The sequence below is a fragment of the Lactuca serriola genome, chromosome 4, assembly GCF_051521515.1.
Source record: "Lactuca serriola cultivar US96UC23 chromosome 4, Lser_US96UC23_V15, whole genome shotgun sequence".
Lineage (NCBI taxonomy): Eukaryota > Viridiplantae > Streptophyta > Magnoliopsida > Asterales > Asteraceae > Lactuca > Lactuca serriola.
This window is the reverse complement of record NC_136411.1, coordinates 5,351,871-5,423,959: the sequence shown is the minus strand read 5'-3', so window position 1 is coordinate 5,423,959 and position 72,089 is coordinate 5,351,871. Positions and strand designations below refer to the sequence as shown.

At 34.0% G+C, this 72,089-nt stretch overlaps 1 protein-coding gene, 1 long non-coding RNA gene and 1 pseudogene across 2 annotated transcripts; 2 read left to right on the top strand and 1 right to left on the bottom strand.

Moving 5' to 3' along the window:
- Positions 1-23,206: 23,206 nt before the first annotated feature.
- LOC145100954 (uncharacterized) lies at positions 23,207-31,480 on the top strand. Its single transcript, XR_013705372.1, has 7 exons — positions 23,207-23,264; positions 23,876-23,959; positions 24,483-24,590; positions 24,794-24,863; positions 25,122-25,185; positions 25,291-25,343; positions 30,749-31,480. It is a non-coding gene; the product is annotated as an uncharacterized LOC145100954 (long non-coding RNA).
- A 6,310-nt stretch (positions 31,481-37,790) lies between these two features.
- Positions 37,791-38,386, top strand: LOC145099920 (putative mitochondrial protein ymf1; annotated as a pseudogene).
- Positions 38,387-61,462: 23,076 nt separating this feature from the next.
- LOC145100953 (uncharacterized) lies at positions 61,463-71,592 on the bottom strand. The gene is made up of 5 exons (XM_079038103.1): positions 71,354-71,592; positions 70,903-70,932; positions 70,383-70,454; positions 64,779-65,585; positions 61,463-61,774 (listed from the first exon to the last, which is right to left on the bottom strand). Coding segments are annotated over exons 2-5 (906 nt in total). The 5' UTR covers positions 70,929-70,932; positions 71,354-71,592; the 3' UTR covers positions 61,463-61,773.
- Positions 71,593-72,089: the final 497 nt, after the last annotated feature.

The window sequence follows — 72,089 nt, the reverse complement described above, 5'->3', positions numbered from 1 at the left end:
AATTCATCAGAGGAAAATCAACAATGGTGAAGTCGTATTGTTTGTCATCAGCTCGCATGACAAAATATCAAAAATTTTGTAGCATATCTTCAAACATTGCGTCTTTCTTGATAGTTAGCACTTTCTTTATTTTCATTAAAGACCACACTTCCTCTGGATTCTTCGCCAATACAACATGAAATCTGATTTTCATGTGTATATAATCATCAGCATTGTCAAACTTCTCATTGATCTTGTATTAAGCAGTAATGAAGAGCATCTCATTTATTGGAAAATCCAGTTGGCATTTGTCCGAATTAGCAATATCATAGCTCACCTTAGGCTTCTTCTGAAATTCGTACATCTCTACCCCCACAACCTTTGATTCGATTGTTTCATATGAATAAAGCTTTTCAGGATCACCTTTGTTCATTGTGGGAGGATCACCAGCCCTGAGCCTCATAATGCTCTGTACCTTCCTCATTCGCTCAATCTCTGCTTCAGCTTCGGCTTTCTTCTCCTCCTTAGACTTTTCGTATGCAATGCCCTTCCCTTTTCCCACGTCATCAGTTGGAGGTTTCGCACTTGAACTCTCTCCTTCTTTTGACCCAATGGATATACCTTTGGCTATTGGTCTCGTGGTCAAAATTGTCGAGGAAACAGGCATTGTGAATGTAGGAAGAGTTGTCTTGAGTTGGGTCGAAATAACTTTCCCAACTGTCTTCGCATCTTCTTTACCCGTCTCTCCCCCTTGCACCCCTGTGAAAGCAGGTGGGGCATTCTTTGGGAGTAAAGAAGTGAAATTTGCGATGGGTGCTAATGCTTTCTGAATTGCTTGATCTAAAGTATTAACCTTCAGAGACAAGAACTCAGGGGTAAGGATTTGTTGTGGTGAAGATTGCGAAACCACCTGTTTGAGCTCAGTTACCATCTTAAGAAGTTGATCAAATTTCTCTTTGGTCTCTTTGTGGTTAGCTTCAAGAATAGGGGCAGTAACAACCTTGTTGAGTTCAGTAGCCACCACATCAACCTACTTCTGGACTTCAAGATGTTGAGAATGAATATCCTTAAGCTCCTTCGCAATCTCATTCTTCAATTCATGAATCTTGAAATTTACGTCCTCTCTTACCTTCTTCACATCCTGTACAAATAGAACATGTCGTTCTTTTGTGACAGCTTTTAACTCCTTTACTACACCCGAAAATGTACTCCCTTGAGCTTGAATGCGAAGCTCTGTATTTTTGTCCACTTGATCAACTTTTTCAAGAATATGCTTTTTAGCCTCCTTGATCAAGTATTCCACTTCTACCCCGGACATAGAAGATTTAGACCCTGAGTCTGATTGTGATTGAATAATCGCATTCAACTTGCGATTCAAAATCTTGAACTGTTTACCAGACATAAGCATGTGATCCGGTATTTCCTCCTCTTCAGATTCAAAGTGTAAAGCCTCAAAGGTTCCTCCGAAACCTCCACCTTCCGTTTCATCATCGGACATGTGTTGTGTAGGCTGAGGAGTTTCAGGTGATTGCGAAGGAAATAGAGTGGTGAAAGGGTGTTTCAAAACATGGTCAAATATCGAAGATGAGGTGAGTGTAGATGTTGGGAGTGAAAAAGGTGGTAATGAGGTGGAAACAGTGATAGTGGAAATGGGAAAGGTAATTGGTAGGCTGATGGGCATTGTTGTATCAACACTTGTGATAGGTGCCCCTGTATCAAATACGTTGACAACCGTATCAGAAATAGGTACCTCCTCAGAAATTGATTCGGTAGTGACTATTTCAAGTGGTTCTGTGAGTGGAGTGGTGGTAGATATTTGCGAAGTAGGTTGAACGGAAATGATGGGTAAGGAAACATTTACCGTAGACGTCATCGGTGGAGTTTCTGGAACTATCTCTTCATCAGACGATTCATTTCGAACCACTAGCTTTCGTCTTTTTGTTAGAGTACATTGCATGTTTTTCATAATGTCTTCAGCTCTTTGCCTTTTCTTTCCTAGAGAGACCGGAGTTGGAATACTGCGAATTGTAACTCCTTTACTACTCACCTCAGTCTTGCGAATCTTTTTCAATACCCCAGACTTGGAAGGTATTGTTTCTTTCTTCGATTAAGATGAAGTTTCTTCAATATGAACATCTGCATTCGGAGCCTGTTGCGAAGATGGACCTTTCGCATCCTTCTTTGTAGATTTCTTCTTCTTTGATGATGCAACAACCTCTAATAACACTCCAGTTTGCACCGATTGATCAATTGTTTTCAAATATCTCACTAAGACCTTGTGAGTTTGAGAGACCTTACGAAGCATCGCATTTGGAATACGAGCAACATGAGTAAAAATTGCCTCATCATCTTCTACTACCTTCGAAAATTGATATAAAGAGAATTCAACAACTTCAACATCCTCAGGGACAGCAATCCCTTCTCTTCCATACACCTTTTCTAGAATCAAACTCCAATACCTCACACATGAAATTCCTTTTTCAGAGTTTGTGTTTTCTAGACTCTTGACAAATTCCTTCCACAACTAGGTTGCATAATCGACACTAATATCGTAGTACAAGCCCATAACCATGGCATATACTTCCATTCACCCTCTATCCAGACCAACTGTTCTTCCTGTTAGGCATCAGAGAAAAATTCCAAATAAGAAATTCCATATGCACAGCAACCCAGACTTTCGAAAGTCACTTATCTTCTCAAGCTCTGGTTGATGACCCATTTCATTAAACATATGGATGATTTGAGAATTAACGGGTTTGAAAAATGGAGGGTTGTTGGGAATTTCCAAAAACTCAACGAACATCTTCTTCGTGAGTTTCACCCGTTTGTTGTTGATGAGGTTGAAGGTTATGACATCTGTGGTGAAGTTGTGAGAAGTAGAAGATACAGCCAATGACAACCAAGTCATCGGAACTGAGAAAGATTTGAACATTGCAGTGGCTAGAGAGGATCGTTTCAGAGCAACGATAAGCATCTTCAATTCTTCGGGATAAGAAGAAACATTCGGATCAACCTGATAATTTGTGCTTTGGATTTTCATCAGGGATTGAGAAAGAACTTCATCAGTGTTGGATTGAGTTCCGGCCATTTCTAGGGTTTGAAAGAAAGGATGAAGATGAAGAAGTTTGAATCTTTGGAGGTTTGTGACAATTTTGTTCACGTAACCGTATATAGTGTTCTTGATCCCCCTTTTTATAGGTTACCCAAAATTGATTTGAAATTAAAGCGGGATGCATTTAATGTTATCCGATGTGGCACCTTGAAAATCGTATCAATACTGTAAAAGATAAGCATGTTGTAAAAAGTAACTGTCCCATCTCCTTGAAAGCCGGATAGAATACCAACCATCTTGAGTACACAGCCTGTCAAGTTTCCCGTTATAGAATCTGAACTGTTAAAACCCTTCGCATGGAGGCAAGGCTCTTTCACTTTTGGGATGTAAAGTGAAGTCATATGCCAGATTTGCGAAATCATCAGCCTGAGTTGGTTTTACTCAGAACCTCAAGGATTTCGTGTGTGCATTGTGTCAACAAAATAAGATGAGAAACAAAAAAATTTGGAATTCTGTGATGTCAAAAATTTAATTTGACATGAATGCAGTTAAACCCCAGGCAAAGGTTGCTTCGTTAATTATCAAGAGAGACAATCAACAGCTTGTGTAGTTTCCCGTGAATTACAATCGAATACTTGTTGATAAGTATCGAAGGGCTTCTTTTAAAAGATATTTTGGGTTGATTTCAAATTTCATTACATATCATCCTTAACATAAGGTGACAAATTGTAAATGAAATTACTTGTTTGACCAGTGTAGTCAGTGACAAGTTGGCTTTTGAAAATATTTATCATGACTAGGATTTGCGAATAAAACTCACAAAGAAATCATATTAAAAAAAAAAATAACTGGATCTTGTTGGGTAACAAACATCGTGGGTTGCGAATGTTTGATCAAGACCACACATGCGAATTGAATATGATTTGGAGTTTCGAAATTTTGATACTGAAACAAAGGTTTCGTTAAAATCTGGAACGATGTTCCCCGTCAATTCCTTAAGGTTTATGATATTTGGGTTTCACTTCCATCACGATCTCATGATGTTAGATCATAAACACAGACTTGTGATTTGTCTAGGTTTTGATTGGTTTGATCAAAGACCTCAAGGACAAATCTCTTTGAAAATTCGGATTGAAAGAATTGTTTGGTATAAAAATATTGGTTAAGAATCGAAGTGTACCTCTATTATAATGGACAAAACAGAAAACTCTTAACTCATTTGAGAAGAGTAAGGTAGCTCTTTTGACTTATGCGAATATAAGCCTTTTGTGAAGAAATTTTCATGAGATAATTTCATTAAGGCTTTCTTTTCTCACACATAGAGTCTTGTTGAGGCTTTTGGTCTACATACAGCAATATGCTTCTAGGGACATGCTAACTAGTTTTAAAAAAAAATTTGATACCTTCCCGTAGAAACACCTAAGCATGACCTTTTCGCATTAAGCCATGTACTAAGTTCTCAGCACACAATATTTAAAGAATAACGAAAAAAAATATTTTTGTGATTTTTGAATTTTTCAAAATTAAAAACATAACAAAATAAAATCTTTTTGGATTTTTAATTTTTAAAAAAAAATTAAAATCTTTTTGGATTTTTGATTTTTCAAAAATTAAAAACTACAAAATGAATTGTAAACCTAACCTTAGTTGTTATGATCGCAAATGCGAAAAGATGTGGATGGGAAGCCATGCGAAGCCTCTGGATGAACAGTAACATCTGAACAAGTTTGACTCATAACTGCTGAACGAGACTTTCATGCTTGAGTTTTTGGAACTGAATTCGCATCAATCATCCCCAACCCTGCTAAAATTCTAACAAATGATTTTTCATCAAGAGGTTTTGTAAAAATATCAGCAAATTGTTCAGTTGTTTTAACAAAATGAATTTCAATATTCCCATCTTCCACATGATCTTTGATAAAATGATATCGAAGAGCAATGTGTTTTGTCTTTGAATGTTGTACTGGATTATGACAAATGCGAATTGCACTTTGCGAATCACAATACAAGGGAATCTTTTTCATATTGATTGCATAATCACGAAGTTGACTCTGAATCCAAATGATTTGCGAAGTGCAAGCAGCAACAACAATGTATTCAGCCTCAACAGTTGAAATTTCAACACAAGTTTGTTTCTTTGATTGCCAACTTACCAACTTTCCATCCAACAATTGACATCTACCACTTGTACTTTTCCTATCCAAAGTACATCCTCCTAGATCTGAATCTCAAAAAGCTTGAATGAAAAATCCAGATTTCGAAGGATACCAAAGTCCTAACGAAATTGTACCCTTAAGATAGCGAAAAATATTTTTCACTGCAGTCAAATAAGGTTCTCTGGGATTAGCTTGATATCTAGCACAATTACAAACCGAAAACATAATATTAGGTCTACTTGCAGTTAAGTACAATAAAGACCCTATCATGCTTCGATATAATGTTAAATCAACAGCAGGAGCATCTAACGAAGGAGTAAATCTTGTACCCACTGCCATTGGTACTCTTAGTTTCGTGCTATTTGTCATTCCAAACTTTTCAAGCAAGTTCTTCGTATATTTTTCTAGATTGATTAAGATTCCATCCATGTTATGTCTTATATTCAATCCAAGAAAATTATTAATCTTTCCCATCATGCTCATTTCAAATTGACTTTTCATTAGATTTTCAAATTCAATTGACAATCCTGGGTCAGTTGAGCCAAAAATAATATCATCAACATAAATTTGAACAAGCATAAGATGATTCCCAATTTTCTTGCGAAACAAAGTGGGGTCAACTGATCCTTGTTTAAATTTAGATTGTTTCAAGAAATTTGTAAGAGTTGCGTACCAGGCTCTCGGTGCTTGTTTTAACCCATAAACAAGTTTGTCAAGAATGTAGACATGATTAGGATGTTCCTCGTTTATGAATCCTAGTGGTTGTTCAACATACACTGTTTCTTCAAGTTCTCCATTTAAGAAAGCACACTTAACATCCATTTGATAAACATCAAAGTCTTTATGTGCTGCATATGCTAAAAATATGCGAACTGCTTCGAGTCTTGCAACAGGAGCAAATGTTTCTTCATAGTCTATTCCTTCTTGTTGCGAATACCCTTTAACCACTAGTCTAGCTTTATTTCGAATAATATTGCCATCTTTGTCGGTTTTATTTTTAAAAATCCATTTTAATTCGACAATCAAAACATCAGAAGGTTTAGGAATTAATCTCCAAACCTTGTTTCGTTCAAATTCAGCCAGTTCAGATTGCATAGCAACAACCCAATCTGAGTGTTCCATAGCATCATTCACTGTCTTTGGCTCTATTTTCGAAATAAAGACATTAAACATACATAGTTCTTGGTTCGCATTCAGTACCTCATTTTTTGCACGAATTTGAGTTCTTGTCAACACACCATCTTGTGGATTACCAATTACCTGATCTTTTGGATGATTTCTTGTCCATTTTTCAAGTGGTGGAAAATTAGGATCAAATTCCAATGATGCATCTTCATATATATCTTCATTTTCAGATCCTGCAACAGAAAAATTATCGTTTAGTTCATGAAACTCATCATTTTCATCAAGATTAATTGTCTGTGTTTCATCATGCTCCCCCTCAAAATGATGTTCCTGTTGATTATGCGAATGCTCCCCCTCAACTTGATATTCTTGTTGATTTTGTGAATGCTCCCCCTCAACTTGATGATTCCTATTTTCATTCTCCCCCTCGAAAGTTGGCTGATTGTATGCATTATTGATCGTATGCTCCCCCTCCATACGAACATCAGGCACACTTTCGCAAGATGTTGACGTTGTAGTAATTGTCAAATCATCAGTATGTTTGAAGATGTTGATGTTTGATTATCAGGAGCATTATTTTCCGCATCAATTGCCCTGTCAGGAATTCCGAAAATTAAGTCATAATCAAAATCATTTATTTCAGAATTATCAATTTGAGTATTTGAATCAACGAGTATTGATTTATTTTCAAATTTACTATCCGTTTGTTTAAGATAGTAATCATCAAATGTTAAATTGAAAGTTTCTTCAATTTTTCTTGTTCTTCTGTTGAGCACTCTGTATGCCATTGAATTGTGTGAATATCCTAAGAATATGCCTTCATCAGCTTTAGCTTGAAACTTGGACAAATTGTCTTTGAGATTCATGATAAAACACCTGCAACCAAAAACATGAAAGAATTTGACATTAGGTTTCCTATTATTGATTATTTCATATGGAGTAATATTGAATCTTCGATGAATGAATGATCGATTCTGAGTAAAACATGCAGTTGAAATTGCTTCAGCCCACAGATATTGAGGAAGATTCGCATATGTTAACATGGTTCTGGCTGCTTCGCATAGAGATCGATTTCTTCTTTCAATAACTCCATTTTGTTGCGGAGTATATGGTGATGAGAAATTATGCGAAATGCCTTTGATTGTGAGAAAAGAATCAAGAATTTGATTTTTAAACTCAGAACCATTATCACTTTTAATTTTGTGAACATTCTTTTTCAGACTAAGCTCAATCTTTTTGATAAAATCAATCATCATCTGAGCAACTTCAGATTTTAACCTGAGAAAAAAATACCCATGTGAATCGAGAAAAATCATCTACAATAACCAAAATGTACCACTTTTTATTGATTGTAGCAACAGTCGACGGTCCACATAAGTCAATGTGAAGAAGTTCTAATGGTTCTACGATTTTTGAATCGATCACAATCGGATGACCTTTTCTATGTTGTTTTCCTTGTTCGCAAGCTGCACACAAAGAATCATTGTAAAATTTTAGTACAAGTAACCCTCAAACTAAATCTTCAGTGACAAGTTTGTTAATATTGCGAAAGTTCAAGTGTGACAATCTTCTATGCCAAAGCCAGCTGACATCATTAGATGCTTTTGATAGTAAACATACAACAGGTTTTCCCACAATTGGTTTGATGTCCAGTGTAAACATATCACCATATCTTTTGGATTTGAGAAGTACTTCATTTGATTTCGCATTTGAAATGATACTTCCTTCTTCATTAAATACAACTTGGTTTCCAGTACCAACAACAAGTTGTGACACACTTATCAAATTATGTTGAAGTCCTTACACATAAGCAACTCTGTTTATAGTGAATTGTCCATTTGTGACTTTTCCCTAGCCTTTCACTTGACACTTGTGATTATTCCCAAATTTGACTACTCCAGCATTTTCCAAGCTTCTATAATCTCGTAAGTTTTCCTTTCTTCCAGTCATATGATGAGAGAAACCACTATCAATACACCATTTCGTATCATATTGCTCGTCACACATCACCTGCATTTATTGGAAAAATTTAGGAACCCAAGACTTGTTGGGTCCATCATTAGTAGAATGAAACAAATTCTTTGAATTTAAAAACCATATTTTCACTTTGTTTGTGACGGAATCTGTTATATCAACATCATCAGATCTAGATATTGAAATATAGTCATTCAATAGTTTTGGATTTCCATTGATTGTAATCTTATCCTTCACAACATTCGCATTTTTGATAACTGGTTTCCATTTTTGAACTGGAACTTGCGAATGATGAGATGATGAACTAGCAGTGGAAGAATTATTTGCGAACTTGTCAAATGCATTCTTGATTTGTTGCTCTGAAAACTTCGCACTTTGATATTTTCTGCCTTTTCCTTCAAGCCAACGATTGATTGTATGGACATCAGATTTTCCTTTTGAGTATGAAACTTTGGTTGGTTGTGAATTTGAAGGATTTGGAAAATTTGGTTGTTTTGGTAAAAATTTCACTTTAGCTTTGTTAGAATTGTTCAAAGGTGATGAAGTATTCGTGAATTTTCCAACATTTCGAAACTTTTGATTGTTCACAAATTTTTGTGAAGTCTCAAATGTTCGATGGTTGTCATATTTGCGAACAAATGGAATTTTATCAACATAATTTATTGGTCTGTGAAAACTTGTATCTTTTTGTTTGTTTTTGCTTTGAAAGTTTGATGATTTTGGTTTCAAAATTTTTTCGTTTTCAATTTTTGGTTTATCATTAGACACAACTTGCCAGAAAATTGTTTTTCTTGCTTTTCTTTTTGAAACATTATTTTCTGTTGAATAATTTCCAACCATCAATTTAAATTCATGAGAATTTAATTTTACTTCAACCTTTGATTTCTTAATTTTTTCAAAAACTTTGTTTGAATTTTCACCTTTAGCCACCCATTTTTGTGATGGCTTTTTCTCTTGAAAAACATAAAATTTTTTTGTTAAATTGTTTTCTTCGGTATTTTGATTTGAAAAGAACCCTGCGGTTGATGACTTTTGATTATCATTTTCAACCATTTTGATGAATTCAGGTTTAATGTTCTCAACATTTCCAGTTGTGACAAAAACTTGATTTGGAAAAATGATGTCATCTGTACATTTAAAATTTGGATAGACCACTGTGTTGGTTTCCAAATAATGTACACCTTTTTCATTTAGAATTTTGTCAAATTCTTTTGTATTATCAAACACTTGATTCACAACAACTCTTGAAGATGTCTTAGGTGAATCCTTCACACCTTCATTGTTTTCCTCATTTTCATCAGTTTTCCAGCTTTCAACCTCCACATTATCAAAGATACAATGTTGAGAAGTTGAAGATTTATCAGTTTCATCCTTAACTATCGAATCAACTATTATTTCTTTACCTTTGATCTTAGATGTGATATTAATGATTGACAATTTAGAACAATCAACCTCTTCTTCTTCTTCAATTTCACTGATCTCACTCACATTATCTGAATTGTCATTGACATCAACATAATTGAGTTGAGAATCAAGAGTTGAAATTTCAGTTTTCTTTAGAATTTTCACTTGTTCACTCTTTGTCAAACTTTCATTGACAATATCAACCAACTCATCAACATTCAAGAATTCATTAATTTTGACAATACCATATGCATATCTATCATCAGGTATTTTGTCAAATTGAGCAATTGTACTTTCGCAATCATAAGAAACAACATCAACTTTTTCACGTTCATATTCAAGAAAAGGTAAAAGTTTCCTATGTTGTTCTTTGCTAATATCCGAAGAATGATGTAAAGCAGTTAATTTTGCATACAATCTTTTGGCTGAATTACAATATATGTTCCTTTGTGCAAGCAATAACCTAACATCATTTGTAATATTATCCCTATCACAATTTACATTTTTGAGCTGTAATTCAAGTTTGTCTACTCTGCTTCTTTTTATTTCTAATTCTCTTCGTGTCTCTCCTAGTTACATATTTATTTTTTGAGCTTCAGTACTAGCAGACACAATTACAGAATCAAAATAAGCCATAGTATCATCAAATGAAGTGAGTTCAGCATCATAAGCAGATAAAGGAATATTAAAAGATTCAAGTATAAGACGTACCTTGGTGGTCATGGGTGATTTGTCCGTGGATTTGGATACGAAGCACCTCCCTGAAATTTCCTCTTCACAATCTTCAAAACTTGCGAACATGGCTCCATGTGTGGGATGCCTCATTTCCTCATCATCAGATCCTGAAGACCAGATCTGATACGTACCACTCTTTTCATCATCAGTTTCACCTTTCGCAACCAAAGACACTCCTTTGGTCTTAGCACGTATCTCTTCAATCTTTTCAGAATAGTATGCTTCATCTTTAATTTTCTCCTTCTTTTCTTCTTTCTTTCGCAACATGCAATCGGCCGCGAAGTGATTCGCACCATTGCAATAGTGACAGTAAATTCCTGAGTCACCCTTCAGCTTCTTTACTTCTTTCGCATCTTTTGATTTTTCCTCAGCTTTCTCCATTTTCTTACTCTCCTCTCCTCCAGTTTTTGAGACTCCACTCTTCGCATCAGTAGCCTTTCCTTTTGGATTAAATGGCTTCTTGAAAAATTTCTTAACTTTATTGTTTGAGTAGAATGCCACAGCTTCATCATCCGAATTCATCAGAAATCCTTCATTATCTGAATCATCTTTTTCATTCACATCAACTTCAGATACCTTTGAAACTAGAGCCAAAGGACCTCCAATACTCAGTTTTGATTCTTCATACATTTCTTAAACTTCAATTTCATGTGTTTTCAGCTGATTGTAGAGATCATTCAAATGAGTTGTATCAAAACTCTGTTGATTCTTAATCATCATGCTCACACTTCGCCATTCCTTGCGAAGACCCATAATGAAAGTTAAATTGAACTCCATGAGAGACCTAGTGATTCCATACCTATTGCAGCGAAACATAAGCTCATTCAGACGATCATAGTAATTTTCAAGAGTTTCAGCATCCTTTTGTCTGAATTCCTTCAGTTCAACTAGACATTGCTTCACAGAGTTGATCTTCGTCTTTTCGCTACCTTGATACTTCTCTTTTAGAGTGTTCCAGATCTCCTTTGCTGTTTTACAACTACGAATGTAGTTATAAACCACAGGAGGAAGAGCACCTCTTAGTTCCCTCATGCACCTCTTTTCATTATTCTTCAACCGTTTTTCTTGATCAGCAACTTCAGCAGATACAGCAGATGGACCAATTGGTTGAACATTAGCAGGAGCTTGCACTGTTCCATCGATACAATTCCAAAGTTCTTCATCAATTCCATTTAAGTAATCTTCCATTCTATCAGCCCACTGATCATAGTATTCTGGAATTAACATCGGAATTTTGGTTGAGGAACCAAGCAAGTGAGAGAAGGAAGTCATTGTATTCATGTTGAACTTCGCCATTGATGAACACAGAAATTTTCAGAAAGCTTGAAAAACTTGATGAAATTGAGAATTGATCAATTGAATTGATCACAAATCACTGATCGATTACTCGACTAAACAATTCAAAGACAGAATCAATTCAAATCTGAAGATCAAATTTGATTTTCAAAACCAAAATGCGCGAAATTTTTTGAGTAAAGTTGTAACTCAAAAAGCAAATGATTCTAACACGAAAATCAGATCGATGCAGTTTGAATCCTGCTTTGATACCAATTGTCGAGAATTGTTATCGAGATTATGAATGCAATTATGAATTGAATCATTATAAAATAAGAACACGAAGAGTAAATATTAATCAGATCTTGTATTGAGAAAGACTGATTACACGAAATAAGCAGAAGGATATTTGAGTTGCAAAAAGTTCTCCTCTACTTCTAACCCCAGTCCCTATTTATAGGGAACCTGAGTGTACAAAAAATATACTAAGTCTAAACATTAAGGTTTCGCATATAAATGACTTAGTAAAATAACTAAAATGCGAATATTACAAAGACATAGCCACTTCGACATTTACAATAAAATGACTCTACAACGTCGATGGTAATTGTAATATGATTTTTTCTTTCAACCAAAACAAATGAAGCTTTTTCTATTCTTTCTTTATATTCAGTTTCTCATTTAATCTTTATATGTGATTTGTGTCTATTACTCAATCTTGAATGTGACTCTCCAAACATCAATGTTTTGTTTGGAATATCTTTATGTTTCTTCTTTTTCAAGAAAAATATTTTGATTGCAGGTTGGTGAAGAATTGTCATCAAGTTTCTATTGTTGAATGGTGTTAAATGAAGAAAGAAGATTCATAAAATGGATATAGGTTTTTTTGTTTGAGCAAAATTGACGAATGTTAGTTTTTTCTTTTGATTTAAATGTATGTTTATGTAACATCTTTATTTATATATTCAACCACCCAATGCTCTTATTTATTTGATTGTAGTTTTTCTATTTTGATTATGTTTATTTTCTATTATTTTTTTGTTGAGTTATCCTACACAACATATTTAAAAAACAATTTAAAGATAACATAATTTTGAACATTTGATATGTAATTATGATATACTTATCATGATATGTTTTTCATATGAAAGTAATTTATCCATATTACTACCACAAGAATTACATATGACATTTACGAATATATATATATTATATGTGATTTGTTTAACATGTATATGCACCTATGTATGTTATAAATTTATAATTAAATATCTTTATTTTTAATAATTGAAGGGATTAAAATGATGCATCAAAACCAATTATTTAGAAGAAAATAATAATAATAATAATAATAATAATAATAATAATAATAATAATAATAATAATAATAATAATAATAATAATAATAATAATAATAATATATTTCCAAGTACCGCATTCATTTGAAACTCACACTACAACTCAAGAGTTTTCTAATTTATGTATATTTATTAGTTAAAACTCAAGAGTTTTTAACGTATGATTATTAATTAGTAATCACTAATAACTTTTTATTTTCCTTTCTTTTATAAGGTTGTAAAGTTTTGCTCATTAAAATCATTAATGTATTTGAAGAGATTTATGATTTAAATATAAAGAGTTAATATAAATGTTATAATAGATGTTTTAGTGTTTTTATGTTATTAAAAGTTATAGTGTTTATTTTTCATATTTTTTATTATTCGTTGTATATATATCTTTTTTAATATAAATGTTATAATATATGTTTTTCTATTTTTATGTTACTAAAAGTTGCAGTTCAAATTTTTGTTCATACGTTTTATTACCCGTTATATTATCATTCATTTGATATATAATTTACACAATTTTAAACGGTTTATAAAATTATCAAATAATTGTATATATCACAATGACTTAAAAGTTAAACTATAATGTTTAATAAAACTAATATGTTAACTATATGTTTGCTTTACTACTAACATTTTGTTTCAATGTAGAAATTCTAAATAATAATTTGGTAAAAGTTATTATTTTAACTATATAATTATATTCTCACGCAACGCGCGGGATTCGCCTAGTACATACTTATAAAGCTAGCATTTTTTCTTGAATCTCATGCATTTGAAACCCCCATTCTTTTTTTCTTTCACCACACTCATTTGAAACTCCCATGACTTTTCAATTTCTTTATAATAATAATTATAATTTGGTAGTTAAGTTGAATAAATATCAAATGTAAAGTGTATTCATATATAAACTAAATTTCAATATTAAAATAATATGTTTAATTCTATTTATAAAATTATGTTTTTTAAACTTTTAACATATTATACTTAATTTATTAGTTTTAATATATTTTTGGATGTAAACAATTATAATTTTAAAGGTATAATTTTTGAACAATTTGTATAAAATACTTAAATTATTAATTAAAATATAACATCATAGGCTTAACTTAAATATAAACTTTATTTAACTTAAACAACCCAAAGATTATTTTATAAATAATTAAAAGTGATAAATTGTAGTGTCTTTCTAATAATGATTGTAAGTTGGTTAATAAGGTTAAATAAATATCAAACCTAAAGTGTAATCATAAATAGACTAAATTTCAATTTTAAAATAATATATTTACTTCTATTTATAAAGTTATGTCTTTAAATATTTACATATTATACTTAATTTATTAGATTTAAAATGTTGTTGCATGTAAACCATTATCATTTTAAATCTACAATTTTTGAACAGTTTGGACAAAATACTTAAATTGTTAATTTAAATATAACATTACAGTGTCAACTTAAATATAAATTTCAGTTCTACTAAAAAAACCAAATAATATTTTATAAATAGTTAAAAGTGATAAATTATAGTGATAAACGCAAAAAACTAAATTGTAATATCAGTTTAACTAAAATATTTCCTAAATATATTTATATAATCATTAAAAGTTTTCAAATAAGTAGCTTAAAATAACTTATAATAACAATAGTTAAAAATAACTCTATATAAATGATTATATTGTTACATTTAAAATCAAAAAATAATGTTTGATGTTTTAAATAATTATAATGATAGAAATTAAAACATTAAGCAAATATATTTTAAAAAAATTAGTTAAAAATAACAACTATAAATAATATTAAAGCATATATAATATTTAATTTTATTGATATGTAACTCGCGAGTAGAAGTCATTCAAACGATTGAGATTATGACGTTATAATAGATTTATATATTATCATATAATTCAAAATAGTCAATATATTATATCAATTTAATATACGAATTATTATATCCAATTTAACAACAACGTTAGTGTTATATTTTAAAAAATATATATTTGTAAAGACTTCAACTATATAGGTGTTTCTGTGCATTACAATGTCAACTCAAATATAAATTTCAGTTCCATTTAAAAACACTAAAGAATATTTTGTAAATAGTTAAAAGTGATAAATTGTAGTGATAAAAGCAAAAACAAAATTGTAATTTCAATTTAACTAAAATATTTCTTAAATATATTTTTATAATTGTTAAAAGTTTTCAAATAAGTAGCTTAAGATAACTTGCAATAACAATAGTTAAAAACAACTCTATATAAATGATTATATTGTTAGCTTTAAAATAAAAAAAAAACAATGTTTGATATTTTAAATAGTTATAATGATAGAAATTAAAACATTAAGCAAATAAATTTTAAAAAATTAATTAACAATAAAAACAACTATAAATAACATCAAATCATATATTATATTTAATTTTATTCATGTGTAACTCGCAGGTAGAAGTCATTCAAACGATTGAGATTATGAAGTTATAATAAATGTATATATTATCATATAATTCAAAATAATCAATATATTATATCAATGTAGTATATACACATTATTATATCAAATTTAACAACAACGTTATTGTTATATACAAAAAAATCATATATTTGTAAAGACTTTAACTATATAGGTGTTTTTGTTCAATGCGCGGACATTCGCCTAGTATCTTATAAAACTAACATTTTTTTTAACCTCATACATTTGAAACTCCCATGCATTTTTCCTTTCACCACATTCATTTGAAACTCTCATGACTTTTCAATTTCTTTCTAATAATAATTATCAATTGGTTAATAAGGTTAAATAAATATCAAACCTAAAGTGTAATCATAAATAAAGTAAATTATAATATTAAAATAATATATTTACTTTTACTTATAAAGTTATGTTTTTAACTTTTAACAAATTATACAAAATTATTAGCTTTAATATATTGTTGGATGTAAATGATTATCATTTTAAAGATATAATTTTGGAACATTTTGTATGAAATAGTTTAATTATTAATTTAAATATAACATTACAGGGTCAACTTAAATATAAATTTTTGTTTATCTTAAACAACTCAAAAAATATTTTATAAATAGTTAAAAGTGATAAATTGTAGTGTCTTTCTAATAATGATTATAAGTTAGTTGATATAATTAAATAAATATCAATTCTACAGTGTAATCATAAATAAACTAAATTTCAATTTTAAAATAATATCTTTACTTCTACTTATAAAGTTATGTTTTTAACTTTTAACATATTATATTTAATTTATTAGATTTAAAATGTTGTTGTATGTAACCCATTATTAGTTTAAAGTTACAACTTTTGAACAGTTTAGACAAAATACTTAAATTGTTAATTTAAATATAAAACTACATTTTCAACTTAAATATAAATTATAGTTCAACTTAAAAAAACCAAAGAATATTTTGTAAATAGTTAAAAGTGATAAAGTATAGTGATAAATGCAAAAACTAAATTGTAATCTCAATTTAACTAAAATATTTGCTAAAGATATTTTTATAATCATTAAAAGTTTTCAAATAAGTAGCTTAAAATAACTTACAATAACAATAGTTAAAAATAACTACATATAAATGATTATATTTTTATCTTTAAAATCAAAAAACAATGTTTGATGTTTTAAATAATTATAATGATAGAAATTAAAACATTAAGCAAATAAGTTTTAAAAACTATATTAACAATAACTATAACTATAGATAACATTAACCCATATATTATATTTAATTTTATTAATGTGTAACTCGTGACTAGAAGTTATTCAAACGATTAAGATAATGCAGTTATAATAGATGTATATATTATCATATAATTCAAAATAATCAATATATTATATCAATTTAGTATACGAATTATTATATCAAATTTAACGACAACATTATTATTATATTTAAAAAAAACATATATTTGTAAAGATTTCAACTATGTAGGTGTTTCTGCGCAACGCGCAGGCATTCGCCTAGTGTGTGTGTGTGTGTGTGTATATATATATATATATATATATATATATATATATATATATATATATATAAGAGAAAGAGAAAAAATAGGAAAAAGAAAGAAAATTATTTTTTCGGAAAACAATGTTACCAAAACAATTTATTAATAAGAATGATTAATTAATAATTATGATGTTTAAATAGATACTAGATTGGTGTATACTAGTGTGGTGTGTAGAAAAAAATATCATTTAAATGGTTGACAAGTCAAAAAGCTAATGTCGATAAAGCACATGTTGTTGACTTTTGAGCAGCAGAAGTATGTCTCTTAGAATGGGACATAAATCAGGTCTCGAAAGATGACACGACAACCTATGAATCTGAAAAAGTTGATTTTGCATTTAATAATCTCGAAAATGGGTATGATAGCTCTTTGACTTTTAATCGTTCAAAAACAAGAATACGTATACAGCTGCTGGTTTCTTTAAGGCGGGAGGATTGGACGTATAATCTGCAAAAGCAAACATAATGTGATAGTTGCCTTTTTAATCTACAATGGATCTGAAAGCATTTAATGGTGTGTTCTTGCATCGAAAAGTGTGTATTGGAAATCGAATCTACACAACTTTTAACGTGTTTTGGGGCTTGTGTTCAGTTGTAATAGCATTGATTACTGCATTTTTGGGAAGCAAGTTTTCTTGTAGAGCGAAACTTTGGGCTCTATGTTTTCGTCCTTAACAAGTATTTGGGAAGCGAAAGTGTTTTTGGTATGGAGATCAAAATTTTTGTTATGAATGGTTGAAATGGTGCTTTGATGGTCAAAACTTTGGAAAGTTTGACTGTGATTCCAAAATGGGTTACTCTTCTCGATGAGAAAGTTGGATTTCAAAGGCAGAAGACGAAAGTTTGAGGCTATAGTAGAAAGTTTGTGTCTATATGCGAAAGTAGATTTTTGCATGGACAGTCAAAGTTTCATTGGGAAGAGGATGATTCACATATATGTATGGGAAGGCGTAAAGAGTCGAAAGTTTCTCCTTTGCCTAAAGACTCGGAAATTCCTTCTTGCCTCTGATAACAAATCTTTCGCTCTTGATAGAAAAAATTATCTCAAAAAACATTCTATTCATCTCATTTTTGTTTCTTCTATTTTCTTTTGGTCTAATTCTCAAGAAAATCGAAAAACACAAAAAGATTTTCGTCTTTGTTCTTTGTTCTTTGAATCCTCGGAAAACCCCGAAATACTAAAAAAAAATTGTTTTGTTCATTTTTTTGTTTGAATACTTAGAAAGTTCGAAAAACCAAAAATATTGTGTTTTAGTTTGTTCTTGGAGGTCAAATTGTCGAAACATTGAAGACCTGATAGCGAGTTTTGTTCTTGGAGGTTGAAGTGTTGAAAGTTTGAAGACATGATAACAAAAGTTGGTTTTCGACACTTGCAAAAATATGAAGTCTTTGGTGTCGAACGTATGAAATCTTGGGAGTCAAAAACTTGAAGACTTGACTGTCGAAAGTACTATTTTTTGATGAAGTGTCGAAAGTAATATTTTTTGAAGACCTGATAGCGAAAGTTCATCTTCGACACTTGATGGCGAAATTTCATTTTCGACACTTGTTAGCGAAAGTGCATTTGACTCATATTGGAGTTACTGTTCATATTCAACGTTCACATGCCTTAGCTTTGGATTTGTCTCTGATTGGTTCAGTACAAGTGGTTGAGAACGAAAGTTGATTTTCTCATGGGAAGCCAGTGGTTGTACACGAAAGTATATTTTCGTATGGGGAACATCTTTCGTTACTGATAACGAAACTCTCAGATCTGAGAAGATTTTCAAAATTTTCTTCAAGAGGAGTTTTGTATGTTCCAAGGGGAGTGTTGTTCGGGAGTCTTGTTCATTCAAGGGGGAGTTCAATTTTAGATCTATGTGCTTTGGAGTTCGATTTTTAAGATCTGTTCCTCTCTCCCTCTCTCTCACATTCCCGAGTGTTGATGATTCTCACTCTTTTAAGGGGAGAATGTTACAGAAGAAAAGCGTGTTTCTAATCATATCCAACATTTAGGGGGGGGGGGATGTTTAATCAAGAAATCTTGAATATGATTATGTGGCGTTTATGTATTTCAGTGCGCAATTTAGAGTTTACTTTGATGTTTAATCACATTGTACTTTTTGTAGTCTGTGGGAACACTACGATAAATAGTGTTGTAGTCTTATGTGTAAGGAAGAGAGAGAGAGAGAGAGAGAGAGAGAGAGAGAGAGTTCTTAACCTTCCTATTTAGTACACTTTGATTACCTTCTGGACATTAATGGAGCTTAAACAAAATTATTTACATTTAGTGTTCTTACATTTTCGGTTGATTCACGATTGATTGTTCTTATTCCGCAATGTTATTTACAATGGGATCCTACACATGCATATGAGTTTTGGTGCAATCTCTTAATGTTTGACCTAGAATGGATGGAGGATATCATGTCCACCAAGTAATCATTTTTATGGGCCTTTTGGAGTCCCCTTTAGCTTCTAGAAAAGTTATAGTGAAAGGCTTAATGGATTAAGGACTTAAATCTTGGATTTATGCTTCAGACTGTAGTCACGACATGACACAAGGTGTGTCATGACGTGACCATGAAAGATCTCATTTCTATTGAGTTTTGTGGGACTCACGACGTGACAGAAGGGTGTTCACACTGTGAGGTCAACCCAAAGGATTGTCCATGATTGAGTTGGCCAAGTTAGAGCGAGCCAAGTTGAAATTGGGTCGAGTGTACTCTCACGACATGACCAAGGGCTGGTCACAACATGAGGATAATTGATTGAAATTGATGGTTGTTGATTTTGACTGTTGGCTGTTGACTTATTGATGTGGTTGACTTTTGGTCAAGATTGTTGAAATTAGAAGGTAGACTTAGGGTTTACCTCGTGTGGATTGATATGAGGTTTTTAGCCCCTATCATTGGGTGGTGAGAGTTGTTAGTTGTGGTCGAAACGACATTGAGCTGAGTTTTAGTTGTCTTTGTGAGTTAGGTGAATCTCTTCACTATACTCGTGGGTCGAAGGCACCAATGCCAACCCTTTGGATTGTGTTAGGATTGATGCTAACTGTCTTTGTGACCCTTGGATGTGTATGATGGGTTAGGCCCTTTATCTGTATGTTTGGGTTAGGCTCGTTTCGCTTGTTGGATGGGGCCCCTAGGTTGTGTTATGTAGGATGTTAGTTGTCTTTGTGACTCTTGCATGTGTATGTTGGGCGGGGCCCGAGGTTATGTATGGTATGGGGTATTTTGGGGAACTCACTAAGCATTATGCTTATGGTTCATGTTTATTGTTTAAGGTACTTCTGGTTGGTTCCAGAGGGAAGGAACTGAGATGATTACACTGCATCCCTAGAGTTTATTCTGCATTGACTTTTTTTGATATTTACTTTGATGTTTGAGAAAACTATTACTTGATTTCCTTTTGAAGCAATTGAATGAATGGTTTTATCAAATAAAAAAAATGAAATTATTATTATGATTTTTTGGGGCATTACAAAAAAACATTTTAAAAGTTGTCAAAGTTTGAGTCAAAGCCCATGTAGCCCACAAGTCTTCGGACTTACATAGTTTGTGCTATGTACTTAGGTATGGAAGCGAAGATAAAGTGTGCTGTTAGAAGGACTGCAATGGAAATCGGAGAATGTTGTAGAATTCATTCTCTTATGTTATAGCTATTGATATGTTTTGTGATACCGAAAGTTGTAAAGTATGATAAATGTTTTAAAAGTTTTTGTAAAAGCACATTTTCATTGATAATAAATAGTGTTTAAAAAGTAAGTGTTACAAGTGCTGTGTATTCATTGGATCCTACTACAATCAAATAAAAATAATATAACCATATTTATATTTATGGTCCTTTAGTTTGTATATAATTTATGCACTAATCCTTTTCATACCCAACATTTTACTATACATGGACGTTTCCTAACATTTATTTTTTATTAAGTGTAGTGTATTCATTGAATCAAATCAAATAATATAACTATATTTACATTTATGTCCTTAAGTTGTATATAATTTATGTAATAATCCTTTTTTTACCCAACAATTATTATATATGGACGTCTTCTAACTTCAGTTTTTTATTGAGTGCGGTGTATTCATTGAATTAGATCAAATTAAAATAATTTGACTATATTTACATTTATGGTTATTTAAGTTGTATATAATTTACGTAATAATCATTTTCATACACAACATTTTAATATAAATGGGCATCTCTCGTAAACTTCATTTCTTTATTGAACGTGGTGTGTTCATTGAATCTCCGTAGGATCAAATCAAAATAATATAACTATATTTATATTCATGGTCCTTTAAGATATATACAATTTATGTATTAAACCTTTTTATACCCAACATTTTACTATATACGGACGTCTCCCAAACTGTTTTTTATTTGAGTGTGGTGTATTCTCAAATCAAAATAATAGAATAATATTTACTTTATGGTCTTTTAAGTTGTATAAAATTTATGTAATAATCTATTTTATATCTAATATTTACTATAAATAGACGTCTATTAAACTTCATTTTCATTGTGATATTTTGAAAAACGACTTGTTAAGTAAAAAAATGAGTTGGTAAGAATATTTTTTATAGTTTGATGAGTTAAATGACAATGTATGTTCATTTATTATTATTAAGATATTTATGTTTTTTATAAAACACATCTACTATAATAAATGAAGGTTTTTTTGTCACATGTCATTTTCTCCTTCATTTGGACACATGGTATTTTCTAACATTTTTAGATTTTTTATTTTCCACTTGTCATTTTATTGTATTTTTCATTTTATTAAATTAAAATTCCACATTTAATATGTAAGGTAATATATATGTAAAGTATTTATTAGAAATGATTTATATATATAATGTATCTAATACATTAAAGCCTCTTTAATTTTAATAATTCAAAAGATTCCTCATTTTTTTTTATAAATTCAAACTTTTCAAATTGTTAAAATTTTATATATTTTTTTTTTAAATAAACTCATGTAATACATGGGTTTCACACCTAGTATGTATTGATTAGGCTAATGTATTTACACAAATAAATGAAGATACTAAAAATATTTACTTTACCCGATAACATATCATAATTTTAAACTAGTATGGTATAAAATTTTAACCAATCAAAAAAGTTGATTTTATTATTAAGAAATAAAGTATAAAAGAGTTATTAATTTAAAATAATCTAACAAAATAACAAATTGTTTTATCAAAATAAAAAAGTATAATAAAAAATAAATAATTATTCGTGAATAAAAAAAATCAAACATTAATATGGCTGGTTAATAATAGGCAATTAATTAATGCAGCTAATTAAATTCATGATCTTCAACGGTTGGGGGCACAAACGGTTCGTTTGACTACAAAGTGAATGCCACTAACTCTTCATATTTCTTCATATTAATGCAGGAAGATTCTAATTAAATTCATGATCTTCATATTTCTTCTTCTTCTTCGCATCCGCTTTTCCAATTTCGTTCCTCAGAACACTTATTTTCTTGACATTTTGAGGTTCTTAACCATTTTACTCTGGTGCTCCAAGAGTAAAATAAATTGATTTCAAGAAATTAGTAACAGCGGGAAGAAGACGATGATGTCGGAGGGCAAGCGTTCTCTTTCTCATGCTCTCCTTTTTTTCTTGAGTTATCCATTCTATAAACCCACGTTACCCATACTCATAATTTCCATCCGATGATCAATAACTGTTCATCTTACGCCACCTAGCCTGCTGCTTCCCTCTTCTTTTCCCTTCTTGATCGAACGCTTCACTTAACTTTTCCTCTACCGCCTCTGTTTCTTGAAACCGAAGCTTCTCACCCCAAATATCAACTTATACGCCCCCAACCCCAATGTAGCGAAGACTTGAAATATTCTTTCGTTTGATCTCAGCTAATCAAACATCCAAAATCTTGAATCAAAGCATCGAGAAATAACGAATGATTTTCTTCCACTTTTTTCTTCGACATCTCTGCTTTCACCCAAATCGACGCCTCTCACAGGCGATGGTCGTAGTGGACGAGAGGGTCCACCGTTTATTCCCAATTTCACAATCTTGAGGAATTTTTTGAACCCTGTTGGTTTTCATGTAACATTTACTTGGGTTTGACCTGTTTTTTATTAGATTAGGGATTCGGTTATGTATGACTTATGTTTTGTGGTATGTGTTTGTAGGACCTGTGACATGTCATGGGAAAGACAGAAGAAATTTTGTTTATATTCAGTTCTCGGTAAGTTCTGTTGCTTTTATTCTTTTTCAATTTAAATATTCTCATTGTAATTGTAAGATACAATTGGGTGATACTAAATTCTTGTTGTATGTATTAGTTTTGATTGATTATAACTTTCCCCCAACTGAACTCATTCCTAGATGCTTTCTAATCATCTACCAACAAATCCTCCCTCTCAGACTCAAGTTAGAGTGTAACTTCCCATTCTCTGTCAACTTCCTCATCAATGAAGATACATATTCTCATGTTGGTTTTCCTTTTCCCTTTTAGATATATATATATATATATATATATATATATATATATATATATATATATATATATATATATATTGTTCAAGAATCTTGATTTCTGTTGCTTCATCTCAACAAAATACTGTAAATCAAGGTGAATAGATGTTTTTGTTTTGAGAGTATTCAAGCTATTTCACTATCTGATTTGCTGCTGCCTTTTATTTTGGTGGATAGCATGCTGCATGCTGCTTCACTACATTTCCCTGTTGTTCCTTTGGTTGAAGATATGAATATGCTTTTATTTTTCTGTTTTGATTGCAACTGCCAACTAGATAATTAAAAACTGTTTGCTAAAAAATATATTATTTACTTTTGCAGGGTGCTTCCAATGGTAATGGATAAGGCTATTAAAGAAATATAGTCCAGAAGAGTGTTTCAAACAACAATGGCACTTGTTTTAAAGTTAGTTCTTTTTTTGAATCCTCTAAATTCTGATGAGAACTATATCCATACTGGCTTGAAATCTGTCTCTTATATTACTAGCAAGGTTCATTGTTAAGCATTTCTGTTTTTTTCATGTGTGATTGATTAATTGTGTATTATTTTCAGATAAGAAACTCTCTACAAATGCAAGTGAATCCCTTGAACATGCCATGCAACGTGTTAATGTGTTATTGATGACAACCTTGAGTTTTTTTAATCTTGCTGTGGGTGTTATATACATTGCATCTTGTGTTTTATATTGATTGATGCATATGTCATATATATTGGGGCTAATAATACTACAAAATGAAATTACTATGACACATTTATAGTTTTAATTCATTAATATCTTCTGAACCATTGACAACTACTAATTCATTAATCAACACTCTTTCACCGACTCCCCTAATAATTATTCTCATATTATTACATCATGTTTCTTCATTTTTAAGTCCTTAATTTATCAATCTAATCATTATTAATTTCATTCTTGTAAAACCAGGTGTCTATGAATGGTTTTCCACTGGCTATGCCCACAGTGGAATTGAACAGAGGGTTTCTTTTTGTCAGTTTGATTCAACCATTTGTTTCCCAATTTTAGAATCTTGAGGTATTTTTGAATTCTTTTGTTTTTAATTTAACTGAATTTTACTAGAGGTGTGAAGTTTCTACGTTTCATTAACCTCACACTTTTATTGGGCTTGACCTTTTTTTTATTATTTGATTACGGCTTCGGTTATGGAATATAATTCTAGATTGTTTGTGCCTTTTTAATTTTCATGAACACAATTTAATATTTTACTCTTTTTACAGGATGTTGCCACCTGAAACCATGATGGGCCCCTTCAAAGCCAACCTCATCTGGAAACCAACATCTCCAAAGGTTAACTTCTTGAATCATGGTGTTTAAAAAAAGTTAACAAATTACATATAAATACATAGAAAGCAATTTTGATAAAATTTCTTAGGTTTATATGCAAGAAAAAAGATTGCACTGTTCCGTTACATTTGTTAGTTTTTCCTTTATTAAAGTTATGCTTCCAAAACTCTTAATTTTTGCAAAATTTTCATTTTAAAAAGTTTACCTATTACATTGAGTATGTATGACTTATGACTTATGTTTTGTGGTATGTGTTTGTAGGACTTTTCACATGTTACGGGAAAGACAAAGAATAAATTTTCTTTATTTATATATTCAGTCCAAGGTATGTCATGTCGTTTTGTTGTTATTCTTTTTCACTTTCCATTTACTCATTGATACAATTACATATGAGTTGATACTAAACATTTGTATATTTCCATTTTTATAGTGGGGATCCAAGTATATCCAGAAATAGCAAAATATTTTAATTTCTTACTCCAGGTATGTTCCACCACTAACCGACTCTATATTTTGTCATTACTTTTTTACAATTAGAATTTTCTCATCTAAAATTTCCAATTAAAGCATTCTACTCTCAAAAATCATTCATTTTACATTGAATTTTCAAAAATCATCCCATTTTTAGCATTCTACTTTTACTTTTCTTTCTGTTACATCATTAGTGGTGGCAACTCTCAACCCAACCCGTAAACCGACACTGACCCAACCCTAAAATAGACAGATTTGTCGGTCAACCCTCAACCTATCATTGAAATATTAAACTTTTCATTTCTCATATATGCATTTACTTTGAAAAAACTTCCAATTCTACTTCAAAAACATCCATTTTATATTGAATTTTCAAAAATCATTCCATTTTTAGCATTGTATTTTAACGTTTTCTTTTTGTAGCATCGTTAAACTATCAAACTTCTCTTTTTCTCATCTATGCATTTTACTTTGAAAAGACATCCAATTAAAGCATTCTACATTCAAATACTTCCATTTATATTGAATTTTCCAAAATCATCTCATATTTAGTATTGTTCTTAAACTTTTCTTTTTGTAGCATCATTGAAACATCAAACTTCTCTTTTTCTCATCTGTGCTTTTTACTTTGTAATAACTTCTCATTAAAGCATTTTACATTCAAAAACTTCAATTTTACATTGAATTTTCAAAAATCATTAATCATCCCATTTTTAGCATTGCGCTTTAACTTTTTCTTTCTATAACATCATTGAAACATCGAACTTCTTTTTTTCTCATCTATGCATTTTACGTTGAAAAAAAACTTACATGTAAAGCATTGTACTTTCAAACCATCAAATTTCTCTTTTTCTCATCAATGCAGTTTACTTTGAAAAAATTTCCAATTAAAGCATTCTACTTTCAAACCATTTTACATTCAATTTTTAAAAATCATCTCTTTCTTAGCATTGTACTTTAACTTTTTCTTTATGTAGCATCATTGAAACATTAAACTTCTTTTTTTTCTCATCTATGCTTTTTACTTTGAAAAAACTTCCATTTTACATTTAATTTTCAAAAATCATCCCACTTTTATCATTGTACTTTTACTCTTTTTTTATTTAACATCTTTGAAACATCAAACTTCCTATTTCTCATCTATGCATTTTACTTTGAAAAAACTTTCAATCGAAGCATTTTATTTTCAAAAACATACATTTTGCTTTTGATTTTCAAAAATCATCCCGTTTTTAGCAGTGTACTTTAACTTTTTGTCATGTGTGCCTTTTACTTTCAAAAAAGTGAAAGGCACAAAGTCAAAAAGTCAACCCCTACTAATTTAAAAAGTACTTAAACCCTAAATTACAAAAATGGTCCTTGTAATTTGCCAAAAGTCATAAAGTTGATCCCTGCTAACTTTTTTTGATGCAAACGGTCCTTGTGGTTTGCAAAACATGCATAGATGGCCCTTTTTACTAACTTCGTTAGTGACTGAATCTATAAGGGCATTTTCGTTTTTCTTTTATGTATTTTACTTTGAAAAAAACATACAAGTAAAAGCATTGTACTTTGAAAAAGTTCCATTTTACATTTTATTTTAAAAAATCATCCCATTTTAATCATTGTACTTTAACTCTTTCTTTATTTAACATCTTTCAAACATCAAACTTCTCTTTTTCTTATCTATGCATTTTTCTAGAAAAAACTTCCAATTCAAGCATTCTACTTTCAAAAACATTCATTTTACACTGAATTTTCTAAAATCATCCCATTTTTAGCATTGTGCTCTAACTTGTTTATTTCTGTAACATCATTGAAACATCAAACATTTCTTTTTGTCATCTATACATTTTATTTTGAAAAAAATTCCAACTAAAACGTTCTACTTTCAAAAGTTTCCACTTTACGTTGCATTGTTATATAATCATTCACTTTAACTTTTTTTTTAAGTAAAATTATTGAAACATCAAACTTCTCAATTTTCATCTTTGCATTTTACTTTGAAAAAACTTTCAATTAAAACATTTTATTTTCAAAAACTTCTAATTTACATTTGATTTTCAAAAATCATCCAATTAAAGCATTCTACTTTCAAACAATCAAATTTCTCTTTTTCTCATCAATGCATTTTACTTTGAAATTTTTTTCAAATTAAGCATTCTACTTTCAAAAACTTCTTTTTAACATTCAATTTTCAAAAATCATCCCACTTTTATCATTGTACTTTTACTCTTTTTTATTTAACATCTTTGAAACAACAAACTTCTCATTTCTCATCAATGCATTTTATTTTCAAAAACTTTCATTTTACATTCGATTTTCAAAAACCATCCCATTTTAGCGTTATACTTAAACTTTTCATCATCTATACAAATTACTTTGAAAAAAACTTGCAATTAAAGCAATTTACTTTCAAAAACTTCAATTCGTTGAAAGATCTAACATTTCATTTCTGATCTATGCATGTTACTTTGAAATTTTTTTCAACCAAAGCATTTTATTTTTAAAATTATCCGGTTTACATTCGATTTTCAAAAATATCCCATTTTTAGCATTGTACTTTAATTTTTTTTATCTATGCATTTTATGTTGGAAAAAATAACAATTAAAGCATTTTACTTTCAAAAACTTCCATTTTACATTCAAATTTTATAAATCATCGTATTTTTAAAATTGCACTTTAACTTTATCTTTCTATAACATCATTGAAACATCAAACTTTTTTTTTCTTAGCTATGCATTTTAACTTTGAAAAAATTTCCAATTCTAGCATTCTACTTTCAAAAACTTTCCATTTTCCATTGAGTTTTTTTAATGTTATCACATTTTTAGCATTGCACTTTAACTTTTTTTTTATGTAACATCATTAAATCATCAAACCTCTCTTTTTCTCATCTATGCATTTTATTTTGAAAAAGCTTCCAATTATAGCATTCTACTTTCTAAAATATCTTATTTTTAGCATTTTACTTTACCTTTTTCTTTATATAAAATTATTGAAACATCAAACTTTTTTTTTCTCATCTAAGCATTTTACTTTGAAAAGAGCTTACAATTATAGCATTCTACTTTCAAAAAACATCTAACGTATATTCAATTTTAAAAAGTCATCCCATTTTTTTGCGTTGCACTTAAACTTTTTCTTTTAGTTATTAATATCATATTGCATTTTCAAAAATCATGATTTTTTTTAGCATTTTATGTTAACCTTTTTTTATATATGCATTTTGCTATGAAAAAAACTTACAAATATAGCATTGTACTTTCAAAAACTTCCATTTTCCATTCGATTTTCAAAAATCATCCCTTTTTTCCCATTGCATTTTAACTTTTTCTGTATGTAACCTCATTGAAACTTCAAACTTCTCATTTTTCATCTATGCATTTTACTTTTAAAAACTTCCAATCAAAGCATTTTATTTTCAAAAACTTACTTTTTACATTCGGTTTTCAAAAAAGCGTCCCATTTTTAGGATTGTACTTTAACTTTTTTCTCATGTAAACATTTTACTTTGAAAAAACATACAATTATAGCAATGTACTTTCAAAAACCTCCATTTTAAATTCAATTTTTATAAATCATTCCATTTTTAGCATTACACTTGTATTTTTTTTTATTTAACGTATTTGAAACATCAAACTTCTCATATCTCATCTATGAATTTTACTTTTATCAAAGCATTTTTTTTTCAAAAACTTCCTTTTGACATTCGGTTTTCAAAAATCATCCCATTTTTAGCATTGCACTTTAAGTTTTTCTCATGTATGCATTTTACTTTGAAAAAAAATACAATTAAAGCATTCTACTTTCAAAAACTTCTATTTTACATTCGATTTTAAAAACAACATCCCATTTTTAGCATTGTACTTTAATTTTTTTTTATGTATGCATTTTTACTTTGAAAAAAACTTACAATTAAAGCTTTTTACTTTCAAAAACTTTAATTTTACATTCAATTTTCAAAAATCATCCCACTTTAAGCATTGCATTTTAAGTTTTTTCTCATGTATTCATTTTACTTTGTGCAAACTTACCAATAAAGCGTTGTATTTTCAAAAAGTTCCATTTGACATTCAATTTTCATAAATCATCCCATTTTTAGCATTGCATTTTAGTTTTTTCTTTATGATACATCAAACTTTTCATTTCTCATCTAGACATCTTACTTTGAAAAAACTTTCATTCAATGCATTTTATTTTCAAGAACTTTCATTGTACATTCGATTTTCAAAAACCATCCCATTTTAGCATTGTACTTAAATTTTCTATCATCTATACAATTTCCTTTGAAAAAAACTTACAGTTAAAGCATTGTACTTTCAAAAACTTCCATTTTACATTCAATTTACAAAAATTATCCCATTTTTACCATTTACTTTAACTTTTTCTTAATGTAACATTATTGAAAGATCAAACATTTCATTTCTCATCTATGCATGTTACTTTAAAAAAACTTTCAATCAAAGCATTTTATTTTCAAAAATTTCCAGTTTACATTCGATTTTAAAAATCTTATTAGCATTGTACTTTAACTTTTTTTCATCTATGCATTTTAGGTTGAAAAAATTTCAATTAAAGCATTGTACTTTCATAAACTTCCATTTCACATTAAAATCATCCTATTTTTTCCATTGCACTTTTAACTTTCATCAAACCTCTCTTTTTCTCACCTATGCATTTTACTTTGAAAAAGCTTCCAATTATAGTTATAGTTTCAAAATTATCCTATTTTAGCATTGCACTTTACCTTTTTCTTTATATAACATTATTGAAACATCAAACTTTTTTTTTCTCATATATGCATAGTACTTTGAAAAGAACTTACAACTAAAGAATTCTACTTTCACAAAACTTCCAACTTATATTCACTTTTCAAAAATGATCCCATTTTTTGCATTGCCCTTAAACATTCTCTCTTTATGTAACATCATTGAAACGTCAAACGTCTCATTTCTCATCTATGCATTTTACTTTGAAAAAACTTTAAATTAACGCATTTTATTTTAAAATTTTCCATTTTACATTCAATTTTCAAAAAATTATCCCATTCTTTTTTTTTTCATGTAAGCATTTTAGTTTGAAAAAAACTTACAATTAAAACAACGTATTTTCGTAAACTTCCATTTTACATTCAAATTTTATAAATCATCTCATTTTTAGAATTGCACTTTAACTTTATCTTTCTATAACATCATTGAAACATCAAACTATTTTTTTTTCTCATCTATGCATTTTACTTTCAAAAATACCTACAATTAAAGCATTCTACCTTCAAAAAACTTCCAACTTATATTTAATTTTCAAAAATCATCCCATTTTTTGCATTGCACTTTAAAATTTTCTTTATGTTATTATTAGCATCTTGTATTTTCAAAAATCATGATATTTTTAGCATTGTATATTAACCTTTTCTCATATATTAACCTTTTCAAAGGGGAACTCGTCAAGTCAGATGAAGAAGGGTCCCTAGTGTTAAAGGCGTACTCGTTGAGTTCAAGGAGAACTCTACGAGTAAGATCGAAGTCCAGAAGTAACCTATGAATTGTGGGACTCGACGAGTTGATGAGTAGGTGTGATAGGTTTAGGGTCGGGGGTTCGATGTCGGGGTAAGCCCGTAGTATGTTAGATGATAGTATGTCTCCGGGCCGAGGTCCGATGCCAGGGAAATCCTGAGGAAGATTCTTATGTTGTATGTTAGATTATACATGTTGTCTCTGTGATATTTGTATGTGCCTGGTAGGGAGGTGAGTGTGGACGAGGTCTCGTATGTCTCAACATTAGCAAAGTAGGAGTGAGGCCCGTGAATGGAAGGTAGTGACTGTGGGCGAGGGCCTGTATCTCACTACTAACAGGAGTATTGACGGGGTTCCACAACTTCTGCAGCAGGGCAGGGGCAAGGCCTTAGTTAGGCGAGGCCTTAGATCAGGGAGCAGTTAGAGAGTCTATTTATTAATATGCTATTTGATTGTATGCATATGTGAGGTGAGCAAGGCCCGGAGGCAGGCGAGGCCTAAGAGAGACCTGATGCCTGGCGGGGCCGGATGTCGAGCAAGGCCTGATGCAACAAATGAGTTTTAGCCTGAGATGTTTACTCTGATAAAACGAACAAGTGTTTTGAAATGATACCCTGTTGTGATATATAATCCTTTAGTTATGGTTGAAATGACTTAATACTTATAGTTTTATTAATGTTTTAAAAAGAAATTTTTGGTCATTATTTTTAGAATGTTACAAGTTGGTATCAGAGCCTTGGTTTAAGGGATTCGGCCATGCTCCCGGGTGTGTCTGAACTCAAACTAAGGACTTGGTATAAATTTTTCAAAAGTAAAACCCTTTTATAAAAAGAAGTTTGAAAAGAGAAAAGAACTTTGAAAAGAACAAAGTGTGTGATGCGTGCAATCAGCTGAGCTCAAGTAAGTTTTCCCAAGATACGTATACATGATATGTTATGTTATGTTATGATTATGAGAACTGCATGCTAGATTAGGGCTAAGGATCTAAGAGGATGCTTTATATGCCTATTATATGTGCTTGTCGACTCGCATGCTAGTACTGATCAGTCAGTGATATGATAGCCTGTTTAGGTTATGCTTGATTGTATGAGCCTTTGAATTGCATGTATAGATTCCTAATTAGAGGATAGGATGGTTGGATTGGAATATTATGGATAGATTTTCCATTGTCTATATGTTGCTTGCTTTGTGCTTTGTAGGACTCTTAGTAATATGAGTTAGCTATTAAGTGAATATGCTAAGTCAAATGTGGCACAGGCTGGATAATCTCAAAGTGATAGATTTGACCCTATTGCGCAACTCTTAAGTGAATATGCTAAGTCAAATGTGGCACGAGGAATGGGAGTTAAGGAAACTTCCCGACGTTGGGTTCATGCACGCACGATTGGTCGAGGGCTGATTGGGAATCAGGTTCGAAATTTTCGTCAAGGTGCGAGTTTAGGCAGGATTTAAGACTGCGGGACAGCCACAACATTTCCCTAGAAGTGAGTCGGTGAGGGAAGTGATGTAAGACTGTGGGTATCTCCTAGGATGATAAGAATCAGGAAAGGATAGCAAACTGAGTTTAGGAGAGGAGTGGGCCTGTATAGCCCTAGATAGGTGAGACCTGTAGAACAAGCCGCTCTGAAGTATAGTTTGGGTGAGACCCATGGGCGAGGCCCGTGTACTTATAGCAGCAAGTGAGACCTAGTAGCGACCTTAGGGTCAGTATAGGGAATTGAGGATCCTAGACCTTCTAGAGCCAGAATGGCTAGGATGATAGAGCGTTTCAGGGAGCCAAAGTTTTCTTCGGAAGTCGATGAGAACGGCTAGGGGATGGTTCTTGCGTTCAGTAACCGGTGAGAGTTCGGTATCCCGGATTATGGCAGATTAGTTGGGACTAGGGTGGTCTCGGTTCATCCGGAAGGCGGATGAGAGTCAACAGGACTTCAGGCAGGAGTATTGATAAGGGATTTTGTGCGTAGAGCAGTGAGCTGATCAGGAGATGCTAAGTCACTCACGGTGGGATTAAATAATCTCAGAGTAATTGATTTGACTTTGTGACGTAGCTCTTGTCTGAGTATTAACCGTTGCAGAGAGGGATCTTCTACTCGAAGGATTATTTGATTCATATGTTGGGTGGAGCTTTTAGTATTGGAGCATCGTAAGTGAATCATTCAGTGGGTAATGGTGTGATGGTCAGCACTGGAAGTGGTCAGGATTGCAGTTTCAGCAGAGGATTTGTCCCTGATGGAGTTAAGAAAGGTGGTTGCTTATGGCAAGGCCCAAAAGATTGTGCCTTCACCGATGCCCCCCGCGGTACCAATCCCGGAACCATTGCTTCCCGATCAAGTACGAAGCAGGTCTTTATAGAGAGGAGTGTCGAGCAAGCCCTGCTCCAAGACGGCTGGGGCGCTGGTTCGATTCTAGCGCAATACACGAGTATTCGTGGCATTGTTCACACTCCACAAGGGAGACTCCTAAGTCCTACATGTCGCAAATAAATGAACAGTGAACCCGACAAAGTGTGCTATATTTGATTGGAACCCGGTTCATCGAGAACCTACTCTCATAGATTCCTTTCACCAAGTCATTGCCAGCAATCCGCTCTTATCCCTTGGTGTCAAAGGGCGAGTTCCTTTCTTGTCTTGCCCAAAAACTTTCTTTATTCTCATTGGAGAAAGCCTTTCTCTCTACTTTCTTTGACAGGGGCGGAAAATACCACTCTATCAATAACAAGAGAAAAGTAGCAATTCCGTTTCAAATGGTTTGAGCTTGGAAGCAACCTGCTATCTATCGATAGGCGAGAACAGACTACTATTGGCTGCTTCGCCTATCAATTCTATTATGGCCGGCTTGGATACATCAGAGGAAGACTATCATCTCTATCCGGGTACGATCATAGCATAGCTTCATTCATTCGTTGAACCTTGGGGATAACCATTAGCATTGCGGTCAATCACCACACCACCTCTATCATACATATGACATTACACGACGCAAGAGTATATGGCCAACACACAACTAAAGCATCTACGTTCCGCTTGCAGCCAATACAACCACAACCTAACTTGCACGAGATTGAACAACCGAAGCTACTGGCAGTCCCGAGGGGACGAAATCCTCCAATAAGAGTTAGCAGTATTGAACAAGTGAGTCATCGGTCCGGGGAAAGAAAAGGACTGCCTTTGAAAAAAGAAAAAAGGAACTCGCTTAACTCGCTAGGCCTTCGGAACAATGGCGATTCTGTTCATGCTTCAGACGATTTGGCTAATTATATTAGACTTATTCTATTATAAATAGAAAGGAGAACCTATAGGCCTGTTTAGCGCCTTTCCAAAGTAAACCTAAAAAAAACCTTTGCTTTGGGAAGTCACGACCGAGTGAAAAATGAAAAACGTCCGCTAACGCCCACGGGAGAAGATCTTTTTTAGATCTGCAACGAATGTCTTGTATCTATGAAGAAAGATTTATCCCTGGGTTAAGACCCTGAATGCCATACCTTGCTGAAGGCAATTCACGAGAGACTCGCGCACAGTTCCCTTTGACTAACACAGGAGACCTGAAAATGGGGAACGGAGGACAGAGCGAGATCAGATACCCCTTGGTTTGGTAATGGCTTAATCTATAGATAGAAAGCCCTATGTTGGGAAACTACCACGTTAGGTTTGGAGAGAGATAGGACCGATTATATAATAGGGGGAGCAGATGCAAGCTTTTTCTTTCAATAGCCGGCCAAATGACTACAGGATCATTGGTCTACTCTACCTCAATTCACCATTTCGAACCTTATACAGAAGGTTTTTCCGTACCATCTTCTACCTATACCCTAGTTGAAGCACCTAAAGGAGAATTTTGTGTCTTTCTGGTCAGTAATGGAAGCAATCGTCCCTACCGTCGTAAAATAAGAGCACCTGGCTCTGCCCATTCACAAGGACTTGATTCTATGTCCAAACAACACATGCCAGCAGATGTGGTCACCATTTCGGTAATGGAATCAATAGCTTGCCCGAACAAGACCCTAGCTTTATTGCGAGCCAAAAATATTGATAAATTTCCCTTCCAAAGGGATCGTTGTGGCATGAACTCATTTCTGCCTTTCCTCACCCCCGCCCTACCTTGTAACGGAGACTAATGGGTTGACGGCAGTGAGGAATGGGAATAACAAAGCATAAATTTTGAAATGAGCACGTCAATATATAAATTGTTTCATTATTCGCTATTTCCGGTTCTTTTCGTTGCATTCACTTAAAACAAGAAAGAACCACCAGTGTTTGGTGCAGCACCTGCATTTTAGTGCATTCTTCTTTCTTTCCTTGGTCTTCCGTTCCGTCATATTCCTAATAACTTACCCAATGACACCGAATTAACCGCAAATGCACATTTCTTTTATCAAATCTTAGTGACATGGTCTAATCATCAGAGTAGTATTTTATCATGGTGTCGGATCCTAAGTTTTATGGATTCCTTCTGTTACCGGGGTTGACCCTAAAGCCATAATGTCTCAAAACGAGGAGGCCATAGAGAAAGTCTTTTTTATTCCTTTGTCTCAAACTTCGTGAAGAACTCCATTCTATCTCTCCCTAGTTACGAACAACAACTTTGTGAACAACCCGACCTGAGGAACTACCAACAACGGAAGAACTAGCAACAATGGGAGAAACCTTTTCTAACCTCAGCTTCACCCCCTTCCTTGGGACTCTTTCTTTGATGATATGCCCTAAGCCCCTTTCAAAAGACTGAAGTCATTGGTGCTATGCATAAGGGGTAAGAGCGTCATAAAGACTATTGGTAACTATCATAGACTTGACTCATTTTATGGGCTTGAATTCCTTTCCCCGAGTTAGAGGGGTTTTCTGAAGGTCTTCCTCAAGGGCCACTTGGTTCTCAAAAAGGCTGTTATCCCCGGCCAGAGTAGAAGTAGGCAAACGGATGTTTCTGGGGGAAATACGGGAGACGGAGACAGGTGGTTAGGCGAGATTCTAACTTCTGGCTCATCGCAATTCCATTTCTTAAAGTGCAAGTCCAGTTTTCTCTTTTTATGAAAGTGAAAGTCAGGTTTGCCCCTTCTTTCAATTCCAAAGATGCTCTCAAATTGTTGTTCAAGATTATTTTACCCTAAGGCTTCTCGCGGTCAGGCAAGCGTGGCAGAGCGTAGCATGTATCCAGCCATCCAAACTACTTACTAAAGGGCAAGCACCAACGAATTACTCACTTCATTCACAGCGCGGGGGAGAGACAGAGAGGGGTCATTAATAACTCATAGCCGGGGTAAAAAGGTCGTACTTCCTTACTCAAGTCATTGCTTTGATCGAACCATAGGCCGAAAAGAAAAGATTTTTTAGATACTCAACCATAGGCTGAAAAGAAAAGATTTTTTAGATACTTGAGTATCTAAAAAATCTTTTCTTTTCGGCCTATGGTTCGATCAAAGCAATGACTTGAGTAAGGAAGTAGGACCTTTTTACCCCGGCTATGAGTTATTTAGAATTAGAGTAAGGGCACGCCATTTGAAATGCCTTTTCTTGCTTTCGACAGGACCCCCTTCCGACAGGAGAAAAAAGATTACGCCAATGCCATTTGCCAATGATATAGAGTTTCTAGCAATTACGACTATAAAGGAAAGGAGATGAATTAAAGAATCGTACTGCAACTATTGAAGAGAGATCAGAGCTAGTACTAGAGGAAGCGATAGCGGACAAAAGAGCTCAAAGAGCAGTGCAGCTAAGTGGGAAGATCTATGATCTATTTGAAAGAGCATATAGCAAAGACCGGTATATTGCACATACTGATTGATTGATTGTATAGATTGAGTCTCAATTAGAGAGTTATGATATATCTATAGTACCCCCGTCGATGAACTACGCTTCTTTAGCACAGGCCACTGAGTGAAGTTGGAAGGTTCAATGAACTACGCGAAGGGGAAATCTTGGGCGCTATTGTTGTCTATATACAAGTGGTGTAGGCGAAGCTGTGGCGACTCGTGGAGTAGACAGCGAGCTCCGCTTGAACAGAAAGTAGCAAGCTGCAAGCACTACTCCAAAAGCAGTGAGCTCCGCAACAAAAGCGAAGCGAGCCGCGGTAGCCTATTAAGTTTTTCAGCTGCATCGTACCGTACTATGGGAGGGGTCCATACCTCCTTTAGATAGAGCCCCCCTGCTCCTAATGTAGAGCTAGAACTACTGCTACCGTGGAATCCGCGGTCACACATAAGTATCTCGCCTTCCAAAGGACTTCGGAAACTGCAATCGAATTGATCAAAAAAGAGAAATAGGGCCAAGTCTTCTAGTTGCGCCTCTAACCTTACTACGCTACCCTGATAAAAGGTCGAATTCAGCAGGACTGCAGGCACGAAATGTCGATCAAATCCGTTAAAGGAAGCCTAATCAAAGTGGGCAAACAAGAAGATATGACTGAGTTGATGATGGACCGGATCTCGAAAGGCGAGAGGCTTTCATAAAGACGTATGAGAAACGGAGGGTCGAGAGAGGCTTATTGCACGATCCACCCAACCGCTAATAAATGTTGCATAAGATAGTGGAAGGCCGGCCCCCGCCCATCTGGAGGTGCACATCCATTTATGAACAGATACAAAGGGCTAAAGAGAGAAGTCCATGGAGAACTACCAAATCCAATGACTTTGATTTGTTCATACCATTCTGTCATCGATCACTGTTGGGTCGGTTGGTGAGTCACGCAAAAAAAGCATCGAGAAAGGTCAAGCATATATGTTTTATGAAATGATCAACGGTTTCATTTATGTTATGCCCTGCATCGTGTTCGTCTGTGTTTATTGAGCTTTCAGCGCCATGCGCTTTGCTTCGCTTTATAAAAGAGAGAGAGCCTTGTCTTGAGAGTGAAAAGAAAGGGCAAGCGATAGAAAGGATAGTCCCTCGCGTGTTCGCGAGAACTACTAGAAAATGGTGAGATCATTAGATCATTAGTGAAAGAAGGACCAACGATGATCCTATCCTAAAGGAGAAGGAGTAGGAGGAGTCAGTTTTCTTTGAAGATCGAGGAATCAATCTCCCAATTATGCCATTCGGAAGAAGTCTTCTACAGAGGGAAAGCCTGTTACGAGTAAGTGGAGAAGAAAGATCTCCAAAGATTCTTATCTCATTCCATTCCAATGGCTCAACCAGTAACCAATGGCGAAAACTAAAAAATCCATGGTTTCCCGGTAGAACCCTATTTTGCCCAAGTTGTTTAAGAACCGGAAAAAAGAAGCGGTTTTTCGCACAGCTTGCGCATAGTGCAGGTCCCACTTGTATATCGTATTTGGCCGAAGAAGCATCGGACAGGTTGGAGTTCTTACCTTCTTGGGATTCCATGGACCAAGATATGCTTTTATTTTAATGGGCAATACCGATCTACTTTAGTAGATCATATGGATGTAGAAAAAACTTCTCATTTTGATGAATTGGAAACATATCTTTTCCATTTCTATTTACCCAATTCATATCTTTGTTTCGTGTGTTCCCCAGAGGAATTCGATCTCTTCAATCTCGGGATACCACCTAAATAACTATAACTACGGCCAGAGAGTCAAATAGGTCGGGAAGAAAGAGTCTGAGGTTGGGTTGGACGACATACATCTTGGTTGGTCCCACCACCACTGGGGACTGGACATTTATAGAATCTTTCTTCTAAAAAAGTCTTATTATATATATATATATATATATATATATAATTTTATATTCTTATTTATTTAAATAGCTGCAAGACCACAAAACGGGGTGAAAAAAACCGAAAGCCCTTCTTTTAAGTTCCTCCTAGATACATGGCTTACATACCCGGCTCAACATTCTTGGAAAACAATCGAATCGAGGGTCTGGAGGAGAATTGGCCATTCAATCTTGTGAACTAATCGAGACCGAAATTGGAGAAAGAGATACGAACGGAAAGGAATAACCAATCGATGAAAGAACATGAAACCATTCTGTTTCAATAGAGGTGCGAGAAATGGAATGATTAACCGATCCATTCCGGATCGATCGAATTGGTACGGAAGTTGTAACATGGGAAAACCACGGAAAACACGACTTATTTGAATAACCCGGTGACCTACCAATTGTAGAAGTAGGATTTTTGGCAAGCAATAAGCACTTAAATAATACAATTCAAGTGTACCATCTTCTTTCTCATTTCGAGGAAAAGGTGCGGAAGGAAAAGGAAACAACGGAGGGATCCGAATCGGACCTAAATGGGAATGACATGAAAAGTCTTTTTCAAAACCTAGCATTAAGGGCGTTACGACGATATATGAGAGGAATGGAGAAAAACTCGTGATTGGTGTGGAGGGGAAGGTCTGTTTATAATATAGTTCAAGAAAGAGTCGTCTCATTTCCTTACTTATTTGTTCTTTCTAATTCATTCACTTCAAGACTGGTTCTGAACGCCGCGTAACATCATCTTCAACCAACCTGCATCGTACCGGTGCGACCACTAAAGAATTGCTTATACACTAAACAACTGCTTATATACGGTTACTAAAAGACTGACTTTTATTCATATTCAATTCATTAGGCCAGCGTGAAACTAAGAAAGATAAAAGATTGTGCCCTATCGGCGAGAAAGGGTGAACCCCTTGTATGTCAAGTGTAAGTGCTCGGGAAGTACCGGTAGGGTTTCTGGTTAAGTAAGAGTGTTGTACTTGAAGGTTGGAGTGTTTGGATCGTCTCAGGATGATATTCTCAAGGGTTGTTCCAAACAGGTCAGGTATATGGCGCTTAGGAATGTCGAGCGTGGATGTGGGGTGGTGAGCCGGAGAGGACTTCAAGGAAGAAGTCTAGTTTAAGTGGGGGAGAGTTGTAACACCCCGAATTTAGAAGGTCAAAGAGGTGTACTCGACGAGTAGGAGCGAGTTCTGTGTCGCGAATTAAGTGGCCGACTCGGCGAGTCTAACCTGGGTTGGGAAACCCTAATTTCGGACTTGGTGTCCTATTTAACCATCATATTCTCATTCTCTCAGCCTCATCTTCAGCCTCCAGACCACAAACCCTCACCCACGAAACCCTAATGCACCTTGTAAGTGTTTGAGCTATGATTTGTGTACTCTTGAAGAGGAAGAAGGAGAAAAAGGAAGTTGGAGGTTCAAGAAGGAGAAAGTAGATCCAGAAGATACACTCAAGTGGCTGCATTTTTTGGTAATCAAGTCTTCATCTTGGCTTTTGATTTAATAGATCTCCTTATTGTCCCTTTATGAAGATTTTGGTCTATAAATGGGTGCTTGTGGGATTTGGACGTCCCCAAGCAAGATCCTTTTAGATCTGAGAGTATTGTGGATAGTTAAAGCATAAAGGTGGAAGCTTTATGTCATTAGAACTCCTCATGTAAATTTAAGAGGTTGTTATGGCCTTTTGAGCAAAAAGGGCCATGCATGGATGTAAAGACAGTAGCTTTGCGTGTTATTCTGACCCTAGAAGGTTAGATCTGGGTCCTGGATGCTTTGTGCTTGACTGAAATCGTTTGAATAGATGTGGACATAGATTGACTCGATGAGTCAGGTCGATTCCTTGCCCAAAACCCTTCTGCTAGCAGGTATGAGTTGGGTTAGCATTGTGTTTTCACTTAGCTTTCTGTTACAACACTGAAACATCAAACTTTATTATCATCCATGCATTTTACATTGAAAAACTATCCAATTATAGCATTCTAGTTTCAGTTTTCTTATTATTAGCACATTGCATTTTTAGCATTGTACTCTCATTCTTCTATTTGTTACAACTTACAAGAAGAAACGTCAAACTTCCTTTTTCTCATCTATGCATTTTACTTTTGAAAGAAACATGAATCAATCAAGGGGATGCTAAGAATAAACGAGTGAGAGAAGATATATTTAGAAATTTTATTATGAGTGGGCATTTAGTGTTAAGGATATGAAGCATAATTTTATTGTAGGAATAAATAAGGATCAGAATGATGACAAGATGAAATATGTAATACATGTGAAATGACCAATGTTTTAAGGATCCCTTGATTATGTTGTATCATAATAATAACATAGCAAATATATTAATAACAACAAGATTGGATCTTTGTACTAATAAGTACCATTTGAATATTCAAGCATCATGGTGAACGACATTTCCTTCCGTATAGAGTCTCAAATGGTGCGACTTTTATGTTGGAGTGTTAATTATTGTTATAAGAAAACTCAATTAAGGGTAAATGAATATCCCACGAGTTTTCGAATTCTAATACGCAGGATCGGAGCATAACCTTTAAGGTTTGGATGGTTCGTTCACTCTGACCATCTGTTTGTGGGTGAGGTGAATCTACTGTCTCTGTCAAAAATGATAAAGTAAGGTAGGTTCGGGTTAGCTTTTTTATCTTGTTTGTCTCTTGATTGGTAGAAAGTGAGCGGACTTGGTCAATCTATCTACTACTACCCAAATAGTGTCAAAACCACTCGGTGTTCAGGGCAGTTTAGCGATAAAGTCCATAGTGATCATTTCCCATTTCCACCCTGAATCTCTGGTTGTCGGAGTAATCCTGCGCGCTTTTGATGTTCGGCTTTGACCTTTGAGCAAGTCAAGCACTTACTTATGTATATAGCAATTTATGTTTTCATGTTCGGCCACAAATACCACTTCTTTAGGTCCTGGTACATCTTGTCATAGTCGGGATGGACAAAATATCTCGTTTTGTGAGCTTCGTCCATGAATAGACTCCTGATTTCTCTGAATTTGGACGTCTAGATTCGGTCCATGAAATATCGTGTCCCGTCGTTTCTAAGCTCAAACTGCTTTTCCGTTCCTTGTAGGGTTTCGTATGTAGTGTTCTCTTCTTTTACAACTTCGAGTTGAGCTTCCCGTATCTGTGTACTTAGATTGGAATGAATGGTCATGTTCAATGCACGCACACGTCTAGGTTTCACATGCTCTTTACGACTTAGAGCGTTTGCCACTACATTAGCCTTGCTAGGTTGATAACGAATCTCACAGTCGTAATCATTTAGCAGTTTGACCCATCTTCGTTGTCTCATGTTGAGTTCTTTTTTATTGATGATATGCTGGAGACTCTTGTGATCTGTAAAGATTGGACATTTAGTAACATACAAGTAGTGCCTCTAAATATTTAGGGCGAAAACCATTGCTTCCAGCTCAAGATCATGATCGTGTTACCTCGAGAAGGTTTATATTCTCTCTCAACAACACCATTTTGCTATTGGGTATCATCACATGAGGTAATGTGGACAATTCCTTGTTAAGTCAAGTAATTTCCTAATTGAGAGTGAAAGTATTCCTTTGCATTATCAGATTTGAGGATTTGAATTTTTGTGGCAAATTGATTTTGAATAAATCGATGGAACTGCTAAACAATTGATCTGACTTCAAATTTGTCTTTCATTAGAAAAACCCAAGTGATATGTCTACAATTTTCGATAAACGTGACAAACCATCTTGCACCAGACGTTTTTTACTCTCGAAGGACCCCAAACATCACTATGAATTTAATAAAAACGGATGAGAATGGAAAAGAGTAACAATGCCTAACATGCTTAGACAATTGACACACTTCATATTTAAAAGAACTAGGATCTATATTAAATAACCGCGGAAACAATCCCGAGATAATTAAATTTTTGTCGACCTAACATAGATGTCGGATCATCACATTATTTTGACTTGAAAACATTAAAAGAGGACGAAACCTGATGATTTTTTTAATTCTCGACTTCACAGTGGTTAACACAAACATGTGGGGTTAACACACTAATGTCATTCAGGTCTTTCATAAGTTTGATGGATAAGTGGTAGAGCTCATCACAAGACTGGGAATGGGTTTACTCCCCAGTATTATTCTTCCTGGTATCTCATCAAGTTTGTGATTTAGTCTAAGGTGGAATTTGTAAATTTTGTTCGTCTCTAATATGTGTTTGTATTGTTTTCCATCTACGGAAAAACCCCACGTAAAAGTATCGAGAACGTCCAATTGTTCCTAGTAGCATTTTAAGATTGTGAAGTAGTTTGTCACTATAAGTTCACCTTGTCATTGATCATGTATGTTACCTTTGATTTTGAATAAGACGAATGTATTTCTTGGTTTGAAAAAGTGTCTCGTGCTGCTTCCCAGATTTCAGAGGTTGTATTGTAGAACATGAATTGTTCACCAATTTCAGGTGTGTTAGGGTGCAAAGTTTTCCATGAATGACTTTGTAATGTTTGACTTTTGTAAAACCCATTTGCATGTGGAGTATTAGCCTTGTGACACATGAGAGATAGAGAGTGAGAGAGAGACATGTAAACACCTCTATAAATAGTGGGTTCATACCACATGTAGAGGTGTGTTTGAGAGATGTAAAAGTTGAGTGTGTAAGTGTGTGTTATTTATGTAGTCTATATCTAGATCCTTCTTGGTAACACCATATAGAATCAATATATCTCTTAAACACCCAAATCACCATGTTCAATTGTGCAAGCTTTAATTGCGCATGCCAAATCATGTTCTTTGTCACTACAATTGGTATCAGAGCTTGGTTTTCACGATCAACGTGACTTTTGAAGAACGATTCTCGGTTTGGCAATTTTTGTCACAATTTGATCAATTTTGGTGAGTCTCTCTCTATGATCTCTCTTAATTTCATTGAATTCGTGCATTGCGTTTTTGATTTGTGATCGTTTTGTTTCATTGGATCTAATCCGTTTCAAACCCCATTCATGATCCAATACATTTTTTTCTAAGATCAAAGCCCAAATCTCAACACAATTTGTAAGCCTTTTAATGTTAATTTCGAGTCCAAACAAAATTGATCCAAATTTCTTATCTGTTACAATTCATGAAAAATTAAGCCCAAAATTTCCCTGTTACTGTTACTGTTCATAGATCCGATGACTGAGCCCAAATAAAAGCAAATATACACGCTTTACTGAGTTGTAGAATCCGATCATCATCATTTTGATCTTTAGTTCTGATTTCACTTCATTGTTCCTAATAATCAATGATAAATTGAAATCGAGTTTTGATCGTGTTGAATTCGTGTTCTATGTATGACTTTCAATCTTGACTAATCTTACTTTGAATCGATGGTTGAATCTGTTCTTGGCTGGTCAAATGATGTTCTTGAAGATGGATGAAGAGTCAAACAAGAAAAGTCAAAGTTTGATTCTTATGATTCCAGGATTTGAAATCAATCCGGTTTTGAATGTCGTGATGTGATTGTTTGACATATGAATCGAAATTGATCGCATTCTTGAGGTCACGTATTTGACTAATCGTTAGATGTGCTAACTGCCATTTCAAAGTGTGAACCACTTGATTTCGTTTTTGGGTTTTGAAGACGGTGATGGAATCAATTTCAAATCGGTGTTGGTTTCGTTTTACTCTTTGAGTGTCCAAATCAGTTTGTTTTGGGTTGATTCCTGGAAATCGACTGTTTAGAAATCGAATTTGATTTCAAAGATTTTTGTTCTTGGGTCAATGTGCGAAAGTTTTTGATTTCGTTTGTTGACAAAGGGTGATGTAATAGAAATCGACAATTTGGGAAGTCGATTGAGAATGAAGCGTGAATGGGTTTACAGTCAATAGTTGATTGAACGCGAAAGTTTGAGTATGGGTTTGCTGTTTTGTGATAGATTGTCAAGGATCGATGTTTGAAGAATTGATATTGGAATCGATTATGCGAAGTCAAGAAAGAGTGGAATCGATTGATATCCAAAGACGATGGTCAAGAACGTTCGCAGGTTGTGATATGGGTCGTTCGCATCTAGTACCAATTTGTTTGTTTGTCAAACAAGATTCGCAATCTGTGATGTTTTGGAGAAGTTCGTGAGATTGAATTCAAGTTTGGTTTATTGATTTGGTTCATTCTGTGAGTTCGCAAGATTGATTTGTGCGAGTTCGTTTGATGTTGATTGAAATAATGAACGAACAGATTGATTTGTCCATTCGCATCTGGGTCTCAAACAAGATTAGCAAATGGGTGAATCAAAATCGAGTTCGCATCTGGGTTTCAAAATCAGTTCGCATATAAGGTCAAGAATGTTCGCATTTGGTTAATTGGGTTAGAAATGCGAAGTCTTCTCATCCATAGTTCGCAAATGGGAGTGTGTTTCGCATATTTGGCTGTTTTTGGCGCACCGGGTCACTGCAGAATTTTGAAACTGACAATTTCTACCCATTTTTGAGAAATTTTGTCAAAGGCAATCCGTGAACGACGATAAAAATTGATTATTTTTTGGGTTTTCTGGATTGAAGCACAAAGTTTATGCCATATGTTAAGGGGGAGTTTTGACATGAAAAATTCCAAATAGAGCACGTTCTTTTTCCTTGGAGTTTTATAATCAAATTTCGATTATAAAAAAGGGGAGAAGTTTTATATGGAAATTCGAACTTGAATTTTTCATATTACACGGATTTGAAGACCGAAGTGATCTTGAAGTTTTGAAGCCACGAGATGATGTAATTGGAAGTTCGGAAATGATGTATTCGAAATGGGGTTGGTTTATTGAAGATTTTTGGGGTGTGTTTTTATGCGCAACGTTTGGGTGATTATTTGGAGTTTGGAATACTTTTGATAATTTGTTGCTGCTCGGATTGTATGGTCTCACATCCTAGAGCCCAAATTGAAGAATCATGGAAGAATTGAAGATTGAAGTTCGTTTCGACATGTGTCACCTTTGAGGCTCAAACCGCGTAGTGTTTGACTTTGGAAGATTTGAAGTGGGTCATTCATTCCTAACTTTGAGGGGGAGAATGTTAGGGTGCAAAGTTTTCCATGAATGACTTTGTAATGTTTGACTTTTGTAAAACCCACTTGCATGTGAAGTATTAGCCTTGTGACACATGAGAGATAGAGTGAGAGAGAGACATGTAAACACCTCTATAAATAGTGGGTTCATACCACTTGTAGAGGTGTGCTTGAGAGATGTAAAAGTTGAGTGTGTAAGTGTGTGTTATTTATGTAGTCTAGATCTAGATCCTTTTTGGTAACACCATATACAATCAATACATCTCTTAAACACCCAAATCACCATGTTCAATTGTGCAAGCTTTAATTCTGCATGCCAAACCATGTTCTTTATCACTACAACGTGTCATAGTATTTATGAGCCAAGACAATACCATATTTTTCTACCTTCCATTTTTTTTTAAATATTGGACTTTTCTCTTTTGGTTGAACAATATCACTTGATTGATAATCTTTTGTCCTTTTCCTCCTATGAAAATCAAACCAGAGTGTGACCATAAATTGTAATAACTATTCAACTTGTAACCGATGGGAAGAATGATATAGTCAACATTGGATTTGACTGGATTGGAGGTGGGTTCTCCGATGATAATTCAAGGGTTTCTTTGCTTAGTAGGGTAGCGAGATATCTCTGAATCTTATTCGGTAATGATCACGACACACAAACAACACGAAGCAAGAGGGTTTATTAAGTAAGGCAGGATCAAGTTGAAACCATCAAGAAACCAGTAACAGTACCAAGAATAAGAACCGAATTAGAAATACGTTGAACAAGAAGGATATAAGTACCAAGAATAACAACATCAAAAGTTCTTATAATTAAGAACCAGTTGGTTTTTAAGAGAACTTACAATAATACCTCATCTACTCTACTCTCAAACCAAAAACAGTTTAGAACAGAGAATGTAGCTCAAGAACATCTAACCCTAATAGCGATAGAGAATGAATTACTATGTGAAGAAAGTGTGTGTTATGTGATTTCTCATCTATGTATTTTACTTTGAAAAAACTTCCAATCAAAACATTTTATTTTCAAAAACTTCCATTTTACATTAGATTTTCAAAAATCATCCAATTAAATCATTCTACTTTCAAACCATCAAATTTCTCTTTTTCTCATCAATGTATTTTACTTTGAAAAAATTTCCAATTAAAGCATTCTCTACTTTCAAACCATTTTACATTCAATTTTTAAAAATCATCTCTTTTTTAGTAATGTGCTTTAACTTTTTCTTTATGTAACATCATTGAAATATTAAACTTTTTCTTTATATAACATCATTGAAATATTAAACTTTTACATTTAATTTTCAAAAATCATCCCACATTGTATTTTTACTCTTTCTTTATTTAACATCTTTGAAACATCAAACTTCTTATTTCTCATCTATGCATTTTACTTTGAAAATGCTTTCAATCGAAGCATTTTATTTTCAAAAATTTCCATTTTGCTTGTCATGTATGCCTTTTACTTTGAAAAAAGTGAAAGCCACAAAGTCAATCCCTGCTAATTTAAATAGTACTTTAACCCTAAATTACAAAAATGGTCCCTATGATTTGTCAAAAGTCACAAAGTCCCCCCCCCCCCCCCCCCCGGGTTAGTATTCAACAGTTAGTGACTGAATTTGTAAGGGCATTTTCGTCTTTCATTTATGTATTTTACTTTGAAAAAAACATACAAGTAAAAGCATTGTACTTTGAAAAAGTTCCATTTTACATTTTATTTTAAAAAATCATTTCATTTTTATCATTGTACTTTAACTCTTTCTTTATTTAACATCTTTCAAACATTAAACTTCACTTTTTCTCATCTATGCATTTTACTTTGAAAAAACTTCCAATTCAAGCATTCTACTTTCAAAAACTTTCATTTCACACTGAATTTTCTAAAATCATCCCATTTTTAGCATTGTGCTCTAACTTGTTTCTTACTGTAGCATCATTGACACATCAAACTTCTTTTTTTCCTTATTTATACATTTTATTTTGAAAAAATTTCCAACTAAAGCATTCTACTTTCAAAAGTTTCCACTTTATGTTCATTTTTGTATAATCATTCCATTTTTAGCATTGCACTTTAACTTTTTCTTTAAGTAACATCATTGAAACATCAAACTTTTCATTTCTCATCTATGCATTTTACTTTGAAAAACTTTCAATCAAAGCATTTTATTTTCAAAAACTTCCATTTTACATACGATTTTCAAAAATCATCCAATTAAAGCATTCTACTTTCAAACCATCAAATTTCTCTTTTTCTCATCAATGCATTTTACTTTGAAAAAATTTCCAATTAAAGCATTTTACTTTCAAACCATTTTACATTTAATTTTTAAAAATCATCTCATTTTTAGCATTGTAGTTTAACCTTTTCTTTATGTAACATCATTAAAACATTAAACTTCTTTTTTTTTCATCTATGCCTTGACTTTGAAAAAACTTCCAATTCAAGCATTCTACTTTCAAAAACTTTCGTTTTACATTCAATTTTCAAAAATCATCCCGCTTTTATCATTGTACTTTTACTGTTTCTTTATTTAACATCTTTCTTTATTTCTCATTTCTCATCTAATTGATTCGTAATTAGTTCACACAAATTATCCATTTATTCGTTGTCTTGTGAACCCTATTTCATATCGTGCACGTTTTGGCCATGAAGTTATGTTCAATTTTTACTTTTTCAGCCACGTTCCTCTAAGTTAGTGCTTTCAAACTACTCTCTTCTCATCCATTGACCATAACTTCATGTAAATAAGCATCTAGAAATGTTTTCTCTACACCTTCAACCTTCCAACTAATCATATCCTTCTTTTCTCCCTTATCTTTGATCAATTCAACAAACAAATGCATGTTTTACCAACAATTTAAGCAATGCAAACGCACATTTTCAAGAAAAATTTCAACAAAACAAATGCAAAATTTAGCAAAACAAATGCATATTTCATGATAACATCAAGAACATATCTGATTTCAGCATAACATTAAGCACATATCTGATTTCAGCATAACATCAACAACAAATCCGATTTCAACCAACTAAAACATAAAAACAATCTGATTTAAACATAAAATTGACCAAATCATACCATATCTGGAAAAAAAAACGACCAAAACAACCCTAACATGTTGAATTTGATTTTTAGATGAAGAAGAAAAGAAAAATATGATACTCGATTTTAAAGGGGAGGCACCATCGATTTTTAGACCAAACAATTCATAAAAATAGTAAATTATCGAGTTTGGAGGGAAAGAAGGAAGAAACTCACTTGGAATGTCGTTCGAGGAGGCGACAACAGCGTTAGGGTGCGGCAGCATCCTTGCAGGCGGTGGCGGCGGAGAACTTGATGAAGGAAAGAACCTTGCACACGGACTAAATGGGAGGAGGGGGTGTTGGTTTGATGAAGGTGTTTATCGATTGTTTAGGTCACAATAGGAAAACACGTGTTTTTTTTTTTAATTTAGACTTCGTTTAATATTTGAAAATTTTAGAGGCATTCAAAACTTTAAGAGGTAAAAAATAAGATGCAAACAAATAATCTGAATCTGAATATTTAAGACCTTGCCTCTTAATTTTGCAATTACTGTAAACAAACAAACAGTGCCTTAATGAGTTAAGCGAAAAACCCTAACCCTAGTTGATGGATTTACTATCTCAACATTGTACTTTGTTCCTTCCAAAAAGAAATGTACTATGGAGTGTGGGATTAGAAATTTTATAGACATTTTGACCCAATGGATTAAAACTTCTATTAAGAACCTATTTCTAGAATATAGGCCATTTTGGATTGGGTCTTAGTGGGTTAAGAAGCTAATTAACCCTAAAAAGCCAAAGTTGTAATTTCAGGATTTTCCCTAATCTGTCCCTGTCTTTGAAAGATCATACCTCGGTCATAAAAACCCTTTTTGGTCGAAATTATTTCAAAAAGTTTCATATGTGAGTAATCTACACTTCATTAGTTTTGACCAAAATCCAGAAATGCCTCTAGCAACGGTAAACACGACCATTTACCCTGGTCCCTGTCTTTAGAGGCGTGTGAGTACTACTTTTAAAGCTAAGGACATGAGTTATATGCATGTGATTAGGGAAAATAAGTAACAAAACTGAAATTTAACCCTTTAGTCTATTTGCATAATTAGGGAAATAAGTAACAAAACTTAATTTAAGTCATTATTATTAGGAACTGTGAAGGACAAGAAGGTGTGAGTGAGTCTCGGGTTGCTTTGGATATCGTGTTGCTTTTGGAGGTAAAACTACACTGTGTTGTGTTATATTCTATTTATGTTAGCTCGTGTGTGATATGTATTGTTTATGCGAGTAGTACTAGGCGGGGTAGAGTCTAGTGGTCTCCCTCATGTATTGAGGATTATGCATGGTAGGACTTGATGCCTCCGAGTGGGGATCGGGTATAGCCAATATGTCCCAAAGGTTAGACGAACAAAGCAGGGGGGATCAGGCATGACCAATGTGTCCCAATAGGTTCGGGTATAGGAGATTGGGATTAGCCAATGTGTCCCAAGGGCTCGATGTACTGAGCAAGGGGGATTGGACATAGCCAATGTGCCCAGTAGGAGTATGTAAGGGTGGCAATTGATGACACGACACGACAAAAATACACGGCACGAAACGAAACTGAGACGAAATTGAAATTCGAATTCGTGTTCATGTCGTGTTCGTGTCAGGTGTAAAATACACGACACGATTTAACATTTTTTGTCGTGTTTTTCGTGTTTGTCTTGTTATGTATGAATAAATATTAATTATATACATCAAGTGTTATTTCATGTTACCTTTGCCATGTCGTGTCGTGTTTGTCGTTTTTTAATCGGTCCGTTTTCGTGTTAGTTAAAAAAAAACCGAGATCGTGTCATCTCGTGTTCGTGTTACATAAAACTTTGTCTTGTCGTGTCAGACAAAAACATGACACGATGGCCCGATTTGCCACCCCTAGGAGTATGTCTGTTACTGATTCGTTCTTTGACATGCATGCGTGGTTATGTGTTTTGATACCATTTGTATCTGTGTATAGGGGTTAGGATTATATGATATGATATTGTGTATGTTTGGAATACATTAAGTTTTGTGCTTACCTCTTTTCCATTAAAATTACTATTTTATGTACACAAGATGGTCGAACATGATTGTACACACTGGTTCGAGACGCGTTTTTGGAATTGATATTGAATAGGTTATGTTTTCATAAATATTAGAATTATAACTAATAATGTTTGGAAACTAAATTGATCTTGGGTTTGGTATTTCATTAGTTTTGAGTAAAATACATTAAATGGATGATTTATGTTATTTTTAAAAAAAGTTCAAATCTATTGGTAATTTTGGGATGTTACAGACGAATATGTGACTAGGTTCAGGTTGAGGTTTGTGTTAGAGCATCTCTGCATGTTCTTGTCTGATTAAGGCTTTGGGGTACAAAGCATGACTTGAACACATGATTAGGGTATAGCTAGATAAGGTTTCGACTCATGTTGATTATGGTTTGGTATGGTCGATAGATGGCAAGACCATGAGCTGGGATCATGGCTATTATGGATGTGTTGTAAGTCTATGATGAGAGTCGTAGCATTTCCTAGGATGTGTTAGACCACCACTGGAGTGGTTGTTGGACTGTAAGAGGATCACGTCACACACATGGCTCAAGTCAAACCGTTATTGTTGGTTAACCACTCCTTATTGGGAATGAGGATTGTTGGAGTTGTAACAGTGTTTTAGGCTTGTATAGCTTTCAGTTGGGTGAGACCCGTGGGCGAGGCCCTTTTAGTTATGTTAGATTGGGTGGGACCTACAGGCAAGGCTCGTTAGTTCATGTATATTGGGCGAGACCCGTGGGCCAAGCCCGTTTAGTCATTTTTATTGGGTGAGACCCATGGACGAGGATCGTTTGGTTACGATAGTATGGGTGAGACCCATAGGCAAGGACCGATTTGTTAGGTTAACTTGGGTGAGCAGACCATTTAGGCATTCGAAGATATGATCAGGGCATGAGTTGTTGGTCGTAAGTCTCCGGACTAGTTTTGGAGTGATAGCAAGAACACTATGACTTACAATCTTAAGTGTTCTAGCGGATTAGGTGGTATCATCGAAGTATCATGAAGTAGTAAGTGCGTGACTCATAAGGGTGAGACCCGATAGTAATTGGCTTAGTTGAGGTGTTAGATCATGTTTAGAGTAGGGAAACTATGTGATCAACAGATTGGATTTATGTGGTAATTAGGCTAGGGTAGCCTTTATCAGTTACACTCTTGGGCGGAGTCTCGTTGTGCGGTCGTGCGTGAGACTGTCAATCTCAACGGACGGTTAGATATTTTGCATCCTAGTTTAGTAGAAGGTCAACATGGATTCAAGAGATCTCAGATAGTTCGAATAAGCAGATCTTTGGTTATCAAGATGTGAGTTATTCAGTGGCCTCCTATCTCTCCCCTGAGACTCTCTCTCCTCCCTCGTCTGGGTCTCCAGTTCGATCTCCTTCCTCGTGGCATTGGTCTGCAACTCAACCAATGTCCGATATGATAAGTACGCCACGAACTCCCGAATATCCCTTCTAAAAATGCTCAAGTAACGACTCACACATGCCTGCTCCGTAGACACGTGCTCAGGGCAGAATAATGCCCTCTCGTGGAACATCCTCATGATCTCAGTCATCGTCTCTGTCTTCTGCTTGAGAGTCAGAAACTCTTGGGCCAATCGTTCCCTCTCCACCTAGGGAACGAATTCATCTCGAAATAGCTCAGTAAACCTCTCCCCAAGTCACTGCAGCATGCTCTGCAGGAGAGTAATCAGTCGTCACAAACTTCCACCAGTCCTTCGCCCCCAAGCGAAGCTGGTTCAGTGCGAATCGAACCTTCAGGTTCTCAAGGCATGAACAGGTATAAAAAAAATTCTCAACATTAAAGATCCATCTCAACGCAGTAATCGAGTCCTGGGTCCCGTCAAACTCTGGTGGCTTCGTGTTGTTGAACTCTCGAAACATCAGTGAATCACCCCCTGAGGCGGCCTCGCAGTTGCGAGGGCTGTGGTGGTTGCGCCAACGGCAGCCTCGGTGACAGAAACATAGCGCTCATCAAAAGTCTCGATCAACATGGTCTTAATAGAACCAAACATCTATGGGATGGCCTCCCTAATAGTTGCGGCCACCTCGTCAGCAATGATCCTACGGATCTCATCGTCATCGGTACTCCGCCTCTCGAGGTTGTTGGCGCCTGAACCTCGGGTAACCACCATATTCTCTAAAACATAAACACGAAAATCATTAGGGACACGCTAAAACGCACGCACAACACTTATACATCCCTACAAGCTCCTTAGCATCCTAAGATTCGTTCTTGAGTCGCGTACAGATCTGGTGCTTTCAGTAGTGCGGGCCCAATACTACCTTCCATACCAAGCCGTATTTGTCCTAACTCATCCTCTTAAGACCCTAAGTCACAAGTACTGTATCCCACATGGATATCTAGGCACTCAACCTAGACTACTCCTCAACAACAAATCACCTCGCAAAGATCTCTGCCATTCTCGTCATCTGCTCCATGCACACCAATCGTACATAATATAGGGCTCGATAGACAGTCGAATAAATGATTCTTCCTCAAGTCCACAACCAAACAAGGAACGGGAAAAAAAGGCTAAATCATGCATTCTAAGCCTATAAAGTCTTAACCATGTACAACTAAGCAACATACATAAAGCAAATAGCAAGGATAAGTTCAATCAAAGAAACGACCTCCAAGGTTAAGGCATCACAAATCAGGCAACTCTAGCTCATAATTCCTAGAGATACCTAGCCTACCATCTAGCATGCAGTTCTAACAACATAAAACAAAGTCAGAATATCCCAGAATCCACAATTATCCCCATTAGCAGGCGAGTGTGTACAATCATGTCGACACCTTCCCGCAATCCTAAGATGTACCTTAAAACACATTACATCAACACTGTAAGCACGAAACTTAGTGAGTTCCCCAAAATACCATATACACAATTAATTAGCCTCTCATGGCTATATCTCAATAAGTGTAACATCCCAATTTTAAGTAGCTTCAAATTCGTCCCTCGGATTATTAATTATGTCATTTTTGGTCATTGGTTTGTAAGCAAGTGGCAAAAGGAGACCCTAGTGGCAAAGTGGTAATTTTGAAATTGAAGTAGTATGTTGGGCGTACATGTGGTACGCTAAGCGTACTAGGGCGCGCCCTAGTAAGTTGGGCGTACGAGTGCCAGGATGGAACCCTAACTTTTAGGGTTTGTGGGGTATTTAAGCACCTTATGGACCATTTCTCTCATCTCTTTCAGCCTCCACACCTCCCTTAGCCGATTTGAGAGAACCTTAGCCTCCCAATGATCATTCTTGAGCTTGGAAGTGTGTTTATGTGCGTTTAAGAAGAAGCTTGTTCGTGAAGGAGTCGAGGATGGAAGATTGGCTTGTAGGTCTTGGTTCATCTTCTGTTTTAGGAGCTCCAGAAGGTATAAAGTTGTTACCTTTGTGCTTATTTCTTCTAGATCTATCCTTGGTAGCTTATTTGCACTCTTTTGTCCCATAAAGTCCCATTACAGTGCATGGTTCGTTTTGGACGATTTGAGTTGTCCTTTCAGACCCTAGAATGGGTCCTAAGGCATAAAAATGAGGTCCCTTGAGCTAGTTTGGTCCCTAGTTCTTTGTAGGAGGTCTTAATGGATTAAGACCATGTATTGAGCCCTTTTCAGCCGACCAAAGTCTTAAAGATTGAGACTTTATGGTTCTAGAGCACATTTGAGCAGTGGATCTAAAGTTTAAGCTCAAGTGCTTAACCCCTTATGCACTTGTGGAAGTTTTAAGACCTGCAAGGTTACGCCCCGCGTACTCAGTCAGTGTCCCCGTATCTTGGTCAATGCAAGGACTCGTGTACGCTGAGCGTCCCTCAGGAGTACGCCCTGCGTATGCGACTGTTTTGGGCTTCGGGTAGTGAGCCATCTGTTTGGGCCTTGATGTTTAGGCCCTAATGGACTCTCTGGATTGGTGAGTCTTGGGCCAATAGGAGGATTAGACCTTTGGAAAAGGCCCGATAAGGATTTGGGACTAATTTGGAAAATTGGACCAATAATTGGCCTTGTATATGTGGACTTTTGGATCATGGATTTGGTATTGGGCCTTGGCCCAAATTAGAGAAAATGTAAAATGGACTAGTATGCTATGTGGGACCCTTGGTCAAGATTGATATTCCGATTGTTGACTTGGTACTCGTTATTTTGGATAGTTCAGGATTTTTGGTGAGATAGTAACTCGGGAGTGAGATGGCAAAAAAAACGGTACCCGATGGGTACCGGAAACCCTAACACGAGTTGATCGGGTAAATTCCTGAGTTGACTGGGGACGGGGACAGGGATGGGTATTACCCGAATATAAAAAGTGGGGATGGGGATGGGGGTGGTTCTACCTGTCGGGTACCCATACCCGTACCCGAAACCGGCCCCGATGGGTATATATATATATATATATATATATATATATATATATATATATATATATAGTTTTCAGTAGACAAAGTAAGGTTTTTTAACAATCAAACGTATAGTTTTGGGAAGATTTCGTCTTTTTTTTTGCAAAAAATGATTTTATTTGTAACCTTGAATGTTATTGTTCGTGTTTGAAGACATTCAGTGATTATAGTGTTTTGTATTAGTTCTGTTAGTTTTTGTTTTGTTGGTTAATATATAATTATGAGTTATTTTTCATAAAAATTCAAAACTTTGTAACGGGGAAAAATCTCCGATTACCCATTGGGGATGGGGATATATTTTTAATCCCCGATGGGAATGGGATCGGGTATGGGGATTGGTATGGGGAACACGAAACCCGGTATACCCGTACCCATTGTCATCCCTACTTGGGAGTTCGATTCTTCAGTTCAGATCGACATTGTGAGGTGAGTTACCCTCATTGTACTCAAGGGTCTAAGGCACCAAGGTCGGCCCTTTGATTTGTTATTTGGAATTGTTACTGTTGTGATATGTTAGCTCGGTATCCTGATAGATAAGATGGTTATATGCTAGTATGATCTATTAGATCGGTATCCTGATATTATATGATGTGGTTATGCTTAAAGACTTGTAGTTGGTCTAACTATCTGTATACGGATAGGTGATTACCAGTTATGTGTGCACATGCTTGTTATGGTAGTTGAGGATATTCCATCCCGAGGATGAGTAGGCCCTAGTATGTTGTCTTTATAGACCGTTATATGATTATCTGATATAGGTGCACATGTTTGATTGGTTGTGGGCATTCCAACCCGATGGTTGTGGGCCGAGAGTATTCCATCCCGATGGATGATTGGACTCATAGTATATGGGCATTCCAACCCGATGGTTGTGGGCCGAGAGTATTCCATCCCGATTGATGATAGGACTCGTAGTATGTGGGCATTCCAACCCGATGGTTGTGGGTTTGGGGTATTCCAACTCGATGGTTGATTGGACCCATAATATTTTGTTTGTTATTATATGTGTATGGTAATGTGCATGGGTATTTTGGGGGTAACTCACTAAGCCTTTAAGTTTACATTTATCGATTATTGTTTCAGGCGCAGCGGATGACCGCGGGAAGGCGAAAGCGTGACCGTACACTTCCTTGATTTATGATTTATGATTTCTGGAAACTCTGATGTTTAGACTATTTTGAAAACAAATTGTAATAACTGAATGGTTTTAAATGCTTTAAAAAGTTTTATATGGCATGCAAATTTATAGGGAAAACTACAAAAAAAGTCCCTACATATTGGTCTCATAATCGATTTAGTCCTTATATATATTTTTTTTATTCAATTAAATCCCAAATACCGGTAATCGTATTCAATTTAACCCTTTGACCCGGTCAACAGGTCATTCAACTTTCAAAAATTACATTTTCAGCCCATATTTCAAAATTTATTACAAATTTGGTCCAAAATTTACACTTTTGGCCCAGATTTTAAATTTTGTTACAAATTTGGTCCAAACTTTACCCTTTTTGCCCAAATTTTAGAATTTTATTATGAATTCATCCTACCTTTAGTTTTCTTTACAACCTTTTTTCTCAAAGAATTGTTTCTAATATGTTTTTTCTTTATAAAATCATATTTATACAAAAAAAACGTATTTTCACTTAAAAATCTTATATTTTCTATATAAAAACTTTTTTTTAAAAGAGTTTTTTGTATATGAAATATCTAGTTATAAAAATAAATATTAATTAAGTATATAAATATATACAAATCGGTTTTTCTAAAAAATGTATACAAAAACGTATTTTACAAAAAATATATACAAACACCTATTTTATCTATATTTTTTTTTTAAATCCTTCTTTGTTTATATACAAACACGTATTATATATGAAAATTTTCAAACATGTTTTTATAAGATGTATACAAACACGATTTTATAAAATGTATACAAACACGTATTATATAAAAAATTATTCAAACACGTTTTTATAAAAAAAATATAGATACACACCTATTTGTGTGCATATATATATATATATATATATATATATATATATATATATATATATTGTAAAATACGTTTTTGTATACATTTTTTTATAAAAACGGATTTGTATATATTTATATACTTAATAAATATATATTTTTATTACTCGATATTTCATATACAAAAAGCTTTAAAAAAAAAGTTTTTATATAGAAAATATAAGACGTTTAAGTGAAAATATGTTTTTTTTTTGTATAAATATGACTATAAAGAAAAAACATATTAGGAACAATTTTTTGAGAAAAAAAGCTGTAAGGAAAACTAAAGTTAGGATGAATTAATAATACAATTCTAAAATTTGGGCAAAAAGGGTAAAGTGTAGACCAAATTTGTAACAAAATTTAAAATCTGGGCCAAAAGTGTAAAATTTGGACCAAATTGTAATAAAATTTGAAATCTGTGCCAAAAATGTAATTTTTGAAAGTTGGATGACCTGTTGACCAGGTCAAAGGGTTAAATTGAATACGATTACCGGTATTTGGGACTTAATTGAATAAAAAAATATAGGGACTAAATCGATTATGAGGCCAATATGTAGGGACTTTATTGCAGTTTTCACCATATATATATATATATATATATATATATATATATATATATATATATATATATATATATATATATATATATATATATATATATCAAGAAATGTAGGAGGATATTTAATTTCTCTTTTTAAAATAAGATCCAAGACAACAAAACCAATTATAGATGTTTACTCAAACCGTTGCAACCACCAAAGGAAATAAAAATAATAGCTAATGCGGTGAAAAGTTTACTACATTATTATGAGTTGTAAAACGATTGGTTTAACATTAATGGCCAACAACTCTATGTAACTTTGGAAGATGTTTTTGTTTGATTACCAAACTGATAACAATATTCAAGAGTCGTGATTATGGTGGATTTAAAAGAATGATCGGTTTAAAGGATAAGAAGAACTTTAGCATGGCTAAATTAAAGTAAATTGTAATGGTGAAAAACGAAAATGATGATCAAATGATGAAAGTTATGCTTAGGGTATGTTTGGCACATAACTTTTAGAAACGTTTGAGAGCTTCTAGCTTTTAGCTTTTGACAAAACGCTCTAGTTTAAACAAAAACTTCATTTGTCAATATGAGCTTTTAGTTTTTACTTTAAACAAAACGCTCCAAATCTAAAAGTTACTCCACATAGAGTTTAACAAAAGGCTACTGAGCTTTTGAAATCAATTTTCATAATTATCCTTAAAAATATATTTATATATTTATTTTTTTAAAACAATTGTCCTTTTACGTAATTTTATATATTTCCAAAACTTACAACTACTTTTGCAAAACATTCATATAACAAATAAAAGCTACATCTTTCAGCTACGAACTAACCGCTACCCGTTACCCGCTTTCAGCTGAAAACTATTCAAGTTATCTTCAATATTTGGAAATTTTAATTATGCGTGGGCAGCAGTACCAAAAAAACAAGAAAATGAAAAGAAAAATATTTTGAAAAATATAGGGAAGCTAGGTTTGATTTTGCTATTAGTAAAACTAAAGAATTAGAAGATAATATTCAAGTTGATGCACCAAGAAAACAAACAAAAAAAACAAGAAAATAAGAAAATGAAAAGAAAAATATATTCAGAAATAAATATATTAGCTAAATATTTTATTTTCATCTGGTTGGCCTTCATCTGCGTTTGATGCACAAGAAAACAAGAAAAGAAAAAGAAAAATATTGTTGGTAACCTTTGGGTTTTGTTGGTAAGACACGATTATATCTCAATTATAGATGTTTGTTGCGATATTTTTTTTTTCTATCTCAATTTAGAACTTTATTGTTTTTCATTGCAAGCATTTTTTGCTTATTTTGTATGCCAAAGTTTACGTCGCGTAATTAATAGACATCCTAATAAAGAACATTAGAGCCACGAACTCCCTTATTGGGTGTCATTATCAGTTGTGAAGTTAATCTCAAAAAGACCATATACCTAAATGTAAGGACAATGTATATAATTTGTTACAAAATTTACATGATAATGGCTATTACATTATTTATGGTTCATAACTACATTGTAACACCCGGAATTTTGAGGAGCAACTTTTGGTATAAATTGCCTTTTGAGGATTGAACACACCCAGATAAGAAAAGGCCAGGGTTTCATTTTGAGCACGATTGATCGAATGACCTCATCAACAATAAGGTGAACATCAATTAACGCGATAAGGTGTTAGAAGCACCCAACACGGCGTGTTACCTCTTGGAACACAGCGTGTTGATGGCTGGAATGAAACCCTAATCTTCCGAGTTTTGCTCCCTATTTAAAGGAATGTGGAGGCTAGGGTTTGTTCACCCTCACCATCGGTCCCCTGAATGAAACCCTAATCACCTTTCCCTCCCATGCATAGAGATTAGGTCATAAATCCTCATTTTGACCTAATATGGGTTCAAGACATGCATTGGACATGTATGTCTGAAAAGCACCAACCTTTGGGATGGTTTAGATGTTAAAATCACTTCTGGAAAGGATGGGCTTCAGACGTTAGGGATTAAGTGTGTATTGGTTAAGCCCTTGCTTTATCAAGCTTTATGGTTTGGGTTTTAGACCTTTTTGGTAGTCCCCAATGGAGAAAGTTGTTGAAGAGGCAGTTGAATGTATTAAGTTGTTGGAACTCAGGCGAACACGACGTGTTGGCTGAGGTTTTCCCGATTGTTTGGTTATTGGCGTGGCCAAGGGGAACACCGCGTGTTGGGTCAACATGGACTGTTGACCTTGACCGTTTCTTTGACCAAGTTAGACCTTGAGAGTATTTTGGGTATTTTGGGATTTTGATGGAATTGGTCACTTGGTGGAAACAGGTACCGGTTAGAGAACTGAGATTCGGAGTCGGTCCTCATCAGTTCGGTTCAATCTGCGAGGTGAGTTTTCATCACTGCTCTTACAGGTCGAAGGCACCAAAACCGACCCAATTGTTTGATAACCTGATATTTGTTGGTATGCTAAATATGGAATAGATATGCATGATTATGCTAGTTATTGATATGTTAGTCTGATAGATGGTAGATCGGTAGGACTACCTATGATTCTGTCTGCATGATTATTTGTATATGTTGTTATTTGCATACATATTGTGTTGGGGTTGAGGTTATATTGCTTCATGCTGTAGCCAACAAACCCTAGAGCATTCCAGATATGAGCTGGGGACCGAGTGGTATGCCAAACTCATACTAAGTGCTCAGATTCATTCTAGATACGAGCTAAGGACCGGGTGGTATGTCAGACTCATATCGAGGGCTTAAGGGTATTGGAGCATTCCAGATATTAGCTGAGGACCGGGTAGGGCATGCTAGACTCATATAGAGGGCTCGGTAGCATTCTATATATGAGCTGAGGACCAGTTTGGTATGACAGACTCGTACTGAGAGTTAAACACTTATATTCATGTCTAAGGACTGATTGGACTCACGAGCAAGCCAAACATAAGCTTTGGGCCACGAGGGCATGTCAGACTTATGTTGTGGGCTCGAGAGAAAGCCAGATATGAGTTGTAGGCCTGATAGGCAAGCCAGACTCATTGTGGGCTCAGGGGTAATCCAGTTTTTTAGCTGTGGACCCAATACATGTTATTTGAATATGTTGTTTGTTCGTGTGTTGGTATTTTGGGGGAACTTGCTAAGCTTCATGCTTACAATTTCAGTTTAATTTAATGTTTAAGGTGCTTTAGATGATTGTGTCGAGGCAAAGGCGTAACTGTACACATCCTTAGTTTTACAACTGACCGGATCATAGGAGACTCATTTTAAAACATGTTTTGGAAACAATGGTTTTGTAAACACTTTAATTGGTAAATGGGTTGTTTTGAAAAGTTTTAAATTTGTTAAATGTTAGGATGTTACATACATTCTCCTTTAAATAATGTAATAATGTAGACAAATGCAGCATAAATACAACAATAGCTTAAATTATCGTATAAAATTTATAACAAATAATCATCTTATTTTTTAAGATTAACTTAACCCCAATGAAAATGTATGCAATGAAAAAACAACATTATAAATTGAGATACTTTAAAAAGAATACAAAAACAAAAAAATATAACAAATATAGAATTTTGTTTTCGTAACAGTTCCAAAGGTTTGCATATAATATTTTTCTTTTCATTTTCTGGATTACTCGGTGCACAAGCCCACGACAAAGGAAGGCAAAAAATGTTGTTGTCGAAGCATAATCATTCATCTTGGCTAAATTTTCTAAAAAGAAATACTTATCATATCATATGCGATGATAAATCAAACCAAAAAAAAAAAGACTTTCATCCTTCGATTATCATTTTTGTTCTTCACCAATCCTTTAATTCAGTCATTCTCATACTTAGGTTCTTCTTACCTTTTAAAACAAGCATTCTTTCAAATCCATCATAATCAAGACTCTTGAATGATGTTGCTAACTAGTTTGCCCAAAGTCAAACAAAAACATCTTCCTCGCATGGAGGTGATGGACATTAATGTTAAACCAATTGTTTTCCGTCTCATAATAATTTGGTAAATATTTCACCACGAGCTATACATTCCTAAATTTCAACCAATTTTTTTCATTTTTAAGAGTATAAAGACATCTACTTCATTCAATTTCAAATCATAAAACCATTGTTTGTAAACCGTAAATCGTAATATCCAAAAATCAGATTATAAAACATAATCATGCGAAATATCAAATATAGCCAACAATTTGTGTGCGGTACAGTTAAGCTTGAGTTTTTCCCTGATCAAAGAAATACCTGAAAAAACATTTAAATTCATAACTGTAAGCAAAAAACTTGATAAGTTCCCCAAAACAATACACAAACAATGCATACAATCAATGGATCACAACTTCTTAGTGTTTCACTGATACATACATACAAGGGCTTACGACCTCTCGTCGTTTCACCCATCTGCGATGTATATTTGTGTGTATATGCACTTACGACCTCTCGTCATTTGGTCTTCAACACGAGTTTGTTGGCATACGACCTCTCGTCGTTTGCTATCAACTCAACATACTGACATATGAACAAATCATAAAGACAAGCTAACAAACATACAGTATATGTTTATCACAAGGATACATATTGTCTACATAGTATAATGAAAAAGCTCACGTGAATTGATACACTAGAGATGAATACTTGAACGTCATCTTAAACAGTCAGCAACACAAACCACCTAATGTCATAAGGGTCAAACCTAAGTCTATGACTCAAAACCTCCAAAGTTTGATCAAAAGTCAACAATCAACAGACCCACACGCCACATACGCTAAATGCTAAAACAGTCAAGTGACTCCTACGCTACGCTCGATGTAGCTAGGGCTACGCACGGCGTAGAGCGGCCAGATTCAAATCTTCATTAAGTAATTAATTCATTAAGTTAAGGGTTCAAATTTCCAAATCTCAATCTTCTAAATGACTTAATGATAAACTTTCCAACTTTATCGATTTCCAAAGCTTAAACTTCTCCAATCTTCCACCGTAATTCAAAATGTAACCAAAAGGGACCAAAATCCATATGTGGCTTAATGAGAGTGCATTCATTCTCATTTTTCTTGTTCTAAATGATCAAAAACGTCTGAATGACAACACATAAGTTCCAGAGGACTTAAAACTCTACAATACCAAGATTATGGGACCAAAATATGCTAGAAGGCTAGATTTATAAGAGTAGAATCATAAAGGTATGAACTTTATACCTTCGATAGGTGAGAAATGAAGCACAAGGTCTAGATCTCCATTGGAAAGGCTTCTCCTTGTTTCACAATGACTTCCTTTTTTCTCAAACTTCACAAATACACACTCCATAGCTCCAAACTCTCACAATAGGATGAGGGTTCGCTCAAAATGTAACAAAGGGACAGAGGCTTTAATAAGGAAGGTTGCAAAGAGAGTTAAGGATCTTAAATAGGACTCAAGACGTTATGGTTAGTATTTTGTGCTGCATCGGCTAGCCTTGGCATAGCCTTACCTTACGTCCGACATATGACCTGTGACCAACTTTCACCCATCTACACATCGTGTGGGGAAGCTCTATGTGTCGTGTAGGGCCAAATTCCATATTCATGACATTAGTAAAGATTAACTTCACATCTCAAGATTTATAGTGTTACAACTCTCCCCCACTTAAGCTAGATTTCGTCCTCAAAATCCACCCTCGCTAACAACCTTACATGTGGTCGACATACACTGCATTCAGTTTTTTGATTTTGCGTTGGAGGTTACAAAGCTGCTAATGACTCGTCATCAACCAAACAGTTGTCTTGACAACCTCCTTCCAACAATCCCTTTTGTGTAGGGTGTGATATCGAATTTCATGGAACTTGCCCTAAATGGCTTCCTGAAATTACTATCTTCATACAAACCGCTAACCTCTTCATAATCATCTATCCCGGTGTTAAGAACCTAACTAAGCTTCCCACTAGCACGCCATTAGTGCTTCCCAAATTTGTTGATTCCTTCTTCTCGATATTACATATCAACTACGCTCATTCATCCACGTTATCGACATACAATATGATTATATCAATCATTAATAATATTGCTTGCCATAAACTCATATCCTCTATAGTTCCACTATAGTCTAACGTCACCCTACTAACAAATATCATATCACCACTTGCCACATACACTTCACTAATAGACTTCACGCCAGTCTCCATACGACCTACACACTTGTATAAGTAATGTCCCCAAATCCTACAACCCGAACTACTGTCCCTAATTCCCAACATACATCTGATAGCATCTTGAGCCTACAACTAACCCGATGCATAAGATTTGTACATCGACGAATGCTAAAGTCTAACCATACATCAACACATGAATGTTATGGGGCAACCATAGTCTTACATCAACATACAAATGTTATGGGGCAACCATAATTACATCAACCCATCGTACAACTACCAAACAAAAGACCATTCATCATAGGACGTGAAACGAACCTCAATGAAGGAACCTTGGGATAAAAAAAAAAAAAAAAAAAAAAGCAGGTGTTTAGACTGTCTCATATCCCCACGCCCTAACTAGATGAGAACATGCAGAGGGATCACCAACAAACCCTGAGACCCACTGCCATCCTCAAGAGTAGACCGCACACACATCAATCCTAATACTTTACGGAATATCTAACATTCTTCTTGGGAATTTCATCCGAAAATCTTCTCGTCTTAGCTAACTTGACGAACATCCTGCTTCTCTTCTCTTCTCAGGAAAGTCAATGTCAATGATAAATATAATTGTCGAGCCTCGCATGATGATACCAATGAGATTGATCTTGGATCACCACAACGCACCCTGAAACTGGTCGAACAACACCTCAAACCTTGGTAACGGTAATGTTTATTCTTCATGAGCTTATAAAGCTCCCTATAACAGTGTGCATCCTATCGAACCATCCCTTTTTTTTCGACAAACCAAAACTCCTCAAAGTGAACAATTTGTCCAACGAAATTCTTGTCCTTACATCCTTTGAAGTTGTGTGGGCAACCCATGCCCTCAGTGCGAGACGTTATGGTACTATGGCGAACAGGAACAACATATCAGAGACTTACAGCTCGATCCTAAACTTCACCTGCCCTCCATGGCATTCCCGATAATCCATCGGTAAAATCATCGCGAACTTACATATAATAGATCCATCGGCAAATAGAATCAGGGTAGGCACAAAAGTGACTAGAGGCATTCTGATTCACATACGAACAATAAACGCATACTAAAACGATAACATAATAATAAAAGGAATACTTACTAGTAATAATGTCCGGTGGGAAAAGCATCACCATACCAATAGCTTGGATAATCCCTCGTCATGGCACCAGAGGTCTCCGCCCAACTTTGGCGCCCATCCACAAAACGCAATATCTCAGGTGTCGGTGTTAATGTCGACACCCCCGCCAGTATGGGACACTCGGCTTTAAGGTGGCCAGGCTGGTCGCAATGATGACACCTCTTCTTCTTTTCCTTGCAATCTCGACTGAAATGACCTTCCCGTCTACATTTGAAACACCATGTTCCATGACACGTACCCTCGTGCCTCTTCTTGTATTTATCACAATGATCGCGGTTCCCTTGGCCTAGGTCAGACTCGATTGGGGACGAGCTCTCCTCCTGAAAACGGATCAAAAACTCCTCCCATGACATAGCCTCCAACTCAGCCACAGTAACAGACTGGATGATCGTGCTCCAGCAACCGATCGCCGCATGGCGTAACAGGTACATAGCGAACCGGACCCTTGCCCTTTCAGGGCAGAAACCTGAACAAAAAGCACTCTCCATTTCCTCTATCCATCGCATGCTAAGAATTCGTTCCTTCCTTCCCTTGAGCATGGAAGGTTGACACACAGACATGTCACGGCAAGGGACATCCCAAATTCCCAATTGTCTTGCCCATCCAACATTTGGATGCCTTTCGTTGAAGATATCTAACAACTCCTTTGTAAGTCTTGCCACTGGGACTGAAATCGCGTCGGACAAGGCTCGTGATATCTCCGACGCAATCAATCCTCGTAGGTTCGAGTCACCCGGACCTGATATGTCATGCCTATACTGCCCCATACTGAAGAAAACCAAAAGAAAAAGGTCAGAACGCATTCATAATGTTACCCACATATGACCAAGTACATGTTCCACAAAAACATGACATACTGCCTTCCACACCTATTCGTACTTGTCCAAGAGTTGCCCCAAAGTTCTAAGTCACTTTTAACTATCAACACAAGATGTCCTATCACACACGTATGTACCTATACCAATACACAATAACAATTTCCTAGATTCTCTAGGATTCCCCCACTAACCTAGCAACGAAGAAGTCTCTTTTAGAATCGATATGTCGCCTCATGAATGCATAGTCGTATGTAATCAAGAACTAGATAGACAGTCGAATAAGCGAATAAAACATACACTTCAAATAGCACATAACAGTCAAACATCAAACAAAAGGTATCACAATGATCAGGTAGTTCTAACATGTAATTCCTAATAGATCCTTAGTCTACCAACAAGCATGCATTGCTAACAGATAACATATCAACAAATATAACAATATTAGCATATTTTGGGAATCACTTTCGATTTCGAGCTCCATCTAACTGTAAGCGTCACATCTTTCACCTTTGTGCCAAACGTTTTTATTTAAAAGTTTTGTAAAAATTTCTCAAATCCTCGTTTTGAGTTTAGACACATGCAAGCATTAATCCAAATCGCTCAAACCAAGGGTCTGATACCACCTTATAACGTTTTTAAAAGAATATAAAGACATCCATTTCATTCGATTTCAAATCATAAAACCATCATTTGTAAACCATAAATCAATGTATCCAGAAATCAAAGTATCAAACATAATCATGTGGAATCTCAAATATACTCAACAACGATGAGTGTGTGGTACAGTTAAGTTTGAGCTTTTCCCCAAAAGAAAATACTTGAAAAAACATCTAAATCCACAACTGTAAGCACAAAGTTTAGTGAGTTCCCCAAAATACCAAATAAAACAATACACATACAATGCATACAATCAATGGATCACGACCTCTCGTCGTTTCACCAATACATACATATAAGGATTACGACCTCTCGTCGTTCACCCATACCTATATATAAGGGCTTACGACATCTCGTCATTTCACTCATCTACGTGTATCTGGACTTACAACCTCTTACATTTTTCATCTTTAACATGAGTTTGTAGGGCACACAGCCTCTCGTTGTTTGTCATCAACTCAGCATACTAACTCAACATACTGACATATGAATAAATCATATACGAAAGCTAACAAACATACAGTATATACTACATTTAGTCTACTCATACAACTTTACTCTAACAATACTTACATCATATCATATAAAGATACATATTGTCCACATAGTATAGTGAGAAAACTCACATGAACTGATAAGCTGAAGATGAATACTCAAACGTGCTCTCAAACACTCAGTAACGCAAACCACCTAATATCACAGAAGTCAAACCTAAGTTTATAGTTCAAAACATCCAAGTTTGACCAAAAAGACACCAGTTAACAAACATACACGTCATGTGGCCTACATGTATGGTTAAAAAGTTAAAGGGTCAACAAACTTACACGCCGCTCAAGACCTTATGATTTAGGTTTTGGGCTCCAACAACTAAACTCAACATAGCCTTGCCCTACGCCCGACTAAACGCCAAGCCCCGTGACCATCTTATACCCATCTACACGCTGTGTAAGGAAACTCTACTTGTCACATATAGCCAAATTCCAAATTCACAACATTAATAAAGATTAACTTCATATCTCGAGATTTATGGTGTTACATGAGCTAATATATCTATTTCCTTTAGCAGTTGGGAGTTACAGTTTGAATAGTTTGAGTAAACAGCTACCATTGTATTTGTTGTTAATGGCTTAATGGATCTATGGAACGAAATTAACCTATCATACAACTTTTAGATCAATTTGATCTCAAATAAATAAATAAATATATATATATATATATATATATATATATATATATATATATATCATCGGTAGAAATGTAAGTATGTTGCTATATTAGATAAAGAAAAGTAACATTAATAAAAAAAGTAAAAAATTATTTATTTTTAAAAAAAGCTTACACACGTACTCACTACTCTTACTCTTATATTTACATCTTTCAACCTCAAACAAGACATGAATCATCAGCGTTCGGTTGGGGTAAGCTATATGTCAATTATTGATGTTGATAAGCCAAAGACCTTTTTGTAAATTAAATAATAATAAATGAATTAATAAAGGTTTAGATTATTTATTTATATTAAAATAACTAGCTTAGACTTAAAAGATAAAATAAATAGGAAGAAACTAAAGATTACAATATAGTCCATCTTCTTGAGGGTTGAAATTGAATCTTTTATTAACTTTCTTGTTAGAATGTTGGTAATTAGGGCAAAAATCTAAAACGTTGAAGTTTCATTAAAAGGCCTTGTGTAATAGTTATGGAAGGAAATATAGATCAAAGGGACTTTAAGGTGTTAACTGGTCCTGATTTAGCAAATATTGAACTCATGAATTTGGCTTTCGAAACATGGTTGATCAAAATCCAAGGTGACGTGTCGTTGTTCAGTTGTGCAATGCATTACATAAAATAAGTAAAACCATTAAACTTTGGCCCAAATTAGGCAATTTTTAGTGGGTGGTAAAATCGTAATTTGAGCCAACGTTTAATGATTTTTACGTATTTAATACTTGTATAGTATTTAATGTTGACCAGATAAACATGTTGCTTAACGTGGTAAATTTCAAGTTTTTTTTCAAACTTTGCTTTCATGTATTTTTTTGAAAATGGGTGGTAAAACCATATTTTTTTGTCAAAGTGCAATGGTATTTTTGTAACTAACCATATTTAGATATTAACAATAGAGATTAATTGCACCATCTCATAACCAACACAAAGGAACTAATTGGCTCTCCCTCACTCTCTCTAATACAATCCCTTGACCCTTCTTTACCAACCCTTGCTCCCCTCTCTACAAACAAAACATCATATCACTTTGCTTCCTCTACATATTCCTATGATGATTCCTCTGGAGTAAAGATTGCAAGGACCCCTTCCCATATATTATTTGAGATGAAAACACTCAAGAAAAAACAATACGATCTTGGAGAAAACTCTACTTTTTCTTCAAGCATAAGGGTATGTATTGATGATTCTTCATCATAAATATTAATACTTTTTTGATTGTTTGAAAATTTAATGGAACTAATTAAGTATTAGGGCTTTCTTATATAATTGTTCCTAATTTTGTAGGTTTACTAGGGTTTTATAATTAAAGTTTGTCGGGTCTCGTATGTTTTAGATATAACCAAATATGGGTCTCAAATTGTTGGACATACATAGATTTTGGAGTCGATTAGTGCATGCAATGCATGCAGTTTATTGTCTTTTACATCAAGTGCCTAATGATGTTTTTCTAAGGATTTTAAGGTGCTTAAGACCCTTCTACGTAAGGTGTTTTAGGTTGTTTTTTTATTGGCATAGACTATAATACAAAAATAATCAAGCTTGGTGTTTCAAAGTGCAATGGCTTAATATAAATAAATAAAAATGCATTGTCTTAATAGTTTGACGGTATAAAGGTATAACTAAAGTATTATTGCAATGCCTTTGTAGGAAAATATAAATTGGAAATATAATGCTTGATCAAAATCAAACAGTTTTAATGTTTCAAATTGTAATGATTAACAGGTTATTGAATGTATAACGCTATAAGTGAAACTATAATGCTAAATTTGGTTAGATTTTCAAAATACAAGGGCATAGAGATAAAAGGTTGAAAATATAATGTTATAATTGGTAACCAAAATAAAAAATAAAAAGTTTAAGAATTTTATAATCCAATGTCTTAATAGTATAATGCCAAAATTGGTAAGATTTTCAAAGTACAATGTTTTAATAGAAAAAAAAAACAAGAACGTTGTCTCGATGATTTCATTGTAATAAAATGAAAAAATTATGATATAAGCTTTAAATAAAGGAAATTTTAAAAAAATGATTAAATTTTAATGTCCTAAATAAAAAATGGTACAAGTTGTACCAAAATAAAAAATAAAGAAAGTATTTTCAAAGTACAATGTTTTAATAGGTTAGATCTTGAAAGTATAATATTATAACTGGTTAAATTTTCAAAGTCAATGTCTTAATTAAATTACAATATCTTAATAAAAATTGTTGAAAGTATAATGTTATAGTTGGGTAACCAAAATTTAAAAAAAAAAAAAAAAAAAAAAAAAAAAAAAAAAAAAAAAAAAGTTAAGACTTAAAATAAAATTAAAACTACAATTTTAAAATTGATTAAATTATCAAAGTGCAATGTCTTAATAGGAAACAAAGTTAAAAGTTCAATGTCTTAATAAGAACAAATTTGAAAATATAATGCTATAATTTGTAACCAAAATTAAAAAAGTTGAGATTTTCAAAGAATAGTGACTTAATAGCAAAATAAAAAGAAAGCAATATGTTAAATATTGAAAGTATGATGCTATAACTGGTTATATTTTAAAAATACATTGCCTTAATTAGGGGAGTATTTTATATTACCATGTCCTAAATCCTAAGAGGAACAAGATTTTAATTACAATTGTTGCAGATCACTATCTAAGGCAATGAGGTCACATCATGGGACACTATGTTCTTATGTGTTTCTTCTTAACAACATTCATTATCGACATACCAAACTTTTGAGACAATACAACAAAGATTGATCATTTTCACCATATGTCCTAAATCCTAAAAGGAAAGAGATTATAATTACATTTAGTTACAATCACTATCTATGACAAAGAGGTTGCATGTATATTAAGGAACAGAGTAAAATTTAGTCACATACCTTGGCATCATATATATGGTCGCTTGGCTTTTTCTTAGATTGGTAGGAGTTCTCTCAACTAATCCGGTTATCCTATCAAAAAGATGATGCTTTAGATAATAATAATAATAATATTGATACAGGTAGAAAAACATAAATTAAAATAGGTGAGCTGACTTTACAATCTTCAGACATTTATATAAAAACATCATGCAAAGATTACATTGACTAACTTTACAATCTTCAGATATTTACATAACATGGTGCAAAAGCTTCACTTCCTTCTGTGTAACTTTTTGTTTTTTAACCTCAATTCCAACAAGACACTATTTGAAATCAGAAACCAAAACTTCTATTGTATGCACCCCCAGAATTTCGTTTTTAATTTGAGTAATCACTTTCATCTTCCTTTTGAAATCAGAAACCATAGTTTGTCACGTAACAGTTTCCTTGAAATTTCTTAGAATGGTATTCACAATCAAGAACAAAAGGCAATCTGAATTAAATCCACAAACTAACAAGTATGCATATGTTACTCAACTGAATTGGAAATTTTGAACATTGCATAAACCTGGCCCAAGAACATAATCATAAATTAATTAAAATAAAGAATAACATAAGAACAATAATTGAGGCTTAGCAATATCGATTTCCCCTATAGTGGTGGTGGGTTTCAAGTCCAAAATTAATAAAAACAAATTATCATTGGTCAAAAAATGTCATCCTTTTCTGGATTACACTAATAACGCTTAACAAAAAGGACAAGAAGCAAAGAAATCAAACACGAAATTACAGATTTGAATAAAGGGAAGAACTTGATGATAACCGATCACTTTTCAACAACCCTCACAAATTAATTTGAGTTTCAAAAATAATACGACGATGAACATTGAAATAGTGGAAAAATATATATACTTATTAAAAAAAAAAAAAACAGTAGGCGTGTGAAGATTGGGAAACATAAATTTGCAATTGATGACCAGAGAACTCACGATTCGGTTTTGTCTGTAGATGTAGAAGAGAAGTAAGAATAGGTGTCGCCGAGATGACTATTCTTATGAGAAGACGGAAGAGGCAAAGCGTTCGCACGATTAATAAAATGGAGAAAGAGCGGCGGCAACCGGTATTGAAGGGATGATATTGATCTGGGGTCGAACGATGCAATTAACCACCGGTTGTCAATTAACCACCGGTTGTCATTTTGGGGCTCTTCCTTACATAGGGTTTTTTTTTTTAGGGTGTTTGGATTTGGTTATTGAAATAGCTTATTTGTTTTATTGGTATTTTTTAAAAGTCAAAGAAGTTAAAAAAAATGTTTTTTTTCTCTTAATGTATAAAAAAGAGAAATTAAAAAGTAAGAATAGTTGGCTTTTTGAATGAATTTTAACTTTTTGAAATTACCTTTATATCCTTAAACTATCTTAAAATAGACATATTTTTTTTATTTTTGGTTATTTTGCATGTATAAGATAAACCAAATATTTTTTAAAAACAATTTATCAACTTATTGACTTTAACAAATTGAAATATTTTTTTTTAAAAACTCATTTTCCTATCATCATAAATCTATAAGCACTTTTGGCCTTAAATAAGCAATCCTAAACTCTCTTTCATGTCTTTAGTCTTCATAAAAAAAATGTTTTCTTAAAGTCTTTATAAAAACGATCAGGGGTGTTGGTGTTGGTGAGGTGAGGGTGGTGTTGGTGTTGTTAGTGGCGGAGGTGGTGA

Bases quoted from the DNA above. Each gene is read 5' to 3' on its own strand.
- LOC145100953 (XM_079038103.1), bottom strand. From the start codon at position 70,928: ATGCAATGTTCAAAATTTCCAATTCA. The intron at 70,455-70,902 runs GTTGAGTAACAT...TCTTTTTGATAG, and splicing joins TGTTCAAAATTTCCAATTCA to GATAACCGGATTAGTTGAGA. The intron at 65,586-70,382 runs GTATGTGACTAA...GGTTTTCTTCAG, and splicing joins ACCATATATATGATGCCAAG to TATGGGGCAGTATAGGCATG.